The sequence below is a fragment of the Caretta caretta genome, chromosome 3, assembly GCF_965140235.1.
Source record: "Caretta caretta isolate rCarCar2 chromosome 3, rCarCar1.hap1, whole genome shotgun sequence".
In the NCBI taxonomy this organism is placed as follows: Eukaryota; Metazoa; Chordata; order Testudines; family Cheloniidae; genus Caretta; species Caretta caretta.
This window is the reverse complement of record NC_134208.1, coordinates 30,606,714-30,667,661: the sequence shown is the minus strand read 5'-3', so window position 1 is coordinate 30,667,661 and position 60,948 is coordinate 30,606,714. Positions and strand designations below refer to the sequence as shown.

Genomic DNA, 60,948 nt, shown 5'->3' with positions numbered 1-60,948 from the left:
ACTTTTCAGCATAGACAACCCATAGAAAAGATACAGTTATGCCCATATAAAGGTGCTTTGTGCTCATATGGGTGTTTCCATCCAGGAAGGGAAATAAGTGATGACAATGTTATACTGGTATAACTGTATCCACAGTTGGGATTGTATTGGCATAACTATTTCAGTTATAAAAAAAAATCACACCCCTAACCAAAAAATTTATACCAGTACAAAAACTGTGAATGTAAACCAGGACTAAGCACATAAGAATGACCACACTGGTTCAGACCAATGGTCCATCTTTTGACAGTGGCCAGTGACAGGTGTTTCAGCGGGAATGAACAGAACAGGGCAATTCATCAACTGAGTCATCCCCAGTTGTCCAGGTCCAGCTTCTGGCAATCAGAGGTTTAGGGACACCCAGAGCATCGGGTTGTATCCCTGACCATCTTGACCAATAGCCATTGATGGAGCTATCCTCCATGAACGAATCTAGAACATAAGAATGGCCCTATTGGGTCAGACCAAAGGTCCATCTAGCCCAGTATCCTGTCTTCCAACAGTGGCCAGTGCGAGGTGCTCCAGAGGAAATGAACAGAACAGGTAATCATCAAGTGATCCATCCCTTGTAGCTCATTCCCAGCTTCTGGCAAACAAAGCCTAGGGACACCATCCCTACCCATCCTGGCTAATAGCCATTGATGGACCTATCCTCCATGAACTTATCCTTGGAGGAACCCCACTATTTACCTCTCTCCATTGTGAAAACTGATAATTTATTCTTACCCGTTGTTTCTTATCTTTTACTGATCCATGAGAGGACTTTTCCTCTTATCCATGAGTGCTTATTTTGCTTGCCCTTGGTGGAAGGACCTTGTCAAAGGCTTTCTGAAAGTCCAAGTACACCTTGTCTATGTTTGTTAAGCCCCTTAAAGAGTTCTGATAGATTGGTGGGGCATGATTTCCCTTTTCAAAAGCCACAGTGATTCTTCCCCAACATATTGTGTTCATCTATATGTCTGATAATTCTGTTCTTTACTATAGTTTCAACCAATTTGCCTAGTATTGAAGTTAGGTTTACTGGCCTGTAATTTCCAGGATCACCTCTGGAGCATTTTTTAAAAATTAACATTACATTATATGTCCACAAGTCATCTGGTATGTGGAGACTGATTTAAGCAACAGGTTACATATCACAGTTAGTAGTTCTACAATTCCAAATTTGAGTTCCTTCAGAACTTGGGTGAATAGTATCTGGTCCTGGTGACTTTTATTACTGTTTAATTTATCAATTTGTTCCATAACCTTCTCTATTGACAGCTCAGCCTGGGACAGTTCCTCAGATATGGTAGTGTAGTGCTCTTACTGAATATTTGAAGAATAAGTTCTACAAGTGCTGATGTGAAAAAACAGGTAAGAGAAAGGCAAAATAACAGTTAAGAAAGGCAGTCTTCATGAGTGGACCAAGGGAATGAAAAAAAAATCATGACAGCAATGCAGGAAACCCAGCAAAAAATAAACTTGTGCTGTAGAACAGAAATAAATAAATGTAGAAAAAAAGTTATAAAATAACAAAGTCAGAACATAGGAAGTATTAACATAAAAAAACACTTAAAGATGCAAGTGCTTAGCTACTAGCATGTTAATATCTGGTTATTTTCTATTTGAACAATAATTTAAGTAGCACAATGTTAGCACATCATTTACTTTAGTTCAGGACAGTAAGTCATAAAAATGCCATTTTTAAAATAAGCACACTTTAGGAGTGAAACTACATTAAGTGTGGGGACCAAGGAATAGAGTAGTATACGGGCAATCAGAACATCAGATAAGAAATTTGTGATTTGCCATGAGATTATATGTAGACATGTTGCAGCTATAGAAGCTGACAAGGAATTCTTTTAAACACCAAAAACATATGAGAATTATGAAAGATTCTGGGATTTTGTATGTGTAAAATATTTCACTGAATCAAGTCTCCTTTCATGCGGTTTCCCTTTCTGCCACTTTTCCAGGGGCTCACCTCTGTCATCAGGTCCCCAGTTCTGCCTGTCTGTCCCTCTCCTACCCCTCCTTCCACCTGGTTATTCCTCCCTGCAAAAGTTCTCCCCATCCTTCCCTTCCCATTCTGATAGCAAAGAAGGTACAGCTAGGGCAGTGCCTTCAGAAGATGTTATTGAGCACGCTCAGATCGCTGGAACATACTCAGTTGCAGGAAGCAGTGTCTGGCACTACGCCTGAAACTCTTCACTCCCTTGCAAGCTGCACAGAGTAGCTAGTCCAGACCAAGCCACCGTTCTCACCAGCAGGAGCTCAGAGCATCGGAGCCTCTTCTCTCATGGAATGAAAACTTCCATCCAGCACAAGGTAAGAGAAACAAAGCAACTGAACGATAGTGTCTGTGTGTGAGCTGGGGAAACGATTTATGCCCTGGGTCTTTTATGTCATTTTTAAGTGATTTAATGTGTTGGGTAACTGGGGTCTCTCTAGTGCCTTGTCTCAGAATCTTAAATGTGAGGCAAATGACAACAGTTATATTTTATTAGTAATTACCACAGTGTTCTAGGCTCTGTACAGAACATATAAGTAAATGTTGACTGTGCCTCAAGGAGTTTATACTCTAAGCGCTGATTATGCATTTCTTATGCTCCCTAAATTCCCAAGGAGCTGTGTATGTGCATGCAAATAATTCATGATTAAGCCCTAAATGATCAAACTAGTTATGTCCCTCCTAGGACAACCTGTGAAAATGGGCAAAGAAACCTAAATCATGAAGTCCACTGCAGGAAATGCTATTTGAAGGGTCTTTTGAGGTATTTTTATGAAGAAGAAAAAAATGAGCAATCTCTGTGTGACAGAGAGGGAAATTCTCTTCCCATCCACTCCAGCTGTTCCTTTACTCTGAACTGTTTAATAATGTACTTTCTCATTCATCTCTCTATTTTTTTCTGCAGTTTGCATTATTAGTTGCTAAATATATTGTATTTACTGACGTGTTCTTTATGCTGTAGATTTGAGACCAATTAGTGTGGTTTCCCCCAACTCTCTTCTCTGTATATAAGTAATAGAATTGTGGAAATTGATCACTATGGTAGTGGCATTTTCTGACTGCCTGAAAGTTCAGAAAAGGATTTTTTAATTTATTTTACAGTCTGCTTTTCCTTTTCTACACGACCACCATGGTACTAAAGTTTTTTAAGAGACTGTTTAACAAACAGAAACACATATTACATTTGGATTTTTGCGACCTACAAAAGGTTCACTCTTCCTTCCCTGCCCCATAGATGCTGAAGCCAGTGGGAGTTTTTCATTGGCTGCAATGGGAGCAGGATCAGTGCCTTAAATCTGATAGAGGATGGTGTGCTATCATGGAGATTTATTTTTACAAAAACCTCCTCTCCAGAAACCAGATGAAACAACTCTGGGGGAGGAGGAACTTCTGCTGCCTTTTCATGACATTCAGGAGAAGGTCACATTCAATTTAGGTTTCAAACTGAGGGAGCTACAATGTTCTTTAACTTATTTATTAAGTTAGTCTGGATAATCTCTGTATCTATATAGTGCTTCATTCTACCTGGATTCAGTTCACAGGGGACATACAGTAACCTTTGCTTGTCTTGTTATTTGTGGCTATAGTAATCAGGAGTGAAGAGAGAGGCTAAAAAGCATGTCGGAGTTCTGGTTAATTTCTGCACCGGGGGATAAAGTAAATCTGCAAGCCCTGGAGAGAATGAACACAGTGACATCCAAAGCCAACCTGTCCAGCAACAATAAATTCCTCATCCCAGACCTCAAGGTAAAAGCAGAAAGAGAGGATAGGGTTTGAGTGGCATAACGAACACAAACAGGGAAATCTTTCTTTTTCTTTATGGGGTACATATATTGGGAAATGGAAGAGAGTTATGCAGGGAGTCCAATGAAAATGGATCTGAGACAGAGATGATCAGGAGAGAAAAAAGAAATGGGTCTTCTGAGGTTGCCTGCATACATTTTACTTTACTGAGAGGATGTCAGCAAGGAGTGGTACATGCCAGGGGTAGCTAGACAATTAAAACTCTACACATGCTGGTTGATCTCTGTTGCACTCTGCTCACCGTTTACCCATGCGCTTCAAGGTAGTATACCATTACACACAATAGGCTCACTAATGCAATGGGAGTAGTCAGATATATGGATACCCAGGAGTGTGTTAATGAGAAACTTGACGAAGAAGAAAATAGAGTCTGTATGATAAATGTTGCTCTGAGGAAACAAAGAGTTGTACACCAAGGTGTGCACATTTAGATATGATAATGAGCTAAATCTCTCATAGATAGATAGATGATTACACTTCAAATTTCAGTCCATTATTCATCCTTATTTTTAAAGCTCTGAGTCTTATTTCGATCTCAGTTCCAGCAGTTCCAGTCACTCCATTAAAGTCAATGGAGTTACACTAGATTTAGGAACAGATTTTTTGAGGGAGCAATCCAAGTTGATGATGTGCAGCATTTCAAAGGAGAATCTCAGAACATCTGACAATCCAGCCCTAAATCCAGAGGAACCACTAACCATCTACAAATTGAGTTACTCCAGATTTCTACTGATGTAGTGGAGATCAGAGTCTGGCCTTCTGGCTGTTAAAACACTGAAATGAAAAACAGTTTGTGCAACACAGGACTTTTAGACTGGGGCCAGCTTTCCAAATATATAGTTACCTACTATGAGCAACATCTTCAGCTGGTGTAAATTAGCATAGCTCCCTTGGCTTCGAAGGAGATTAGTTGGTGTAAGTTAATAGATCTCCTTTGAAACCAGGGGAGCTAGGCTGATTTACATCAACTGAAGATGTAGCCCTATTACTTTGATTACCATATTTTTGCTAATTACACTCTGTAGCATTTTCTTCCACTCAACCCTTCTTCTCTCTTGGTATGACCCTGCAGTAAAGTCCATCATGATGATTTGGCAACATTACAATAATAGATTGAGCAACAGACTGTGATGTCATAAACATAAGATTATGACTATAGTGTGGAATCATACAAAAAGGAGAAGCTGGGCTTGGAGAAAGACACGATCTTCAGTAATAGCAAAGAAAACAGACAAGCATTGCTCAAAAGCATTTCTTTAGTATAAATACTGTTCCTCTTCCCACACCAAGTTTGTTCCTGTGTGTATGTGTTAGTCTCTTAAATGCTTACAAAAATACAGTATTTTATTAGTGAAATGTCCAGCCTATTCTATGTGATGATTCAGGAATGAAAAATAGGAAGGAGGACATCAGTGCATGATCATGAGACTAATGTATGTATTTTTTCCATTTATCATAATGCGCTTTATAGTCCCAAAATCTAAAAAGAGCACCTGCTGCTATTTTCCATTAAGCGAACAAAGTTCTACTAAGTTTGCTGGTTTTATAATTGCTAAAGAGAAGTTGGTGCTGATAAAGCTTTTAAAGCATACGCCTTGCACAGGCTTGTGTACATTTAACTTATTTATGGTCCTTTGCACAGGTGGGGACATTGGATGCTCTTGTTGGTCTCTCAGATGAGTTGGGAAAACTTGATAGCTCTGCTGAAAGGTAAAATAGATGTTATTTACTGCATACAAATGAGAAACGGACGTTGTTTTCACAGGACACAGTGTCCTTGTGTTCATCTACCCTGACTTGTCTAAACCTGGTTCTAGAACTCAACTAAAGTTGATAGGTTTGGCTAGCCTATAGTGGGTCACCACAAATAAGGGGCCAGATTCTACATTCCTTAACCAACAGGCCCACTGAAGTCAGTGGCAGTATTGTCCAAGTAAGAGCAGCAGGACTGGGGTCCTTGTGCAGAATTTGTTTGAAAGGTAACCCTGATTAAGGCTATAGTACTAGGAAGGAAGCTCCAATGAGAAATGTAGGAGGTTTTTAAAAGCAGGTGCTCCAATGAATAAAGGATTTCTCAAAAGACTCTATTCCCTCCCCGGTAAGAGGCAGGATTTTTCAGGGGAAGGTTTGTCTAAGCAAGAAGTTTGAGTTTTCCAGGAGTCTAATTCACATTCCTCAACTCCTGCCATGCCAACACTGGTCAGATTGTTGAGCCCTTATTTCCGCAGAGGAGCAACATGTACAGAAGCAAAGAGCCATGCTGATCTCATTGGGACTCACCTTAATGAATGAGTGACCGCTCTAAGGTCTGACCTTTGGGCCAAATCACACTTGCACACAGAGGGCTGCATGCATCATGAAGGGAGCAGAGAGGTTGCCTCGTTACAAGGCATTCTGTAGCACAGGGCAAGACTTCACATGCTGAGCCAGCACAACCTGCTTTTGGGTGTTCTTTGCTCCTTTCTTTTGGCAACACACATTGCTCATAGTCATGGTTCTGGCGGTGGCAGCGGAATACACACATGCTCACTTATGGGCTAGTCATGCTAACCCTCTTCAGGCTGTTTTCCTAGCCCAGGTACATATTTGCCGCCTGAAGGGATTTTGTCCAGCAGCTGAAGCTGTATGCAGGGCTACCTGTGAGGGGATATGAGGGCTTCTTACAGCTACATCAGGATTAAGCCCATTAGAGCAAACTGATTCCTGGTGTAATTCTCAACTTCAGTGGAGTTACAGCAGGGCTGAATGTGGACCATTGCTTTTAATCATTATATGGTGCACATGCAGTTGCACTTCTTATGGCTGCTTCTCCAGCCTTTTCGCAAAGCAGAAGCTATTTCATGCTTAGTTCAATGATCAGTCCTCACCCGCCATTCCTGTGGTGGCAGAGGGAGTCAGATTTTCTCCCCAGAATCTTTGAAAACCTAGTCACAGCCGTCAATGTCCACAGTGGTGTGGGGTGAAGAGTGGGCAAGAAATGGGGAAGATGGTTTTCACTTTGTAGTCACCAGCTGTAACAATAGGGTACCACTTATCCAAGTGAGCCAGTGGCCAAGTTACTACATGGTTTGGGTTTGAATGTTTGTCAAAAGCACTTAGGTCCTGATTTTCAGAGGTGCTGAGTATGCACAGCTCCCATCAACTAGAGTGAGTGCTCAGTACTTGTTAAGAGTCAGGCTCTTAGAGCTTGGGCTGTGCACTGGAGTATTTCAGTGTGTGTAGAAATACAAGGTGTCCTCATCCCTCCCCCAGCCCTTCCCTTTGTTTGTCATCTCCTTGTGTTTTCCTTGTCTTAACTTAGCTCCAGATTCTGATCCCTTATCAAGTCGCACCTGACTCCACAAATGGTCCCATTGACTTCAGCAGTCCCACTTGTGAAGTAACGTGATATCCATCATCAGCAAAGGGATCAGGATCAGGCCCTTATATTATAAGGTCTTTGGGGCAGGGCCTCAGCATATCTGTTTTGTAAAACTCCTGCTTGTCAGTGGTGCTAAGCAGTACCGAAGAATTAAACTGGTTTAAATATAAGACAGATATGTACAATATCAAAGCAAAGGATGAGCAGAGAAAGATATCAGTGGATACAATTGTGGTAAGGTCTTAGCACAGTGAAATACCAAAAAAAAAAAAAGCAAAAAAAAGCACATGTTTTATTCACTATATAAATAGTCCGGTAGGTTTTTGAGACTAGATTGTGTAATCCAAGGGTTAATGTACCAAGCACACTTGCCTCAGTAGAAGTAAACAATGTACAGTTGGTTATTAGTGACAGGCTATGAAAATGAACTGGACATTTACATTCCTGCTCATTGAAAGGAGCTCCCTGCTGAACTGTTGTTAGATAAACAAATGCAAGAAATGCTGGTTAAAGCAAGGCAGCACAAACCTGTCAGCACTACTTCTCACTAGGACAGCAGAGAAGGGGCAAGAGTTTTCAGGGTCTCTTGTTTCCACATACTTTTATTATTTATTTACACAGCAAGACAGAGTGTTTTTCCATGTCACTGGAAGGCAGTGTTAGGCTCTGTTACTTTCTGATTGCTCACTCCCGATACGTGCCTTTACTCAGGGATTCACCAGCATTTTTGTTCCATGGACCACTCTGTAAGGGTCTGAACACATTCACATCCACTGGTTTCAAAGACTGTTGAGAGTGTTCAACACCTTTTCAGAATTGGTTCCTGAGAGAGATCCTGACATTGACCCCTGTCCTGTCCCCATCACCTATCTCCCCCACACCCCTCTGCACTGTTCAGTTCTCATAATATTTCATCCACATCAATTGAAAAGGAGCTGCAGATCACATACTATTTCCACTGCTCTAACCTTTCCATTAGTATCCTCTGGGCCTATCTACTAACTGCTGTTTAATGCATTTGTTGCCTACAAATCCAGTGCTGGGTAGTTTTCTTTAGGTGATGACATTGCAAACTTCTTTCACATGCAACATATTTGATTCTTCGAGTTCAGGGGTTCTCAAACTTCATTTCACCGTGACCCCCTTCTGACAACAAAAATTATTACATGACCCTGAGAGGGTGGACTGAAGCCTGAGCACTGCCACCCTGGGCAGGTGGGGCAAAGGCAAAGCCTAAGCCCAACGGCTTCAGCCCCATGCAGGGGGCCTGTAACTTGAGCCCCGCCACCCAGAGCTGAAGCCCTCAGGCTTGAGCTCTGGTCCTGAGTGGCGGGGATTGAGCTTTGGCTTTAGCCCTGGGCCCCAGCAAATCTAACGCCAGAGCTAGTGACCCTATTAAAAAGGGGTCACGACCCACTTTGGGGTTCCAACCCACAGTTTGAGAACCGCTGTTCTAGACTATTATAATAGACTACAAGATGGTTATTTTGAGAGAACACAGTTCATAGGTTCTGATTCTTATTACTCAAATAAGAAGCTTCATTGAAGCGTATTTTGCTTCAGTTTTCTCCTTGGCAGTGGAGCCCAGGAGAGTATGACACCAATGCCCAGCAAAGGAGTGGTGAGGAGCCAAGTGCTGCCATCTCTCTCAAGGAGCCAGAGGGAAGAAACCTAGACTAGAGGAAATAGCTGTGTTGCTAGTGAGCTGGAGAAGACAGTAGGGGGTTCAAGGAACTGGACCACTGGCACAAGGCCTCAGCAAGATGGTTCTTTGTAGCCAGTAAGTCTCCAGATCCCTGCATATCTTGTTGAACCTTCCAGTTTAGGAGGCTGGACTTGCTGCTTTTTCTGCAAGGAGGCAAGTGAAGGGGTGGGGTGCGGGAAATCCCCAACAGAAGTAAAATTTGGAGGAAACTCTGTACGGGGAATTCTGCACTCCCCCAGCTACCTCCCATGGATATTTCTGCAGGAGAGGGGCAGTTAGGCCCGTCCCTCTGTGGGACAATACATAGGGGGTGCACCTTTGCCGTACAGTAGGATTTTGGTTTTGTCCTTAGGAAGCTTTTTAAATCTTAGTGAACTACAGAACTTGATTTAGCATCCTATGAAACTGATTTATTTTTGTTCTAGTTGCACATTTGCATTACTTTTTTTATTTCAACCACAGTTACTTTGGAATACTCAATATTTAGAAGACAATCCCTTGACCATCCTTGGAATTTTATGCACACATACATTTTTCTAGGATTAAGTCTTTATGCATCGGTGTTATGAAGTGTAGTAGATGCACATGAGGTCAAATCCTAATCCCAAAGAAATCAGTTGCAAGATTCCCATAGGTTTGAATGGGGCCAGATTATAGCCTCGACTAGAGAGTATTTACAGAATACAGTGTATTTAGAAATAAGCAGTGTAGTTATGCAATATGCCATAAGTCTTTTGTTCATCATCATTTGAATTACAAATTAAAAGCCTTGCCTCAGAAATATGTTGAACAAGTACCTCCTTGTTAATCAGATAATTGTTGTAACTGTTTTATCTTCAATTAGATACTGTCACTAACAAAAGCTTCTCTTGTTACACATAAGCGTAATAAAGAAAGTAGCACAGTACATAGGAGAGGTTATGGAGGACTCGAAAGATAAAGTCCAGGAGAATCTTCTGGCCAATGGAGGTAGGTGCTGTGAATATGAATGTTTTTATTCATTGATGCTTTCTGTATCTACGTTAGAATTTGAACAAGTAGCATTAAGACATCTGTCTTTTTTGTGGGGGAGATGCAGGAAATTCTCTAATACTGTTTTCTAAAACAGATCTTAACCCTGGTCCTACTTCCACCGATGTTAATACAAGCTTTTTCCAGTTTATTTCAGTTTCACTTCCCCTTTCCATTGTCCAGTGTCCATTTTTCATTTAAGAGAGAACTTTTATCAGCCTGGGGAGGGGAATAGAAAAGAAGGTAGGCGTCATTGTCTGACTCATGACCCCTCATGGGCTGCGTGGCTTTGAAAATGTATGGACCACTGAGCCTTAATTTGTTCTGATTGACTATCTGACTGGAATGCTAGTTTGTGACATCAGTTAGTAAAGGCATATATGCCTCTCATTCTCCACTACAATACAGAGAAAGGAGGAACTCTCTGGTAACTACAGCTTTACCTACCTGATATCATAAGTGGACACGTCAGTCTGCCTCAGAGCCAGACCATTAAAAGTCACTTCATCTAACGGAGACTAAGTGCCAATTCTGGGAAGCAGGACAGCGGACATTGTATTTGTATAATACAGTAGTCTCAATACTTCAGGGGTAAGCAGTACTTTAAGCAGTTTTCTGTACCAATAACTTAGAATAATGGTGTTCCTGCTTGATACATAGGGCAAAAATCCTGCTTTATTCTGTACAGGAAGAGAGAGCAGATGAGGGGCTTTTTCCAGGGCATGAACTTGCTACAGTGCTGAAAGTGTTTTGAGATGTTCTCTTGAGGACACAGTGTGTGGCCAGGGTACTAGTCTGCCAATTACAGGGCAGGTCCAACTCCAATGCAGCAGTCAGTGGCTGTGTGGTAGCTGAATACACACACATGCTGCTCCTGTTTGGAGTGTGTTCCCTTCAATCTTCCCTGTGCAATTCTGCCCTAGCCAGCAGCATTTGTACTCCATAGAGTGCTCTTCATTCTCAAAGCACTTTACAAATATTACAATGACCACTCCTCATTGTACCTCTGCAGTAAACATCATTCACATTTTACAGAAGGAGAAATTAAGGTTACAGGCCATGCCCAAGGCCACAGGGAGAGTCTATGCCAAAACTGGAATTAATGTTTAAGAGCTTCTAGCTCCCAGTCTTGTGCTCATATCATTAGCCTATGAGTGTCTCAGCTGTTTAGAAATGTCTGTTCTCCTCATGTTTTCTTAGGCTACCACAGACCTGTAGCGAGAAATCCTTAGATACCAGAGGAATACTTTGGCAGTCATACTCTGTGTGTTCCAATTTTAAACAAGTAGTTTAGCGTTGACTGTTTGCATTGTTTTCTTTCCAAACCCTGTAGGAACAGTGTTGGGGTTTCTCTTTTAGAAAATCTCCTCTTGCATATAATAAATCTGCATCTGATGAGTCGAACTCTGAAAGTTTAATAATCCCACTTATTATGTTTCAGGACTGAAGAATAAAATGAAGTGTCTAAAGAGTATGTTGAGTATTGGTTGTTGCTGTGTTTTTACAAGCATGCACTTGAGTGTGTTAATGCAAATGATGGGTCTCTCAGTCTGGTTGTAGGGATACAGTGATCAGGTTACGAGGGATTTCTCAAGTAACAACCTCATAGCTCGATCACGATATCCCTATGACTTAGATAACAACAGGTTTAACCCATTGTCTTCTTTTATTTCCTCATTTTGCCCTTTTCCTCTCCTCTTCTAACAGCTCTGCATGCACAACAGACAAATGTGGGAATGAGTTGGCTGTGCAATATTTGTTACAAACGTTTAAGTTCTGATGATTAAGATAATTCATTTCTTTCTTAAACTCAGGCTAGGAGTACTTCAGCCTTTCAAAGACTATTGCGTCTTGCAAAATGGAGTCAGATTTTTGTACACTAAAGAGTTCTCCTTATACATTAGGATGTCATGCATAGACGCCAGCTAACTAATCCTCTTGACACCATCTGAGATAAATATTATCCCCACTTCACAGTGGAAGAAACGGACACCCCAAAATTAAGGACTTGCCCAAGGCCACAGAGCAAGTCAGCATCAATACTATAACACTTGAGCTCCTGCTTCCTACTCCCATTTTCAGCCCACTTGACCATACTGGGTCAAATTCTCTCTTCAGTTACACCCATGCAATCCCATTGATTTCAGCTGGATCATGTGTGTGATTGACGGAAATATGGCCCAGACTTTCTGAATTCAGAGAGTTTAAGGCCAGAAGGGGCCACCAGATCATCTAGTCTGATTTCCTGTAAATCATAGGTGACAAAACACCATCCAGCCATCTCCACACCAACCCAGAATTAAACCGAAGTATTTCAGCCCTCAGGAGACTAAACTATCAAAATGGCATGTGTGTCTACATGACAGTGTCTTGTCTACATTCATGCAGGGAGGGCTGGGAATAGCACAACACACTGCCTTTTTAGTTTAGCCAACAGACATATGCAGACTTCATTAGGGCAGGAGCCAGTTAGTGTTGGGCAGGTGGGGTACGCCTTTTATAAAAAGCAAAATGAATATGCTACCAGGAACACTAGCCCATCACAACAGCAGGAAATGCCTTCTTGCGGCATAATTATACGAACTTCAAAAGCTAGGGAGTGAAAATAAAGCTTTTCCAAAGGTGCTAGGCCCAAATCTGCTGTCATTTATAGCAACATTGATTCAAGGTGACTTGAAATTCAGTGGAGTTATGCCAGCTTTACAAATTATGTTCTATAGTAGAAGGAGATCAAAACTCATAGGAACAGCAAGAGGGGATAAAACAGGGGCGGAAATACATATGCATTTTGAAGAATTAAACAGTGTGGAATAAAATTATTACAGCTGAGTGACTAATTCACAGCCTTGAAGGATAATAATTTCAATAATTTCCTTGTAGGATTTATCTTATAGCCTGTCTTTTGGCTCTTGGAGTGCCAACAGCAGCTGGATTGTAAGCACTTCAGGGCAGGAAATGTCTCTTTTCTTTGTTTGTACATTGTACCCAGCACAATGAAGCCCCTAATCCCAGGTCAGACCTCAGGTGCTACCATAATATGAATATTTACTACTACTAGCAGTGATTTTCCTCAAGGATTTTTAGTATTTGAATTAATGCAATTTTTTGAGGATCTTTCTCTTACCTTTGGATAGATTCTTTACAGTTTTCTGTAAATATCTGGTATTTTGTATTGAAAGTTTGTGATGGTATAGAAATTCTGTTTACTTCCTAGGTGGATAAATGTAATTCATGATCAGGAGGAGGGGCTTGCAGAAGCTCTGGAGCTTTGAATCTCAGGGATGAATAGCAGCTTAATCAGTTTTAGAAGGGGTAATGTGTGGCCCATAAGAGGAAACAAAGGCTTGCCTGGAGTGCTATTCCTATTACAATTAGCACACTACAGGGACAGAGCACTGATTGCCTGGGACACACAAAATCAGTGTGTGCTGTCCCAGCTGCAAAGGTGTGGTAGATTGTTTGGCTCATTTAGTAGCTCTGGTGAGGGGTTTGGGGAATAGTGTGTCCCTGTTGTGTCAAGCAGCGTCCCATCTCAAATTATCCCAGCTCCGAGTACTGTTGCACAACAACTTTGGAAAGACTTAAAGGTCACTTTGGAAGTACTAGTGTGAGTGAAATGCAGACATAAAAAGGGTCAGAGTGACTGTGAAGTTTGAACAAATGCTTGTGGAAGCTTGTGTAGAATTTGCTACATCTATTTACTATCCAAACTAGGCTGATTAACACCGTCAGATCATTCACAGACTATGTGGGTGACTACCAGTGCTCATCTCTTTCTTCTGACCAAGAGTATCAAGCTGGATACTATTTTCTCTCCTGCTGCTCAAATGCCGACTTTCTTCCAAACGCTCTTGACTGGCTAACAGACTTGCAGGTTTACAGTAACCAGCTTTCATTGGCGTTGTACCTGCTCTAAGATGATTTTGAAGTCAGTTAACCCAGTGAGGAAAAGTCACACAGAGTGCTCACTTCTGTTGCCACAGAGAGACCCTTGAGGCTATTTTATCATACTCCATAGCATATGGCTGGAACCCATAAGCTACAATAATAAGAGCATGCATTTCCTCAGGAAGGCAATTCAGTTTGTGTGCATGTTACCTGACCTCCTTCTCTAGGAAAGCTGTCAGAAATGAGTTTTAAGAGGCATCTGAATGTGGGAAGGAAGGTGCTTTGGTGAATAGGTATTGGGGGAGGGGCATTCCAGACATAAAAAAGGAGCAGAAAAGGGGGATCCTTGGCATCACTGGCAGGTTCAGAGATGATTGAGCTGCAGAGAACACAGAAGGGGGCCAGGTTAGATATCTGGGCAGGGACCATGTGATGTGGCGTGCCCAAGGTAAAGAGAACTCTGAATTTAATGTTTTGAGTGTTTTGGCTTGTTTGCCCCAGGGAGGGGGTTGGTAAAGTCTTCTTGGAACTTCTGTCTTCCATGTGTTTTCATGAGCAATTTCCACATCATTAGTTGCAAGTAGCTCCATGTTGTATTCAGGCACACCTTGCCTAGAAACCAGGTTTCAGTTAGGTTTGTCACCTATAAAGCATTACTTTTCACTATGCACATGAAAGAAACAAACTCCGAAGTGACTGTAACAGACATCTTACCTCTCCAGCACAGAGGTGCATCCACTGCCTCACTTTCCCTCCAGCTGCTAAGCTGATTTGGCATGTTGGCAATTTGGCCCTTCACCTTCTCAACTAAATCTCTGTCACAGTGAGCAGAAGGGAGCCTTGTATAGTCCTGCCCCTTTTCCCAATAGGCCTTGTTGTAGGCTGTAGTCATATGATCCTTCTGGGGAACTACAGGGTCCCAGAATGCCTGTCCTCAAAGGCCAGAACTTGGAGTAGGGACGGGCTGGACCCCTTGCCTTTCCACCTTGTAACACCCACATAAGTGCAGCCTGCCTCCACACAGAGCATGCAATATAATAAACATTAATGTGCTCTTAACAGGCAAAATCCTCAACCCTGCAAACAGGGCCGGGTTAAGGTTATGAGGGGCCTAAGGCTAATGGGAGGGAAGGGCCTAAGTATGAATTACATATTGCAAAAAAAATTATGAAGTCATCAAACATTTATCTACACACATTTATATATTATTTATTTCTGTAAAATTAACAAGTTTATTTTACTCTCATTACACTCAATTCTTCAAACAGATACTTCTGAGTAAGAGGTAGCATGGGGGACGCTATACTGTCCTTTTCTTAGGCCTCTTTCCTCCGAGGTAGTGGAGGGCCTCATCTGTCTGAGGATGAAAACTGCAGCATTCCCCATCCTGCTCACCTCTTTCAACCTGGTGCTTCTACTCTCAGCTCTTCACATGGCACAGTGCAAAGCCAAGCCCTGAAGGTGTTTCCCCCAAGCATGGACTCTACACCACACACCCTGTCTTACTCTGGTTGCAGTCTAGGAGGCAGCCAGCTTTTATTATGTATAAAAAAAACTACGCAGGTGTAAAATCCACTGAGTAGAGGAAGTAGTCGTGGGGAAATTACATTGGGTGGCATTGTATTTTAGGCTGTCTTGCTCTGAAAACTGCCTCCCAATGTTGCACTGGCTGAGGACAATGAATTACTGTTTTCACATTGAACCCAAATATTATTTGTGGGATGATACCAGTTTGTGGGTCCTTTCCCCTGACTCACAGCCTCCTGCAGGCACCTATCTGTTCCCTGTAGGTCTCACTCCCCAGGTCCTCTGCTGGCCTGCTGGGGCCTTTCTCCAATATATGAACTTCGAGCTTCCTAGCCTACAGGGTTACAGTCCCAGACCTGCTGCCTGGATACTGAAGAGAGCCTTTGTCTTCCTTCTTGTCTCCAGCCTCCTCCCTCAACTCAGGCTGCCCATTATATTCCAGTAGGTCCAACTCTGAGGCCCAATCTTCTACCATGTGATCACAGGACTTACTCTCTTCTGTTGGGAAGGCAGGCTGAGCCTGGCACAGGGTGCAGCCAAACCCCAGCTCCCTTAAAGGGCCAGCTCACCCCATGACAGTCCTACAATAATTTCTAAAGGTTGCCTGAACTTTTGATGGGACACGGTAGAATTCTAATGTAGCATCATGGTCTTGTCACGTCATGACACAACCTGAGGACATGTGAGCTTATCACATCGGACAACCTTGCATAAAGACAACCCTACACTGACGTAACATCAGTGTACAACTTTTCTGGGTTGACTTATGCAAAAAATTGCCTGTTTCATAACAGCATTTGACATATTGATGAGCAAAAACATTCATTTGGTTTTGTAATGTCTACTCAACCTTTGATGGTAGCGGACACTAACGATCACTGTTTTCAAAGAGGTGCTTCATGGCAAGAATCCTTTTTGCTAGCTGGGAGTCACTGGTAAATTTCTGCCCCATCACAGGAAGGAGTAGAGGCTCCCATTTCTCAGTTTCAGAGTGATTCATTCATGGGGGCTGTATGCGTAACAGAATTTGCTGTGAATTTCTGACTTTGGGTCCTGGGATTGATTTATTCTTTCGTAGAAACACTGTTGCACAGCTTTGCTTCCATTAGCTTGGGAATTCTGAGTTTATGCTTGCACTGGTACACTGTCAAAGCCAAATCAGGAGTTTCTTGCTCAGTTTTGACTCACTCCTTATTCAGGTTTGACTTCAGGAGGAGTCTGACAGAGTCAAAACTGAGTAACAGTATCAGCTGTATCAGTAGCAAATTGGGTGAAATACTTCTCTCAATGCAATTCCATTAACTCCAGTGTTTGCCCGAATGATATCAGCTCCTACTGATATGATTATAAACTTCAGCCACACTTTAATAATCAAAACTGAGGTGTGTTTCATGAGCATATTTGCCTCAAATGAGAATGACTGCAAAATCTGAAACTGTTGAATATCTTTTTGTCCAGAACAGGCACAGCTAATTTTATAGTGACTCTAGTTTGGTGATAGATACTAATGCCCCGATCCTCAAAAATATTTTCCACTGGAAGTTAGGTGTTTGAATATTGTTGAGGATCTGGGTCTAATTGATTGGGAACAATTTACCTCAGTGAGGATGTATGACTTGATTATTAATTAGTTGGGCCTGTGCTACAAAGTTTAATTCTAAAAAGAAAAGGAGTACTTGTGGCACCTTAGAGACTAACCAATTTATTTGAGCATGAGCTTTCGTGAGCTACAGCTCACTTCATCGGATGCATACCGTGGAAACTGCAGCAGACTTTATATATACACAGAGAATATGAAACAATACCTCCTCCCACCCCACTGTCCTGCTGGTAATAGCTTATCTAAAGTGATCATCAGGTGGGCCATTTCCAGCACAAATCCAGGTTTTCTCACCCTCCACCCCCCCACACAAATTCACTCTCCTGCTGGTGCTAGCCCATCCAAAGTGACAACTCTTTACATAATCAAGTCGGGCTATTTCCTGCACAAATCCAGGTTTTCTCACATCCCCCCCACCCCCATACACACACAAACTCACTCTCCTGCTGGTAATAGCTCATCAAACTGACCACTCTCCAAGTTTAAATCCAAGTTAAACCAGAACATCTGGAGGGGGGGGGGTAGGAAAAAACAAGAGGAAACAGGCTACCTTGCATAATGACTTAACCACTCCCAGTCTCTATTTAAGCCTAAATTAATAGTATCCAATTTGCAAATGAATTCCAATTCAGCAGTTTCTCGCTGGAGTCTGGATTTGAAGTTTTTTTGTTTTAAGATAGCGACCTTCATGTCTGTGATTGCGTGACCAGAGAGATTGAAGTGTTCTCCGACTGGTTTATGAATGTTATAATTCTTGACATCTGATTTGTGTCCATTTATTCTTTTACGTAGAGACTGTCCAGTTTGACCAATGTACATGGCAGAGGGGCATTGCTGGCACATGATGGCATATATCACATTGGTGGATGTGCAGGTGAACGAGCCTCTGATAGTGTGGCTGATGTTATTAGGCCCTGTGATGGTGTCCCCTGAATAGATATGTGGGCACAATTGGCAACGGGCTTTGTTGCAAGGATAAGTTCCTGGGTTAGTGGTTCTGTTGTGTGGTATGTGTTTGTTGGTGAGTATTTGCTTCAGGTTGCGGGGCTGTCTGTAGGCAAGGACTGGCCTGTCTCCCAAGACTTGTGAGAGTGTTGGGTCGTTAACCTATCCAACTATACTCTCAGCCCAGCAGAAGCAGCTGTTCTATCTCGGGGCCTCTCCTTCTGCCCCTCCACCCCCACGAACATGATACAGTTCTGTGGTGACCTAGAATCCTATTTTCGACGTCTCCGACTCAAGGAATATTTCCAAAATACCTCTGAACAACATACTAATCCACAGAGGTCTCCCTACCAACACTACAGAAAGAGGGATTCTAGATGGACTTCTACATAGAGTGCTTCCGCCGACGTGCACGGGCTGAAATTGTGGAAAAGCAGCATCACTTGCCCCATAACCTCAGCCATGCGGAACGCAATGCCATCCACAGCCTCAGAAACAACTCTGACATCATAATCAAAAAGGCTGACAAAGGAGGTGCTGTTGTCATCATGAATAGGTCGGAATATGAACAAGAGGCTGCTCGGCAGCTCTCCAACACGAGTTTCTACAAGCCATTACCCTATGATCCCACTGAGAGTTACCAAAAGCAACTACAGCATTTGCTCAAGAAACTTCCTGAAAAAGCACAAGATCAAATCCGCACAGACACACCCCTGGAACCCCAACCTGGGATATTCTATCTACTACCCAAGATCCATAAACCTGGAAATCCTGGGCGCCCCATCATCTCCGGCATTGGCACCCTGACAGCAGGATTGTCTGGCTATGTAGACTCCCTCCTCAGGCCCTACGCTACCAGCACTCCCAGCTACCTTCGAGACACCACTGACTTCCTGAGGAAACTCCAATCCATCGGTGATCTTCCTGATAACACCATCCTGGCTACTATGGATGTAGAAGCCCTCTACACCAACATTCCACACAAAGATGGACTAAAAGCCGTCAAGAACACTATCCCCGATAACGGCTAACCTGGTGGCTGAACTTTGTGACTTTGTCCTTACCCATAACTATTTCACATTTGGGGACAATGTATACCTTCAGATCAGCGGCACTGCTATGGGTACCCGCATGGCCCCACAGTATGCCAACATTTTTATGGCTGATTTAGAACAACGCTTCCTCAGCTCTCGTCCCCTAAAGCCCCTACTCTACTTGCGCTATATTGATGACATCTTCATCATCTGGACCCATGGAAAAGAAGCCCTTGAGGAATTCCACCATGATTTCAACAATTTCCATCCCACCACCAACCTCAGCCTGGTCCAGTCCACACAAGAGATCCACTTCCTGGACACTACAGTGCTAATAAACAATGGTCACATAAACACCACCCTATACCGGAAACCTACTGACCGCTATTCCTACCTGCATGCCTCCAGCTTTCACCCTGACCACACCACACGATCCATCGTCTACAGCCAAGCTCTGCGATACAACCGCATTTGCTCCAACCCCTCAGACAGAGACAAACACCTACAAGATCTCTGTCAAGCTTTCTTACAACTACAGTACCCACCTGCAGAAGTAAAAAAACAGATTGATAGAGCCAGAAGAGTTCCCAGAAGTTACCTACTACAGGACAGGCCTAACAAAGAAAATAACAGAACGCCACTAGCCGTCACCTTCAGCCCCCAACTAAAACCCCTCCAACGCATTATTAAGGATCTACAACCTATCCTAAAGGATGACCCAACACTCTCACAAGTCTTGGGAGACAGGCCAGTCCTTGCCTACAGACAGCCCCGCAACCTGAAGCAAATACTCACCAACAACCACATACCACACAACAGAAGCACTTACCCAGGAACTTATCCTTGCAACAAAGCCCGTTGCCAATTGTGCCCACATATCTATTCAGGGGACACCATCACAGGGCCTAATAACATCAGCCACACTATCAGAGGCTCGTTCACCTGCACATCCACCAATGTGATATATGCCATCATGTGCCAGCAATGCCCCTCTGCCATGTACATTGGTCAAACTGGACAGTCTCTACGTAAAAGAATAAATGGACACAAATCAGATGTCAAGAATTATAACATTCATAAACCAGTCGGAGAACACTTCAATCTCTCTGGTCACGCAATCACAGACATGAAGGTCGCTATCTTAAAACAAAAAAACTTCAAATCCAGACTCCAGCGAGAAACTGCTGAATTGGAATTCATTTGCAAATTGGATACTATTAATTTAGGCTTAAATAGAGACTGGGAGTGGCTAAGTCATTATGCAAGGTAGCCTGTTTCCTCTTGTTTTTTCCTACCCCCCCCCCCAGATGTTCTGGTTTAACTTGGATTTAAACTTGGAGAGTGGTCAGTTTGATGAGCTATTACCAGCAGGAGAGTGAGTTTGTGTGTGTATGGGGGTGGGGGGATGTGAGAAAACCTGGATTTGTGCAGGAAATAGCCCGACTTGATTATGTAAAGAGTTGTCACTTTGGATGGGCGAGCACCAGCAGGAGAGTGAATTTGTGTGGGGGGGTGGAGGGTGAGAAAACCTGGATTTGTGCTGGAAATGGCCCACCTGATGATCACTTTAGATAAGCTATTACCAGCAGGACAGTGGGGTTGGAGGAGGTATTGTTTCATATTCTCTGTGTATATATAAAGTCTGCTGCAGTTTCCACGGTATGCATCCGATGAAGTGAGCTGTAGCTCACGAAAGCTCATGCTCAAATAAATTGGTTAGTCTCTAAGGTGCCACAAGTACTCCTTTTCCTTTTGCGAATACAGACTAACACGGCTGTTACTCTGAAAAAAGTTTAATTCTGGATCTGAACTTTTTCCAAGTTTGGGGAAAGCGGGGGCGGCAGGGGAGGATCTTGAGGGTGTTTTAGAGTTGTGCTTCTGGTTTGTGAAGTTCAGATCTGGTGCGGAACTCTGGGGTCATTCAGAAGTGGGATTCTGGGTGAGCCCCTCTCTAATGTTAATGAAAGGTATGGCTAGTGAAGCAAGTGGAGAATAGCTCCCAAAGTTGTATTTTACTTTCAGTTTTTGAACATAGTGTAGTGGATTTCTCAGCTTGCTTGTTTCATACATATATTTGTATCTTTTCAGTTGACCTAATTAGTTACCTGACCCGGTTTGAGTGGGACATGGCCAAATATCCCATAAAGCAGCCACTGAAGAATATTTCAGAAGCATTAGCAAAGGTAAATCGTACTCACCGACTTCTAAAAAGACATCCAAATGGGAGTATCATGCTGTTGCAGTTCTCAGGGCTAGTATCAGTGTCTGGTCCTTCCCCTGTCAGAGTCAATGGAGCTTTGCCACTGAGTTGAGTAGGAGCAGAAGCGGACCGTTTGTACTGAAATAGTCAGTGTGATGTTTTCATTATGAAATAATGCTGGTGAAATCTACTCAGAATAATATATGGTGAAACCTACTCATGTCACAGGAGGATGACAATGTGCCTTAACAGCTCTTCCTGTAGGGTTGCCAACTTGCTAATCACACAAAACCAAACACCCCTGCCCCGCCCCTTCTCTGAGGCCCCCTCCTTCCCTAACTCTTCCCCACCTTCACTCACTTTCACCAGACTGTAGGGGGTTGGGGTGTGGGAGGGGGTATGGGCTCTGGGCTGGGGGTGCAGGCTCTGGGGTGGGGCTGGGGATGAGAGGTTTGGGGCACAGAAGGGGCTCTGGGCTGGGCCAGGGTGTTGGGGTGTGGGGGAGGTGAGGGCCCCGGCTGGGGGTGTGGGCTTTGGGGTGGGGCAGGGATGAGGGGTTTGGGGTGCAGGAGGGGGCTCCAGGCTGGGCCAGGGGGTTTGAGTGTGGGTTGGGGCAGGGGATTGGGGTACGATGGGCGGGGGGGGGTGGTGGTTCTTGGCCACGTTTACCGTGGCTCCGAGGAATCGGTTGCCAGGGTCCCTTTTTGACTGCATGTTCCAGTCAAAAAACAGATGCCTGGCTACCCCATCTTCCTAGAATATTTTTATATAAGCTTCCTACTGCTTTAATCTCCTTTATTATAATACTTTTGTTATTATTATATATTACAATGTTGTTGTCCATGTGGAAAATATTGTATTTTTTTTCTACAGTATTCATGGCTTTACATTAAATCAAAACACATTGCAGGATGGATGAATTATTTACACTGTAAACTTCTTGGGGCAGGAGCCATCTGCTATTTTATATCACTATACTTCCTAGCACAATAGGGCCCAGATCATGGTTGAGGCCTAACGCATTGGATATAATGGGAGGGAGGTGAAATGGAGAGAGCATGGAAACAATGAATTCTGTTCACAACCACTTTTCCTATAGTTATTTTCTTAAACCCAGGTGAAGCTACCTCTTTGCAAGTGTAACACCCTTCATTAACAAACATGCCATCTGATAACTCTCTTACTTGTGCTGGTGAATGCACTGAAAATGTCATGAAAATGTACCTGTAACGAATTTAGCATTTGGTCCACCTCCAGGCATTGTGCTACTTATTTGACAGCACTGTTGATTTTGTAAACGTAAATGCAGTCAGTTTACATCAGTTGCATTTTTGCTTTTGTATTTAGCAAATCACACAAATAGAAACAGACCTGAAGTCACGAACAGCAGCGTACAACAACATTAAAGGAAATTTGCAAAGCCTGGAAAGAAAAACTGTGTATGTACAGTATGTGCCTGTGTATGTTGAGTGTTTGTGCTGGGGTGTTGTTTGTATGTATGTACGTACTTTCCTGCCCACTTTATAAAAATGTACATGTTCCGACAGGAATGAGTATCGAGAGTAATTGTCAGAAGTGCTGAGCGCCCACAGATCTAGTGGAAGTTAAGTGAGAATGGGGATGTCCAGTACCTCTTAAAGTCAGACCAATAGATTCCTTCTCTTTGCTTCGGCTGAAGTTCATAACTCTTATCTATAGAGGCAATGTGACTGACTTGCTTTGTAATGCATCAAAACCTAATATCATTGCATTTGTTCTGAGTGTATCGCATAGTATCAGCAATAAGAGATGGGGACGTTCTACTAAGTCAACCAGTGCAATCCCATGCGATGCAGATTGTATCCTATACTTGGTTATAGAAGTCACATGCAATTGTGCTTCCATTATTTCCCCTGGGAGACCATTACACCGCTGTCTGCATCTCACTGATGATCAGCCTTCCCATTCTTAATTTCATCCTGTTACTCATAGCTACCCCCTCTTGCTTTTGTAAATGTTCTCTTTCCTCTCGTCACTGGGTTAAATAAGTTCACTCTTTAAACATGTTGAGACGATTATAAATATAAGGTATGTTGGGTTCCCTTGATTCACTACTTTTGTAATTTTCCTTAAACAAGCAATGAGATTTGACTGGCCAGCTCCATTCTTTTTAAATTCAAGTCTGCTTTTATCATCTCCCCACTGCCAATGGGAGTTAGAAAATCCTAGGTAAGGTGAATTTTAAGCAACCCATTTGAGAAGAAAACATCTGTAAACAGAACTTTTGGCGCATCTTAGAGAGTGCCTGGCAAACCCACTGTCAGTGCCAACACAAGTCTCAATGCTAATGTGAGCTCGCCTTTCCTGTGCAGGTTCTCTAGTTCCATAAACAGCCTCACAGCTGCCACTCCACACTGCTGGGACTGTTCCCAGGGAGCTGAACTGTACCAATGAAAGTTACCCAGGCCCTGTGGGAGGGGAAGTAGGGCTCCAGGAATGGAGAAGAGTGCCACATGCAATGTAGCTTAGCACTTTGGAGAATGGTTAGGATGAGAAGTAGCCAGGCATTCTTCATCTTAGTGGGTTTTTTTGTTAGTTTGTTTTATTTCTGTCAAAACCAAAATGTTAGCAGGAACTGGTCTGTTTCAATGCATTTTTTCGACACAAAACATTTTGGAAAAAAAGGTTTTGAAATTGTTGAAATGTTTCATTTTGGCATGTTTGAACAATTCCGGTTTTCCATTTGAAATGCCCTTTTGTTTTGAAATGTAAGCTAATTATAGTAAAATAGAACACAATCAAAGTCTTTTGGAGTTTCAGTTCACAAAAATTTGAGATTTTTGACTTTTTATCCAGATTTAGGATGTGAAAATTTTTCAAAATCTCAAAATTTTTGCCAGAAAGAGAAAAACTGTTTCCTGCCTAGCTCTATTTAGGACGCAACCCCCTGCCCCCCTTGCAACAAACTGGTGGATTAGCATCTTCCCTCCCCCAACACCCTCTTAACTGTTTGTGGCATACGCTGGCAGGGTTACTCTGTCTCTCCTTTTGGGTCTGCATTCTTTATTCCCTTCATGCCTCTCTCCTTCCCCCCCCCTTGTGCTTTTGCTTTTTGTTTTATATTCATGTTTGTTCACTTGAGTTTTGCTGTGCTCCCTGGGTCTTTCCTCCCAGCCCCGACTCAGCAGAAGAGCACTTGCCGCATGGGACAGAAGATACCCATGGGTGGCTAAGTGGAGCTGGGACAGATGCTCCCAGACTAGCTGTCCCCTCTCCAATTCCTCAGAGGGATTGACCTCCAGTATGGGAAAGACAAGGCGAGAAGTAACATGGCTGTGGTGGTTCTGTTTCCAGTTATATATTGAGCTGTAATAAGAGATGAAGCAAAAATATGAAGAACCTTAATGAAGGGTATAGTGAAAGCTTCAGTTCTACTCACCATCACAGACTCAGGGGCATGGAGGGTGTCTTTCTATACAGTATGTCCTGGCAATGCGGAAGGGCTGAAGGGCTTCTCTACACAAAACTTATACTGCTTTAACTAGACTTAGTTAACGTGGTACAACACTGCTAGTGTGGGCACGGTGGTACCGGGGTAATAAATATTCCCACATGAGCAGGGGAATACACTAAACTGATATAAGGCAACTTTATATTGGTATAACTGAGTCCACACTAGGAGTTGTACTGGTATAACTCGTGTAAGAAATCTCACCCCCTTACCAAAATAGATATACTAGTACAAAACCTGTGTGTAGGCGAGGCCTTTAGACATGTCAGATCTGGAACGTGCATTCCTCAGTATGTAACACTACTTCGCAGTTAGCTGTATAGCACTTGACATTTCCCAAGTGCTGTAGTCACCTGTATATGCTCCAGTCATGATTCTTTTCTTCTGATTTGTTTTATTTTAGGGGAAATCTGTTAACTCGTACTTTAGCTGATATAGTGAACAAAGAAGACTTTGTGCTGAATTCAGAATATCTCATCACTCTTCTCGTTGTAGTTCCAAAGTAAGATAATCTCATGTCTTCCCTTTCGGGGAAGGAGGGAGAGAGACAGAATGCAAGTGTGTGTGGTTTCCTTTTAAGAGGGAGGGAGGTAGTTATGAAAGACAGGGTCAGAGTCACAAAGTTTGGATATAGGGTTTTGGTTTGGGCCCATCTCTAAGGGTATGTCTACATAACAGCGGCTCAGCTGTGCTGCTGCTGTGTTGCACTGTGTCTACATAGTGTAGACACTTCCTACATTAACGGAAAAGGGTTTTTCCCCCCATCCATGTAGTTAATCCACTTTTCTGAGAGGTAGTAACTAGGTCAATGTAAGAATTCTTCCATCGACCTAACCACATCTACACTGGGGGTTAGGTAGATGTAACTACATTGTTCAGGATGTGAAATTTTTCACATGAAGCTAGGTCAGTCTAATTTTTGAGTGTAGACAAGGTCTAAGATACATCTAGGAACTACATAAACGTGCAATGCACATGCCACAAGTCATGCCAACTGAGAGCCCATTAAACCTTTATACCAACCCCCATCATCATGGTTTCTTTAATGACACATTGTACAGAAAAGTTATTTTAAGAAACTTTTTGAGAGTTTAAAATACTTTTACTGGGACTATTTAAAAAAAAACAACCCTGTACCTGTAAAGCTGTGTGTGACACTTTGGGGTTTCCCCCAGACAGTATGGGGTTGTGTCACCATCTGCCCTGTAAACCTAACCGCTTCTGTGTTGGCTCAGAGCCCTGGTCCCAGCAGCCTGCTCGCAGCACCATGGCCTCACCCTGGCTTCCACCAGCCTGATTACTCCTTGCAGGGTGACCCAAGCAGCCCTTCCAGTCCTGGGTCTCCTCAAAACCATCTCCTCTGCAGTGCTCAGCCCCTCTCACTGTAGCACTCAGTTTGCTGCTCCTTTAAAGAAACAGTGCCCAGCACCAGCTATTAGTTTGGCTGAGGTTTTTACCCCACATTTGGAAATAATGCACTGAGACGGGTGTGTAATAAAACAAGATCAAGTTTGTTAACAAAGCACATGCAGCAGTGTTATAGCTGTGTCGGTCCCAGGTTATTAGATAGCCCAGGTGGGTGAGGTAATATCTTTTATTGGACTAACTTCTGGTGGTGAGAGAGACAAGCTTTTGAGCCACACAAGCTCTCGAAAGCTTGTGTCTCTCACCAACAGAAGTTGGTCCAATAAAACTATTACCTCACCCACCTTGGTTCTTTAACAAATAACAGACATTTAAGCAATCCCAAGTAGAAGGCATTGAGATAGGAATGGTTACAAACAAACAAAAGTAAAAGTATGCCTCTAAGACTAAAACCTAACTTAATGAACTAGTTTTCTCGCCATGGTCATTCTTCCAGCATGGCTGGCCAGTTCTTAACCAGGAGCCAACAGAGAGCTCAAAGCACTCTGTTCCTTTGTTTCAGCAGGAGAAGGATGCCAGAATGGCTCTCTCTTTGCTTATATCCTCAAATTTTATCTTTCTTTTCAAAGTTAGGAAGCCTTCCTGGGGGGCTCAGCTTGGTATGTCCACCAAGGAGCTGACACCATCTTAATATTTGCAGTCTCCTCCCACTGTCATGACAATTAAGTGGTTATCTCCCCCACTCGCTAGTTTGGTGGCTTTGTTCACCTGCTCTGTAAATGCATTTCCATGGTCTCTCTTTGCTCAATTTACACTGGTGATATATTCAAGCCAGCTGGAAGCACATTCCTTAGTCTAGGGCTGGGTGCCTTAAGCCCTGCCTGCCAAGCGCAGTTGAAGAACATAGTTCCAGCACACATTTATAATTCTTTATCTGCTAACTGCACATACCCTGTGCAAGCATACTAATTGATCAGTGAGTTAGCTTTCCAGTGATATATTGCGAGACACCTTTTAAATAAACATGACAGTGGGTGGTGGGTGTACAGGCCAGCTGAGACTCAGTGCTTCACCTGGGAGCCCCTTGCCCTCTGGCTTTAGGATGCTCTTAGTGGCACATTAAGTGCATCTTTTTACCATGCTGCCAACTGGCCAAGGCTCAAAGGGAGGGGAAAAATCATTCTAAAAATACCTTGTCTAAACATCAAAATGTCACTGTGTATAGTCTGTTATCTCAGGCCCTTCCAGGGTGGGCTAGGAGTAAGTGTTGGGTCCCTTTGGGAAGCTGGGAATCTCCCCTCTCCCATGGGATAAAGCTGCTGCTTCTAGACCTTCAAGGCTGTACGATGCCAGATTTTAAAGTTGTGCTATTTTGAAATTTAGAAAAACCATCACTGGAAACCTTGGTCATGCTGGGCCTCCAGCTAGAATAACTGGGTGGAGGAAGTGGGGAGGAATGCCACATGTGAGGGAATGAGGAAATGTGTGCTGGCAGGCTGATTTCTTATTAATTTATTTATTTAATGGCTGCAGTTTGAAACAGCTCTAGAGTTTGGAATGTTAGAATAAATCCTGGTGAAAGAGCTTCATTGGCAGGTGATGTGGTAATAGACTTTTGATAAGTTAATTTATAATATGCCCCGTGCAGCCTGGCATTGGCTATCACATACCCATGTATATACTTAGTAAAAATGCTTGCGCTTTTCCGTTACTTAATGCACTTTGTTTTGTGTTGCCAACAGATCAAACTATGCACAATGGCAAAAAACATATGAATCCCTCTCCGATATGGTAGTGCCTCGATCCACAAAGTGAGTGACATTCCTGAACTAGCTCCCCTGTTTGCTCCTGAGATCTCTGTGCTGTTTTCATCTTAATCCTTTGAAGTCCCTGGCTTGCAGAGGGAATAGTGCATGTAACAGAAGAGCTCCATGAGACTGTATGGAGCGACACTATCCTCTCAATCTCATTGTTGCTACTTCAATCCCTGATTAAAATGGAAGCTGCTTGGTTGTGGGAAAGTGCAGATGAATGCAAATGCTTCTGTGAGCTATTTTACAATAACCTTGCTTTTCTTTTGAAATGTCTAGTGATTCAGGTCTCTCTCCTTTTACCTTGACACCTGACTACTCAACAAACCATTTATTTTGCCTGCTATTGTTATGAAAATAGAGGAACACGTTGTTACAATAATATGGGTCAAGTTCTGTCCTGATGTAAATAGGCATGTCATTAAAGCCAGTGGAGTTACAGACACTTACACAAGTGCTACCATTTAACTGTTTCCTGATTGGGGATGGGTTAATTCAGCTTCCAAGATGTCTCTTGTAGCAGCAAAAGCCTAGTTAACCCTTACCCTGTTGGACTTACCAGGAAGTAAAAGTTCCAGTGGATAGCCAATAGCAGGAAAGTGTAGATCATGGCAGAAGAGAAGGTCCAATCCAGAGATGAAAGGCTTGGAGATGGAAGATCAGGAGGGAAGGAACCAATGGGAGCAGGAGAAAGTGGAGAAGGGCAAGTTAGGGAGTGGGCAGGAAAGGGGATTGTCTGCTACTTCCTGTCTCAAAAATATTGGTGGACAGAAAGGAAGAAGAGGGGCAAACAGGAGCCAGAAAGAAGGAACAATAGGAGAGAAGCAAGCAGACACAGACACCCACCTGCCTGGCAGGGTTCAGAAGCTTGGTCATAGAGGGCCTAGAACTGAAAGCCCAGTCGTGCTCCAGCAGAAATCAATAAATATTTTGCCGTTGCTTTCAGTAGCAGCAGACCTAAAAAAGTTCATGTTATCATTCAGTTTTGTAAATGGAAAAGAGAATTGCAACAGAAACCAGGTAATCAAAGCACAGGGCATCCTCTACGCTTGCTCACTGCAGTGCATTTCCTTCCTGCAGAATGATTGCTGAGGATGCGGAGGGAGGACTCTTCACTGTGACACTGTTTAGAAAAGTGATGGATGATTTCAAAGCCAAAGCCAGAGAAAACAGGTACTGTAGTTACTGAATAGCTCCTGCAGAGTGGGCCAGCCTCACATGGTTGCTCAGGGTGGGGAGAGGATGCAGGGAGCCCCTGGCCTGCATGAAGCAGGAGCCAAGCACAACCAGAGCCTTTACACTTCTCTAAGTGCAAGGACTGCTCACGTCTCTTGCTGCTGCTGGCTCTAGATTCACTGAGAGCAGGGAAACCCAGCAGGGTCTGTCCTCTGTGGGGTGAATGTACACGGCATTCTCCAAGAGTGGCACAGCAGCTGTCCACAACCACCGCTCCTGGTGCTGCCCACCTAAGGCACAATGTGTCTGGGAGAATAACTCCTGCTATGCTGAAGTGACTCCACATTGCTCTGGGGTAACAGCACCATTCAGCATGCTGTATGGTATTGGCTGGCAATTTAGAAATGCATATTATTCCAGAAGCGTATGACAGATGATCAGGCAAGTTACATGAGTGGCAGCTATTACAAGCCAATATATTTGTTTTAAGGTTCATGGTCCGAGAATTTTATTTTGATGAGAAAGAACTGAAATGTGAAAAGGAAGAAATGATTAAATTAGCTTCTGATAAGAAACAACAATATGTAAGTAACAAGTAACACTTTGATTTGACCTTCCAGTGACTGATTTGGCCCTCATCACTGTAGTATCTCAGCAGCTCACAATCATAAATGGATTTTTAGCTCACAGCGTCCCTGTAGGGTAGAAAAATCTCTTTTATACAGGGGGAAAACTGAGGCACAGGGTCGAGTCAGTGACTTGCCACTCAAGGTCACTCAAGCTTGTGGACGAGCCTGGAACCCTGTCTAGTGCCCCATCCACTAAATCATCCTTCCTACCCTACAGGCCCCCAATCGTAAATCTGAATGGTTCAGAATTAGCACCAGTATCACTGCTTCCAAAGCAAGGTGAGAAACCGCAATGTTACTCTGTTTATTGCCATAGGGGCCACTACTGCGCTGGCTGAAAGTGAACTTCAGTGAAGCATTTGTGGCTTGGATTCACATAAAAGCCCTGAGAGTTTTTGTTGAATCTGTCCTGAGGTAAGTGGGCAAATATGCAGAAGTTAAAACGAGCGGTTTATTTTCCTGTAGCAGTGTTCAGACAACTTTAGAGGGAAAGGCTCACCACTTTAGAGTTAGGAATTGCTAGAGCTACCAGCACATACAAAATTTAGATGACTGAGAGGAACAGCACTGTTGCTTGAAGGAGGCAAAAGGGTGAAAGTCACTATTCAAGTGTATTTACAGGGGAGGAGTAAAATGAAGGCTACAGTGGGGACAGCACATGTTGTTTAAATCGACTTTAGAAAGGGTGCTCCCATGCACTGTGATCAGGTGATGAGACAGCACAAGGGAAAGACACTCTGCACTGGTGGAGAGGAGTGAGCTGGTGAAGACAGGCTGATAGGAGATTGGAGAAAGAGGAGGAAGAGTTCCCAGAGAGTTTTGAAAGGAATGCAAGAGCAAAAAGTGCATGTCTGTGTATTTAAAGGTATGGCCTACCGGTGAATTTCCAGGCAGTGCTGCTGCAGCCCAGCAAGAAGTCTGTAAAACGCCTGAGAGATGTTCTAAATGCAGTCTTCAAACACCTGGACGAAGTAGCAGCAGCAAGTATATTGGATGTATGTGTTCAGGCTACTGCATGAGAGACTATGGCCATTAGTTCTGAACAAGACTATAGTTGCAAGACTTTGTATCAATTTAATTAAAACCAGTGCTCAGGAAGCAGATCACATAGGCCTAAACCCTGGAGCATGAGGTGCTATCTCAAGGGGCTAGGAGATCTAGTGTGGGAGGCCTAATGGGATATTTCATACACCTCCCTCTGAAACATCTGGCCACCATCGCGTGTCGGATCCAGGGTGGCAATTCCTGTGACCAAAAAGCCCCCCTGGTTTCTCCCCAGCCTCTGTTGGCTATTCCTAAGCAATATTTACAAAAACCTCATTTTATTCTAATGGAGGTGAGCACAATCCCATAGTAGGGAGCAATTTACAGACAAGTGGCTAGTAGGTATCCACCCTGGAGGGTGGAGGAGGTGAAGAATTAGTTTTGAACAATTAAAAAAATTTATAAATACTTCAAAAAGAATCCACAGTCAGAACTGAGCATGACTTCTCAGACAGAAAGCTTTGATTAAAGCAAATGTAAGAGTATGTTCTGTTTACTGACAGGGATGTAAAAACACAAGTGATCGTATCTCAGAATAGAGTTTATTTCTAGCACCTAAGTTACTTTGTCTCCTTTTGCAGATGAGCATGGACATTCCTGGTTTACAACTGAGCAATCAAGAATACTATCCTTATGTCTATTTCAAGATCGACCTCAGTCTTCTTGATTACAGTTAATTAAAAAAAAAATTTTTAAACAAAAAATCAAGCTTGACTTACTCATGTGCAAGTCCCCAGTGTCCCAGTAGAGTTATGCTCTTCAGCCATTAACAATCAAATTAAAATGCAGGCACCTACTTAGCTGGATAATTTTATAAGAATTCTTTTGCATCTGTAGCACAGTAATTTAAAGCAGTCAATCTACTCCACTTTGAAAGGAAAGTGTTTTACTATTTTATAGTCTCTTCACTTTGTATGGTTAGAAACATGCTTCACAAGCAGGTAGTTTTTATTTATTTATTTAGTAAGTTACAAAGAGGGGATCATCATTTTTACTGGAATTTAAAATAAAATCAAAAGTTAAAGTAGTCTGGTGGGTAGTGGGTTAACTAGCAATGTACAATCAGGTTTTTGTAACAGATTTCTTACTAATCCAACAGAAAGGGAGGAAATCCTGCTCTTAACCTTAAAACCAGATGGAATAAAATTTTCAAAGGCTCCAAGTGCCTAAGTCACTTTTGAAAACACAACTTTAGAGCCCAAGGGCTTACCTACACTTCAAATGCACCAGCACAGCTATGCCGATGCAGCGTGCCATTGCAGCACTGAGCGGAGATGCAACCTCTGTTGACAGGAGAGCTTCCCCCATTGGTGTAGGTACTCCACCTGCCTGGGAAGCAGATGTGTCGATGGGAGAAGCTCTCCCGTTGACCTAGCGCTGCCTGCACTTTAAAAAATTTTATCCCAGATCCTTTAGTTAGAATTTAATCATTACTGAAGGCCAGCATGAATCATCATCCATAGCTGGTACAGTCCATCACCTTGTCAGTGTGAAAGACTCTTTAAAGACAATATTGGGTTGCGGGTAGATTTGTAAAATTACTATTGTGAAAAGGAGCTTTCAGCTGTGCCATCTCCTTCTCTCATACACAGGTCAGTCCCATGTACAGTAACTTTGCTAGACATTGACACAAGAGGGGGCCAGCCGCAGAATAATTTGAGTACCTTTCGCCTTTTTATAATATTGATTTTACAAACAGCAGTAATTATACCAAACACCAAAGTGTAACCACCCCTGGGGTGAAACAGTAAGTATTTTAACAGTGTAAGTTGGGAAGCAAAGACCACCAGATCCAATGGAAAATGCAGGGGACATTTAAGAAGGCAGAACATAATCACCCAAGTTGGAATTGGGCCAGGATGCTGGACATAACACCTGGATTCCATTGAAGAGACCCGTCAGTATCAGTTTTAGGCCTCTCTCTAGAGAAAGCAGCTACAGCGGCACATTGACCCTTCACACTCTGGTGGGTCACTCGCTCACTACCAACTCAGGAAAACTGCCACCTTCTGAAATCAGCAGTACTTTTCACCAGCCTGCATTTTCCCTAGAAATCTCCCATTCAAGCAGCAACCTAGCTATCAGATGACAAGATCACCATCTGAGGTGGTATGTTGTTTCCAAGAAACTGAAAACAGGAGGAAAAGGACTAGACTAGAAAGAGCATTTTAAAGCAAGATTGTCTGGTATAATCTTCAGGCAAAGACTGTCAAGAAGTTTTATAGTGGCAGGGTAATTTAAGAGCCTTACAGTGCCGTTCCTTATGATACACTGTTCACTTTGCAACAGTCATCTGAACCTGGACAGCTTTAATTGTGTGCTAGTTTGTTGCTCTGTACAAGACAAATACTCTATGTCAAAAATACCTTGTTTTATTCTTTAATTGAAACAGAAGCTGGTCAGGTTCCATCTAAATGAAAAAAAAAAATCACATCTAAAACAGGTTACAGTAACATCCCCCAGAAACATTCAAAAAGCACAAATGCTATGGACAAAGTAAAAACCAAGATGTAATCAAAGATCAATGTTGTCCTCAAAATATTTGTTACACAGAATACAATCAAATTTACTGGTTACAACAATTCATAGAATTTTTGCAATGTTTTCTTGAGAGGCATACAGTTCACTGTCGCAGTGTTCCAGAGAGCTGGCCAAGTGCTACTTCTCTGTAAAAAGGCCACTGGAATATCCATTTGATTTTGAACAACGTTCCAAACTACTGCACAAACTCTCCCAAGAAAAGAAACTTCCTGAAGATCTCACAATTCGTCTTTATCCCAGTCTTCGAGATCCACATCACTCAGATCAATGTCATCTTCAACTGGAAGCTGTGGAACCGCAAGCAGAGTTTTTGAACACCAGTGCTTGTAACGCTGTTCTAATATGTGACTTGAAAAATCAATGCCCTGCTGAGGATGACTGAGGTGTCATCCAAAATAAGACTAAGTCTGGATGTACAGACAGAGCTAAAAGAAAAGGAGTACTTGTGGCCCCTTAGAGACTAACACATTTATTTGAGCGTAAGCTTTTGTGAGCTACAGCTCACTTCATCGGATGCTCACGAAAGCTTACGCTCAAATAAATGTGTTAGTCTCTAAGGGGCCACAAGTACTCCTTTTCTTTTTGCGAATACAGACTAACACGGCTGCTACTCTGAGACAGAGCTAAATGGCACTTCAGTGGAAAAAGCTGAAGCTCACATGACTAAAAGACCCTTAGTGCATTTCAACACAGGCCCAGTGGCCACTTAACTGAGCTTGGGACCAGTACAATACATGTTGCTGGGAGTGTTTTCTACCAGGGAATTTATTTACAACACGCTATCCAGAAAGTTGGAACTTGTACGACATTGCCAAGTTCTTATTAAAACAAAGCCACACCACTGATTCTTTGGCTCCTCCCCGCCTTTTTAAAAACAACAACAACCACCACCACCACCACCACCTTTTGCCACTGAACCCTATATAATCAAGGATTTACTGCATGCCTCAATTATCATGACTTCATTATCAATGAAAACTGTATAGCTGCGTCCCATGCAAGTGAAACTTCTGAGTTTCAAGTCACTATACTACAAAGTCAACACCCATCTAAGTTTCAGGTGCTATAGTGTAGTCACCCCTTTAGTTCACACACTAAGGTTCCCTCATAACCAGATGTTGGCAATAAATTGCGTTTCATCCTCAACAGTTTGAAATTTAATACTATTGACTAGAATATAAGACATTAACAAGGCAGAGTATAACTGTCCATGACTTCAGGTAACTAGCTATCTGGTAGGCCTGGTTAGGTTTCCTACTGTTTAAATCCTGTTGTCTCTGTAACTAGGAGATTCAACAGAGGTTTAGTTTAGAGAATGAGCATTACAATATTACCTAGCTATTCTTTATTACCAAGTGGCTATGGAGGTAAGCTTAAAAAGCAGCAGTCTGAATACTTTGTGAGGGAAACTACAAGTGTTTCACTTACTCTTGGAATAGGTATTTTGAGAAAGCATGTCCACCCTGGCTCAGTTCCTATGTCCAGTATTTCTTTATAACCTAACAAGGTGTTCATGCACCCAGCAGCGAGGTGCCTCTTACCTCACCATCTTTGCCATCCCACGGCTCGACTGTGTTAATTTTAGGGAAACCCCCACCACCTACTGGTGCAGTTGATCCACGACCGAAGGAGAGCTCCCTGGGAGAGAGGGCAGGAGGGGAAGGGGAGAAAAAACAAAACAAAAACATTTAAGAAGTTTCCAATCTCATCCACCTCAAACACACTGTATTACTTTGTATACATTTAATAGGGAATTAGGTGTGCTACTGGATGTTTAGCTTGAATGGATCCCAATTCCACCACATCAAATAGCCCTAATTTGAGGTTCATAGATCATTAGAGAACGGTAAAAACTTTGAAGGTGACAAGAAGAATTTTTAGGGAGATCCCAAGATAAACACCAACAACCAAACTTCAAAGCATTCAACCCATAAACAGGGGAGGTTGCTTTTAAAAACAATTTATTGCCATGACTGGTCAGCTTCTGAGCACCTTTTTATAATGGATTAACCTAGTTGTGCCCCTCACAGTAAAGATGAGACAAGCCCAAAATTATTGGTTGGTTTACACGTTCTGGCAACGACGTTTTTATTTTAAGATGGGCAGTAACGTTTCTTAGTTGCCAACTGCAGAAGTTCATCTCCTTCAAGTCAGAAGCCTAAATCTTTATCAGTTACGGAGTGATTCACAGGGTGAACAGCTTCTGCATTCATCTCAACCTGCTCTGCTAATTCAGTTTGTAAAAAGAGAGTGACCTTTACGAACAGCAAGCATTATTCCTTTCAGTATTTTTTTTTCAGTGGTAAATTCACACTTATTCTGAAGTTGGCCTTCATTATCTCATTAAAGTCTACGTTTTCCTGCTCCTCTCCTCTTCGGAGGCTTAGTTTTCCTGATTTCAGCTGAACAGTTTACAGGCTTCCTATTACATTACATAAAGTCTTAAGTTTAGCACCCTGCTCAGCGTGCACTAAGAGAGCTAACTAGAGCTACTGTGACTGTACTAGTTCCCTTAGACACAGCACACCGGAGCTGAAGTGATAATGTCATCTTCTACTTTGCAAGTCCTTCTCTTTGGTAAGGTAACATGAATCTTTAATTATACAGCCCATCAATATGGTGGTTACTGTGGGATATTTGCCCTAGGAAGACTGTCCTCTGGCATCACTATTCACAGCACCTGTTGAGGTCTCACTAAAGTTGTTTCAAAACATACAAGAACTTACTAAGTTTGAGAAATGACAGACAGTTGTCATAGCCATGCTGACCATCAGCATATGGACATTTTCTGGTATGCTTTGTGAGGCTATTACTTTTGTATTTAATAGACCTTAAATGTCATGGGTTAAACTTACATCTTTCTGCTTAAAGGAAAAAAAGATTCTGGTAGATTTCAACTCAAAACTAAATAGAAAACCCACTAAATCAGTCTAATAAACATTGGTTTAGGTCAGTGGTTCCCAAACTTTAACAACCCGTGAATCCCTTTCACTAAAATGCCCAGTCTTGTGAACCCCGTCCTAAAAATGAATATTTCCAGGGATTTTCTCCCTTACCTGAGCATAAATTATAAAAGCAGCGATCCTGGAAATATAAAGTTTGTTTTTATGACGTGCTTATTACACACTATTTATTATTTCTCATTACATTATGAAAACACCAACACTCTTCCAAGACTTCACTTTCGTACCTTGTGTCACTTTGATTAAGCCTGTTATAAGACAAGGCTCCTATGTTTCATCCAGGAGTATCAGATGTGAGACAGCATGAAGGGATTTAAGAAGCCAACTCAAAGAGTTCCTTCTGCACAAGCATTCAGGTCTTGAGCAGCCCAGGCAACCAACGCTCGTTAAAACAAAGCTTAAGCTTGTTCTTCATAATCATTTTAAAAACAACACTAGTAGTCATTTAATTTTAAAAACAGAAAAAAAAAATCCACTCCCTTTCCATTTCTTGTAGAGTCTTGAAGTTTCAGTCTCCTCAGTGTGATAGATATGCTTGCTATGATCTGCAGAGCTCTTGGAAGTCCCTGGGGCTCCGGGCTGATGGCCCCGTGCTGCCAGAGGTCCCTAAGGGCAGCTCTGTCTGCCATTAGGGAATTTTCCCCAAGAACGCCCTGTAACATTTCGTGAACCCCCACGGGTTCATGAACCCCAGTTTGAGAACCACTGGTTTAGGTTGATGCCTCCACAATGATTTTTTACATCCTTGTAAGTATGTACGTTATGCAGCAGATTCTGTTCTGTGCCGTCACCACAGAAGAGTGCTAGGGTTCACAGTGCATCAACTGGTTTGAAAGAATACGGTTACAAACTCACTGGTGTTGGCAGTTGTGGGGTTTTCCATCAGAGACAAATCCCTTAACTGAGCTGCTCGCAACCAATGGACTCATACTAGTAAAGTTCATGTAAAATCAGGTACTTCCCGATTCACTGAAGCTACCCAGAGCGCATAATCACGATATGAAGTACTCCGGATTAAAATGAACATCTAGTATTGGTGAAGTCACTGTCTGGGAAGTCAGTTAACCAGGATGCCACAGGTGCAAAAACAACTTTTTCTGAAATGGTGGTTAGAACTTGCCATGCTTAGTGCACTCACAATCTGGTGGAGGGAGGAAAGAGTGATGGTGGCTGGAAGAGACATGGAGCACAGAAATGTTTTTGCTTTACAGTGCATTTTTAAAACTTAGGAAGAATGGTGATGATGCAGACCTACCTTCAGACACTGGGTAAAGGAAAATTCTGCATTGGACTTCAATTATTAGCACAATCTCAGTCTATTAGAATCAAACAGTTGGGATAGGCGCCATGTCCCCCCACACTACTGCCACACTAAGTACTTTGAGTATTTGGCAACTTACAGTTTAAGGGCTCGGTCTGATCCTGCAAATCCTCTGCAGAATCAGGGTCTTATGCTTTCTGACACTCCCCCTTAGCCCCATATTTTAGTTAAAAAAAGCCACTAACGACAAAAAATCCACAGCAACTTGTAATCTTATTTCCAGAGCTCCACACTCCTGAATGAATTTACACTGGCATGCCAATGTACATTGTACAATGTGTTCTGTCTCCACAGATCCAGAGACTTAGTTAAATGAACAGTTTAAATTACTTTAAAAAAAAAAAAAGTTTGTACCTGAGAAATTCATTAATCCCCTGTTCACTGAAAGATCCTTTCAGGAGGGCAAATTTCATCTTCCGTGCATTGACTGCTGCCATTGCTGGGTACCCAAATCCTCCAATTCCCAATGCATTTTCAAGCTCAGACTGAGCTCCAGCCTCTGTCCACAGCCACCTTAAAAAAGAAAAAAGAAAGAACCTTGAAGACAGTACTGTATTATTGCTTTTACACCAGTTTTTGGCAAGTCTGCTTTTTGCAAAAACATCCGTGTCCTTTGTAGCACTGTTCACAGGGCTGCACAGATTCCCACCGAATAAAACTGATAAAGTTTAAGGAAGATTCCAAAGTTTTTGATCAGTATCATCACGGAAAACTGCACAGAGACCCTCATCTCTATTCAAGTCAGTAAGATCTAGCCGTGATGTGGAATCATGCTCTGACTATGTGAAGAAAACTTTTCAATCTTCAACAATGACTTCTAGCCCAAGGTCCCAAAGGAGGCCCAGCCATTGAAGTCTGTACTATAGAAGTGGCTATAAACAGATGCTCCTACAAGACAGGAACCATGTTAGTGAACAAATGCTTAAGCACAGTTGAACAGTTACAGACTTGCTCTACTTCAACAGATTGCTGTGCTTTAACCTAGGCAGGCAAGGCTTACAGTGGGCTAAGTCACATACCTAAACAAGAAAAACTGTAGCCTTGAATAATGCCTGAGGCAGATTGCTGAGCAGAGAAGGGGAGTGTGATGTTTCCACTCTCCAGTTGGCTAATTCAGTTTCTCTTGCCCTTAACAAGTCCTCCACAGAAAGTGAAGCATTAGACCAGTCAGAAGTTCAAAAGGTCTCAGCACTCCCCTGAAGTCTGTCATGCCACTCCCTCTCCCTCCCATGGCCTCTTTCCCAGCAGCTGCCATGTCAGAATGCTCCCCAACACTTCCTGTGATGTCCAGCAACCTGGAGTCCACAGGTAGCCCTAAGGCAACATCTCCCTCCTTAGCAGACCTCTCCCTGGCTTGTGGGAAACGAAAGACACACTGGCTCAACCCAGCATGGAGGAAGGGGGAGAGAAGGAGAAAGAAAATGCCAGCTGGCCCACAGTGGGAATGTGAGGCAACACATTAACAGAGCCTGCACTTCTGAAATATAATCAGACACAACAACAGAGAAAAACCAGCCTACCAAAGTAAGGCTCCAAAGAAACCAGACATGTTTTACAGCTCAAATATTGCTTTCAACATTCAGTCCTGGGAGGTATGTTTGATCTAATCTCAATGTTTAGCTGACATTAGCCTTAAGTAGTCAAAATGCACACAAGGTGAAAAAAGGATTAAATCAGTTGGTTTTCTGTCTGTTTTTTTAAACAGACCCCATTTAAAAAATAGTCAATTTGACAGAGGTATCCACTGACCTATTCACAGGGCTTTCCGTTTTACCATGCTCTTAGCTTATCTGCAAAATAGCACCGTCAGATGCAAAGCTCTGCCCATCTCTGCAAGGTATTTATGTATTTCTACAGAAAAACAAGACGCGGGATCTTCCAGAACACAGAGTAACTACCTCTCCGAATCTAACGTGGACATCTGAGGTCCTTCACACACACCCCTTTTCAAAAGAAGTGGCCAAGCCAGCAATGACACTTACCCCCACATTTTCTTTTTGTATTTGTCTGCCATTTTTAACATGACTTCCAAGTAGGAATTTCTACCTGCAGCTCCTGTTTGCCAGACAGAATTTGACAAGTTAAGGCAGGTCGTTCTTTTTCCTTAAGTGACATTATAAAGAAAAATGCTTCCTTTTATTCTACCTGTATCAAGAATATGAGGCAACACAGCAATGACACAGAGCTGGTGGGCATCGCAGGTACTCTTCACAATATTTTCATCAATAATCTGGGAGAATGAAACAAGAAACCACAGATTATAAAACACCACAGCACTCAGGTGATTAACAGTCCTGGGTGCCATAGCCTCAAACTTAGTCCTGCCTGAAAAGACAACTGCTTTGAGGGAGAAAAAAAAACCTACTTTTCCCCATGGCAACATGCCAGAAGAGACACTGGAAGCCTCCCTCTAGTCCACTAGCAGGATGCTCATCTGAAACACCATGCCCAAACCTATGAATATTCCTACCAATACTGTTGATGCTGCATATTCAGATGTGAAGGGAGATCAAATGGAGACTCAGCTGATAGGAAATAAAGTTTTATACAGCCTGTCAGCAGGCTAACTATAAAAGCTAGTGAAGTGGTTAGCAGCAACATGTGGGGAGGAGGGGGGCAGTGCAGCGGACAGAATCGCCATGGTAAAAATTTCACTGAACTGGGAACAGGTTGGGCGATTTCAGTGCCTCTGGTGGAGCCAACCACACTTGGCATGCTGCTAAATCTTCCCAAGCCAAGAGGGACTTCTAGTCTTGAGGCTCATTAGACAGACATATTGTGGTTTGTCAACAACAAAAAAAGGCCTAGTCCAACCCTGCCAATCTCCAGGGGGTGAGAGGGGTGCGTGCATTTTTTAATTCTGTCAGTCACTAAGATACCATGATTTGGGGGGGAGTGGGGGGAAGGGGTGTGATGCCAGGCCAGATAACTATTACTTCTGAACAACAGTTTATTTCCTGTGAAATAGACAGAATTGCACTGAAGCGGTGCAGGCACCCAACCCTGGTGAAATTTGCATGTGTGTCAGATTACATAAACCGTTGACAGTGCTGCAATGTTAATATTCTCCATGCACACCGTAAACACTTTGCTACAAAGTGCAGCTTAGTATAAGTTTGCCCAGTAGTGTCATTAGCCTCTCTGATGTCAGTTAGAAGGGAGTTTTTGTTTAAATGGCAAAGTTATTCAATTGGCCAGTCCCTCACCTCAGCACAGATTTTATCACAGGCTAAGGCACGAGATTTGTGGAAGCTCCTTGTTAAAATAATGGCAGCACAACACACTATATAACAGGAGTCAATTTCTGCTTCTAAGTCAGTGGTTCAAATCCAGCCCACGTCAATCAAATCTAGAAGTTACCAACTGTAGGCCGTTAGATTAAGTGACATGAGTGTGGTTTCCACCCAGTCCTTCATTTACAGGTGATCCACATGACAAAGCCACCACCAGAGTCTCAGCAAAGCGGCCAAGGTTTTAGTGGAAATGGAATCTGAACTTTCATCTCACCCCCTTTCTCCAAATGAGGATTTAGATACATTGGCAAGATAGCTCATACTGCTGCCACCTTCACGGTATCTATTCCATGGATCAAGGTCTTCAGCATTCAGGACTGTCAGTCCAGCTTCTTTAATGAGCAGTATACACTGTAAAAAATGTAAAGCTACACCATGGACCGGGATGTGATCTTTGGGTACTTTTGATCCAAAAAAAGTTCTGCTCGTGCACCACTTTGGTCATTTCCTTTACCATCACTATTTTTCTTAAAAATAACTGCAGGGCCCAAGAGACAGGATGGAAAAGCACTCAGAGAAGTTAGGTTTGCAGAGCAGGGATACCTCTAGCAGCTCAGGTTGTGGGGCACTTTCAGAAAAAAGATCCAGAGCTCGAGCAACTATATCAGATCTTGTTCTTCCACCATCATAATCAACAGGGTCTTCCCCTTTCTGAAAGATCTTGATTGTGGGAAATCCACGGATCTGCAATAAAATATGGAAGTTATTAGTTCAAATTAACAAGAATGTTAGTGGTTGCAATGGAATACCACCATGATGTGCTCTAGATAAAGAGGGAGAGTTTTGCATCAAGACAGGGGATCTCCACACTACATTGCAGGGCTACACCCTCAGCCTAAACATTTTAAAAGGCAAGTTAGTTATTCCTTGTCTATGCTACAATTTAAAATTGGGTTAGTCAATACATGTTAAAAACACTATTAGCTATTGTACTATCAGCATCTGTGGTGCATCAAGGGTCCAAGTTTTGACACCAGATCTCCCTAGAGCCATGGATTTAAATATCAGCAGGGCCAGCTTACTCCTCTATGCCTCTGAAGGCAAAGGTGAAGATCCCCTGAGTTTATTAGGGAAGAGAGGGAGGCCTGTTAAGAACTGTGGCCACCTCTACATCACATGGACCTTAAAAAACAACTCGTTTTTAATAAGTTTGTTCTAGTACCTTCACTGATTGCCAATTGATTATCAATGACTGTTGAATTACAGTGAGATTGAATTCACCCTCCACCCGCATGCTACTCAGTGATGTTTTTTCTTTCTACTTTCTTAAACTATTTTAGTATTAATGAGATATGGAAGGACACATAATACTTTTAAAAATCAGGCCCTTAGGAGCCAAGTGTGGTTTTCAAAAGCAACTAGACACCTCACACCCATTGAAATCAATGAGTTTTATGTGCCTAGGTGCCTCTGAAAACCCCACTAGGTGCCTAAATACCTTTAAAAATCAAGAAACTTCTTTCTGGGGGAGAGCGAGCCAACGAAGCACCAAGTTCTGAGCCTGAGGTATCACATCTGTATAGCTAACATGACACCTTTGGAATTCTTTCAGCTGGAGATACCAGCTGCACTTGGATCCATGTACAAAAACTGCCAGTCTCAGAGAGGTGGTATATATTTTAGGATGGCACTTAGTAAATTACTATAGGGTGCAGTTATGCCAGATCTCGTGGAAGCAAATTGCAGGAGTCAAAGATACTTTCTCAATGGAAACATCCATATTTATTCCATCTTCTCTCAGCGTTTGGGAAAAGCAACTGATTTCCCCATGAATTGCTCAAGTCCCTTTTATACTAATATTTGTTAGTACTAAGAACTAAAAGTAAGTGCTGAGGTAAGAGTTCTTTAGGTATTACCAGGGAACGTGACCTATTAGAGAGATTGCAAACAAGGGGAGGGAATTTTCAAGCCTGCAGAGCACACTCACCCCATATCGGCTGGCTAACATCTGATTCACTGTAGCATCTACGGCTGCCAGTTTCACTTTTCCCTTGGTCTGTTCTTTCACTTCTGTGGCAGCAGCTGCCCATTCTGGCTCCAGACTGGAAAGCAACATAATGCCAATTACTAGCAGTAAAAATTGGTATTTTAGAGGCAAGTTAGTGAAACCACAACCCACAGCTTATACCTGGAGGAATGCACTCTCTCCAGAGTAGGAGCAGCTCTGGAAAAGGACTCAAGGACTACATGGAATATCTCAGGACATCTTGAATTCTGGGATTAGAAGACTCTCCTAACGTAAGAAACTTTCAAAGGGCCAGATCCTGTTCCCACTGGTGGCAGGGGGAATTTTGCCCATGATTTCAAATGAAGCAGGACTGGGTTCAACAAATGCTAAAACTGCTGATGGGGGTGGGGAGGGAAGAAACACAGGTTCCCTAGTAAATTCTGGAGTGGGCAAGTTAAAGAGTAACTTGCACCATTGTCAAGACTCACATCCAATAAAACAAGAGTTCTATTTCCAATTCAAGAAATAAGCCTGCTTACATAAACTGCAGATGACAAGCAAGTACCCATTTAAAATGACTGCCAACAGCTTCACTTACTTTTTGCAGTGTCCACACCATGGGGCATAAAACTCTACCAGCCAAACATCATCACTATTCACAACGTTCTTATCAAAGCTGTCATCAGTCAGTTCAATCACATCCTTTTTATCACCGCCTCCACTTTCTCGGCTACTCTGTAGTTCAAAAATAAAACCTGTTAAGCTGGGGGAACTTTTGCATTGCTCCCTCACATAACCACACCACAGCTGCTCCAGATGTGATCACTTCCATGTGTGTGTACCTAGACATTTCTTTGCTAAATTAAAACACGTTTATCAGAAATTTCCAAGTTCAGACAATCTGAGTTTCCCATGCTAGAGCTATCCATGTTAAGAACACCCACAGAGCATACAGATTGCAGCAAACTCCTAAAGACCTATGGGAAGCAACACTATAGTCTCTGGAAAGACAAGAACTCTGATCTTAGTGGCTCAAGATCTTTTGGTTCACTTTTAGAAAGAAGTCTCACTGCCAGAATATAAAGGGACACAGTCAGGTTAAAAAAAATTACCATTAAAAAAGTTCTTATCCACTTTGGTAGGTTAAGTATAAAATTTTCAGGAGGTTCCTAAATCAGTTAGGTGCAAAATCATATTTGTAGAAGTGACTTAGGCACACAGGAGCCCAAATCCTGTTGAAAGTCAATGGCCTTTAGTAACTTTTGAAAATGGGGGCTGGGTACCAAGCGTTTTTGACAGTGTTACCCTATGACTTTTATGACAGGTTTCAGAGTAGCAGCCGTGTTAGTCTGTATCCGTAAAAAGAAAAGGAGGACTTGTGCGATGAAGTGAGCTGTAGCTCACGAAAGCTTATGCTCTAATAAATTTGTTAGTCTCTAAGGTGCCACAAGTACTCCTTTTCTTTTTATGACTTTTATAGGGTTCTTATTTTTCACTGTTCTGTTTACATTTTCCACTTCAGGGCTTGGACTATGAAATAATCTCATTCATTCTGCAGCACTTAATGCTTAGCAGCTGGTCTTGTTCCTGGTTATGTTTTGCTTTCTGGCTCTCATGTTAATTTAACTAACTACTTTGAGGTCCTCAGATGGAACGTGCCACAGAATTGCAAACACTAATGAACTTAGCCTTAATACAACTCTGAGGAAGGGATGAAGGAACCCCATTTAACACATGGAGAGACAGACAAAGATTGAAGGCCAAGTCACCCCTTCCACAGGGTCTCTCTTGCATTAGTGCTTAGAAACTTGACAAATCTCCACGTTCAGGTCTTGTCTACACTTACATTTTATAGCTCTCTAATTTGCTGGCTCTGGGGTGTGAAAAATCGCCCCCCGGCGCAGCAAGTTTGAGCGCTTTAAAGCGCTAGTGAGGACAGGCTCCAAGTGCTGGGAGCCGCGCTCCCAGTGCTCGGAGCTATTCCCCTTCCGGAGGTGGATTACCAGGAGTGTGCTCACACGTGACCACACTCACACTTCAAAGCGCTGTCCCGGGGGCACTCTCGCAGCAGCACTTTGAAGTTTCTAGTGTAGACGTAGCCGCAGTTACGCATCTCTTTGGGAGAGTAGGACTTCTCTTCTCATGGAGGGGACTGCAGGTCCTGGTTTCATGAGGCCATTGTGCACAGTGGTGCACTGAGCGCTCCAGAGAATTGCACATCTGCTGCAGGCAAGAACTGATTGTCCAAGTTTCTTTTTAAAAAGGATTTTAGTACACCATTAACCTAATGAGGTTTATATTCAAATCACTATGTGATGCGTTAGCCAAGCTACTCCCACTGACTGCAGTGGATGTATCAAGGTAAAGAACCAGGCTGCTTTTAAAATATTGATCATATTTTTGATGATTGCCATCAGCATTTAACTTGCTCTAGTTATTAATAACTCTATTATAATACTTAGCATTAGAATGTTGTGGAGATGAAAAAAAGTCAGCTAATACCTAAACGTTCCACTTCTACAAGTCAACAGCTGAAATGATTTTTTCCTGTCAGGAAAAAAAGTTCCTTCAAGTTGAATTACTGAACCTCTAAAAGGCTGATAGACATCCTGACTGCTCACTGGTGGTCTGAGATAAACATGCCATATAAACCATTTTGGCCAATGAAGAGTTCCGCTGCAGCTGGTATACCACATCAGGGTCACATGCAACCTGGCTGTTTTCTAAACCATGTAATTCATTTTATCTTACCTTATGGGTATGTCTACACAGCAAGCAGAAAACCACAGCAGCAAGTCTCAGAGCCTGGGTCGACAGACTCAGACTCAAGTTACAGCACTAAAAATAGCTGCATAGACATTCAGGATCGTGCTGCAGCTTGGGCTCTGAAGCCCATCTCCCTCCCTATGCTTTCTGGTTGCCATGCGGACATATCCTAAGAACGAGACTTGTGGCTTTTCTGGAATGTGCTGCCAAACAGCCCAAAGAGATAATCTTCTGTCAATCAGCTTAACCAATACTCCAAGTTCTTTCACACACTTTGCAAGTGTCGTACCAGCATGAACACATAAAGTGATCCCATGCACCCTCAAGTGCTACACAGATCTTGGAGCACAAGGCTCTGATTTGCTGTAGAAGACATGAAGCCTCATCAATAAAAATAATGCATTATCCATTCCCTCAGAACTACCTGCTTTCCAGAACTATATCCTCCACTTCTGCCACTAAGACGATCCTTCACCAGTGATCGAAGAGTACTTAAAGCAGCATCAACAATAGCTTCACTTGTTCTGCCACCTGTGACACAGCAGAACAAAGAGATAAAGGGCTGAACTGTCAAATCATATTAGCACCCTATTTTACAAGCTTAGATTCAAGGCCCAATCCTGCTCCGGTTGGCTTCAGTGGGCACAGGATTGGCCTTTACTGACATTTTATGTATGGTGGGACTCAACTAACTTGGGCACTAAGGTTGCACAAGTGTATTTCCTCAAAAATGCTAAAAAGCAAGGAAGTTACATGCAAGGCAATATTGATATTGAACACAATACTCTACAAGAATTAGGTCACTATCACCAGGACAGCAAACAAATACCCTCTCTAATAAATCCTCTCCGCAGTGCATGCACATCAAGAAATCAGTAATATCTTACTGCAATGCCTCGGACCTTCCAAACTTGAGCACTGCAGCGTGATTTAACTGGGAATCTGCTATTATGTTTCCATGCCATCACATCAGATGAATTACTCAACTGCAACTACTAGCAGCAGAGTTCTTTTCTGTTTGTTTCCTAAAATAACCACAATCTACATGAAAATACTTGATTATTAAGGCTGAGAGTTTGTCACAGAGGTCATGGATTTTGTGACTTTCCGAGACCTCTGTGACTTCTGCAGCAGCTGGTGCGGCTGGCCTAGAGGCCACCTGAGCAGCTTGGGTGGCCCCCCAGCCAGTCACACCTGGGGCAGTCTCAGTCTCCTCCCCACTCCAGCAGCAGGAGTTTGGGTGTGAGAGGGGACTCAGGGTTGGGGCACAGGAGGGGGTGCGGGTTCTGGGTGGCACTTACCTCCTGGGGGGGGGGAGGGCACTCTCCCAGTAAGCAGTGACATCCCCCTCCTTCAGCTCCTAGGCAGAGGCGTGGCCAGGCAGCTCTGTGCCCTGCCTCCACCTGCAGACACCACCCCCGCAGCTCCTATTGGCTGCGGTTCCTGGCCAATGGGAGCCGACACTCAGGGCGGAGGCATCACAGAGCTGCCTGGCCACACCTCTGCCTAGGAGCTGAGGAAGGGGGATGTTGCCAATTCCGGGGAGACATGGAGTCAGACAGGGAGCCTGGCAGCTCCGCCAACCCACCCCACAGCGGGGGTCCCAGGCTGCATGCCCCTGCCCCCCGCAATCCACGGGCCGTCCTCCCCCAAAGATTTAGTCAGGGGTATACAGTACAAGTCATGGACAGGTCACAGGTTGTGAATTTTTGTTTACTGCCCGTGACCTGTCCATGACTTTTACTAAAAATAACTGTGAATAAAACATAGCCTTACTGATTATAGATAGCAGACATGGAATAAGCAATTTCACAATTCTTTTTATCTATCGTGCCAATCATATCACACGAGACATGAAAACACACCACACATGAAAGAGTACCACACAGCACTTACCCTGGTAATCTTCTGCTTTGTTCTTGTTGGATCCAAATATCTTGATAGTTGGAAATCCTCGAACACCGTACTGACCACCTAGGGACTGATGCTTATCTGCATCAACCGCACCAACTTTCACAACACCCTATTTAAATTTTAAAAAGCTTCAACTGTAATTTAATGCATTTGACAGCAGGAGCCATAATGGTCAGGTGGAAAGAACCAGTGAGTAATGTACTGGGGAAGTTTGGGGCCATGGCAGCCTAGTAGTTGGGAATGGGAGACACAAAGTTATCAATTAATAGTTTTTTTGTATTAAACAAAAAGGTGTGCAGAAAGACTAAACAGCAAATTCAAAGCTCGGCAGATCACTGCATTGTCACATTTACCATACTGAAACAAATGCTAGTATGTTGCAGTTTACAGAGCTATTTCCACACACCCAACCTGTGCTAGTTCTAGGATCTAAAGGCATTCAGAGGCTTTTGGGGGAGGGGGAGTGGGGAGAAAGAGAAAGAAAAATATTTCTCAATCAGAAATCTGGATTATAAACCATTGATTTTTGATTCTATAACAGCCTTCCAAAGCAGTCATGGAAGTTTACCAGAAAAAGCAAAAACCCTTGGACAGATTATTTAGAAAAACCTGACGTTTTGCCTGTTAAAGAATTTTACTTGTCCAGGGCTAGTAGAATTTCACAAGGCTGACCTAAAGTTAGTTTTAAATTTCTAAGAGAGCTGACAAAAGCCAATTTCCCCCAACTCCAAAGCACTGCATGTGCGTGGGAAAGTTTAAACTTACTTTTAATGCTGTCGCTGCTTTCTTCCATTCAGGAGTTAGTCGTTGACAGTGACCACACCTTTTGGAAAAATAAATTTATTTTCATTCAAGTAAGTACTTGGTAAGTACTTCATTTCACAAAATACCTAAGAAATCAATGAAGTTTGAACTCTGCAAGAGTCCAGCATACGAATGTAATCTATCATTTGCTATTTGCATTTTGTGAAATGGAGTTGGGAGTTCTAGCCACATGAGGGGGGGAAGAATACCAAGTTGTGATATCACCGTGTCACTGCAGACACCAGGAGCAAACACTGCAAAGGATTTTTACCCTGCTGACAACGATAATCTAAAAACTAGCCTCAAACGGAGATGGTGAGCTCCAACCTAGCAAGAGAACTGTATATGATAAGAACTTGGACTGCCTAGTACTGTTAAGCCTTAAAGAAAGGAGAGGCGAAATCTCAAGGGAAGTTATTCCAGTGAAGCAGAACACCCAAGCAATCCTGACTGAGGGATGATAACTGAGTAGTTTGTTTAAGCAGATCTGCACAGGAGGCAGGTCAGAGAAAACTGTAAGAGTATACACATGCTCTGGTAAGCTGTGGTTTTCAGTAAGCTATCTTCTGTTTCTGGTGTGTAAAAGACATTTTCTTCTGCAAAGAGCATACACTGAGATCTGACCTGTTTCTTATACTTCCATTATGCTTTGCCCCAGGCTAACCCTGAAGACTTTCCCTTTTTCGCTGGTTACTTTATGATAGGTTATCTTTAGTTATAATGGATTAGAACCTGGATGTGTTAGCCCAACAGTGATTCACCCTTGTTAGTATGCTATTACATTTCATAGAGGAGATGAGGGACACAAAGCTTTGCCTAGAATAGTAATACAGGCTAAGTTGGGCAGCTAGGTGCGGGCATCATAACCACAAATTCAGCCTTATGCCTTCATGGCGGGGTCAGGATGGGACAGATTGGACGCAGAGAAACTCTTCATTTAGAACACACTGCTAATCAATTATTTTTAGCGCTGCCAAACGAAATTGCAATTAATCGCAGTTTTAAATCACACTGTTACACAATAACAGAAAACCATTTATTTAAATATTTTGGGATGCTTTCTACATTTTCAAATATATTGATTTCAATTATAACACAGAATACAAAGTGTACAGTACTCACTTTATATTATTTTTATTATAAATATTTTCACTCTAGATAAGAAAAAAAAAATAGTATTTTCCAATTCATCTATACAAGTACTGTAGGGCAATCTCTTTCCTGAAAGTGCAACTTACAAATGTAGAATTTTTTTTTACATAACTGCACTCAACTGGCACGTAAATATCTTGCATATGGCACTGTTGTAGCTGGCGTTGAATGCCTGTTCTCACGTTCAGGTGTCATCGTAAAATAAGAAGTAGGCAGCATTATCTTCCATAAATGTAAACAAATTTGTCTATCTTAGCGATTGACTGAACAAAAAGTAGGACTGAGTGGACTTGTAGGCTTTAATTTTTACACTGTTTTTCACGGTAAAGAGAATAAACTATAGTACTTGTATGAAGTGAATTGAAAAATACTATTTCTTTTATTTATCTTTTCTACAGTGCAAATATTCGTAATAAAAAATATAAAGTGAGCACTGTACACTTTGTATTCAGTGTTGTAATTGAAATGAATATATTTGAAAATGTAGAAAAACATCCAAAATATTCATAATAAATTTCAATTAGTATTCTATTATTGTAGTGTGATTAAAACTCTGATTGTGATAAAATTAATTGAGTTAATTTGTTTGGAGTTAATCGCTTGAGTTAATGGTGATTGACAGCTCTAATTATTTTTCTATCTTTACTGAAGTTAATATTGAAAGTTATAAATGCAAAAAGATTTGAGCGTCTAGGCTGCAATCTAATGCACCTCTTACCAATCCAGACTAATTATTTTCCACCAATCTGTTCTATAAACCCAGGTTTATTTTGCTGGCCACAAGGCTATTGAAATGCATTGAAACCCAAGTGAGATCTGTGTGAGAGAGTGAATGGTTGGTCCAGGATTTCTAGTAAGTCACCTTTCGTATTCCTCGAAGATATAAGGGTGAGCAGGAAGTCCTTTGTTTATAGAAATTAGTCAACCCTCTTACAAGCACACCTGGCAGGACAGCATGTGCTAGGATTCTCTGACGAGCTATAATCCTTACCATGGTGCGTAAAATTCTACCAGCCATAAACTGTCGCTCTGAATGACTTCCTTGTTGAAATTTGTTGGTGTTAGCTCTATCACATCATCACTGGATGAATATAGGCTGTTAGCTGCCAGGAAGAATGTGCAGCTCACAGCTCCTAGAACAAAAAGAAAATCCAAATTATACTCTCATCAAAAATATCAACGGCTGTACTAGATTCATGGCTGAATGACCCCCCTCTCACCCCCTTTTTCTTTTAGCAGTAGGGAGAAAGAGACAGGAACACCAAATCTGCCAGAGGGAGGGAAATTGCAGCAACCCATCTCTCTCTCCTTGCCATCCTGCAGAAGCCTTCCCATGTAAAGGTCATGTGTCCAGGACTCCATGGATTTAGGTGACAGATACTTTCTATACCACCATCTTCCAGCAAACCTGATGGAATTTATGCTGCCTCTCCAAACCTCCTCAAAGATTTTTGGCTCACATTTGGAGGCCATAGCAACTACCTGAAGGCCTGGAACAGCACAGACAGTCTATACCTCCATGTGCATACCCTGGAGATCTGCAGGATGTCCTCACAGGTCTCAGGAAAAATGGAGGGTTGGCTGGCCACACCCCTTACCCAACATGATACAAGGACAGCATAGGCCAAAATTCTCAGATCTTTGCCCCCCAAGATAACAGGACATGTGTCTTAGTTCAATTATTTCAAGTTACACTGGTTTGGAGTCTAGGACTTGCTACATTCAATTTGGAACTAGTACCAAACAGCAGCAGCAGGAGGGGTAGGAAGGAAGGAACTCCTCTGTCCTTGCTACTGATGAGTCCTAGCACCTACAGTATTGTTTTGTTTCTCAAATGGTGGGAGGCAAACCAGAAGTTAGTCTTTGGGTCACACCTCCTGCAACAACAAACACTCTAAAATAGGGATGTAAAAGGTTAACCGATAAGCATCAGTCTTACTTACTGGTATTGATTAACGGTTAATGATTAAACTCCGTTGCCCACTGGAGCCCAGGACTCCACTGCTGCCCCAGGCGCAGGGCCGACAGCGGAGTCCCCGGGTGCGGTGGCGGGTGGTGAAGGCCGGCGGCAGAGTCCCTGGGCACGTGGGCCGGGATCCCTGGGAGCAGAGCCCCACGTAAAATGTGAGGGTACTGCAGCACCGCCCGCACCCTCAGTTCCCCGGTGAAACGTTTAACCGTGTAACCGATTAAAATTTTAATCGGTTACATGGTTCCTTTTTTAAAACTGCTATTTACATCCCTACTCTAAAAGGTTCTTTGAACTCTAGAAGATTTTTCATGGTGAAAAGTTGAGCAACTCTTTTTCTTGAACTGGAGACGGTGCAGAAAAGAGCCATAAAATTATTCAAGGACTGGAAAAAATGGCTTAAGAGCGAGAGACTTAAAGAACTCAATCTGTTTAAACTTATCTAAAGATCAAGAGGTGACTTGAATACAATATATTAAGTACCTTCATGGAGAGAAAATACTAGGTACTAAAAGGTTCTTCACAACAGAAGAGAAAAACATAACAAGAACCAATGGCTGGAAGTTAAAGGCAGATAAAAATGTGTGATGTGTTTCTAATTTGAATTTAACAGTGAGGGTGATTAACCATTGGAACAAGCTACCAAAGGAAATGGTAGATTCTCCATCTCTTGAAATCTTTAGATGAAGACTGGCTGCCTTTCTGGAAGATGTGCCTTAGTGATTATGAAATTCTATGGCCCATGTTATAAAGGTGGTCAGACTAGGTAATAATACCACCTCTTACACAGTGCTTTCCAACAGTAGGTCTCAAAGTGCTTTACAATGGAAGTCAGTATCATTATCCCCATTTTACAGATGGGGAAACTAAGCCATGGAGGTGAAGAGACTTGCCCAGACTCAGACTCAGACCTTATGACCAAAAGGAACCATTGTGATCATCTTCTAGTCTGACCTCCTGCACACAGCAGGCCACACAACCTCACCCACCCACTCCAGTAATAGGCACATAACCTCTGGTTGAGTTACTTAAATCCTCAAATCTTGATTTACAGATTTCAAGTTACAGAGACGCCTTTTACTCTACTTCAGACCAACAAGTGACCCATGCCCCACTCGACAGAGGAAGGCAATCCCACCAGGACCCTCAGGATCTCTGCCAATCTGACCTGGAGGAAAACTCCTTTCCGATACCAGGAAATCAGTGGCAGTGCTGGAAATATAGCACAGTTCTCCTGAGTCCCATTCCAGTGATCTCCGCTCTGCCACACTGCCTTATAATGGTCCCTTCTGGCCTTAAAATCTGGGAGTTTCTTTTGAAGTAATCCGGGACCAACTTAAGTATGTTTATTCATGTTCTAGAGCAGGGGTCTCAAACTCAAATGACCACGAGGGCCACATGAGGACTAGTGCATTGGCCCAAGGGCCGCATCACTGACATCCCCCCTTGCTGCCCCCATTCCAACCCCTTCCCCGAAGTCCCCACCCTAACTCCGCCCCCTCCCTACCCCCAGGGGGTGCAGGAGGATGCGGGGTGTGGCGGGGGCTCAGGGCAGGGAGTTGGGGTGCAGGAGGGGAGTGGGATGCGGCAGGGGGCTCAGGGCAGGGAGCTGGGGTGCAGGAGGGGTTCGCGGTGCAGGCTCTGGGGTGGCAGTGGTGCGCACTGAGGCTTGCTGCCTGCCTGCCCTGGCCCCGCTCTGCTCCAGGAAGTGGCCGGAACCACGTCTCTGGGGGAGGCGGAGGCACAGGGCTCCGTGTGCTGCTCTTGCAGCTCCTCCGGGTACCTCCCCCAAAGCTCCCATTGGCTATGGTTCCCTGTTCCCGGCCAACGGGAGCTGAGGGGGGCGGTGCCTGGAAGCGAGCACAATGCACAGAACCCTCTGCCCCCCTGGGGCCACAGGGACATGGTTCCAGCCGCTTCAGGGAGTGGCATGGGGCTCACGGTGTCACGGGGTAGGCAGATGGGCAGCGGGACGCACGGGAAGGGTGGGGGTGTGCAGGAAGCTTGGCAGGCCGCACGAAAGAACCCTGCAGGCCGCATGCAACCCACGTGTTTGAGATCCCTGTTCTAGAGAGTCTTTCTTCCCCTCATCCCCTTCCTACCCTCACCACAGGTGATCAACTCACACCAGTGTACTTCAGGAGTGACATGCAGCCCACATACAACTGCTCCTGCAGCATGTCAGGCTGACCTGTAGTAACAGCTGCCATTTAGGGTAAGGTAAGGCATTGAGAAAGTGAAAGAGAGCCTTAGCTGCATGGTACAGCTGCTCTTAAGAGAAAAGGAAAACTTCCCCTCAGAGCTGAGTACGCTGTACGTAGAATTACAGCAAAATTTTTTCAGGAAGTAACTCTATATCACCTAAGAGATCTGTGGCAGAATGAAGTCAAAACTAGAGCTCAATGAATTTTATTCAATAATTTCTGCCATTTTCCCCCTTTTCATAAACAGATCTTCCAATTTATCAGAAGCTTTTGTTAATCACCAAATTGTTAACAGTTCACTATGAAATCTGCTCCAAGTCATTTTCTGTTCCCAGACTGGAAGGCATCGCACTAACCAAAAGTGTGATTTGCAACTTCTACAATCGCATACGCAATTTGAAATTTGCCTTCAGCAAAAATTCAAGGTTAAAACTCACTTTCACACAAACAGTAATCAAACCTGGAATAGGGCTTTCAAAACAAAGGGCATAATACAAAGTAAAAGGATCCCCAACACTGTCAAAACAAAATGTGCTTTACAATTTGAATGAATTATACAGAAAACAAGCCCATCCATAGTTATGACAGAATAGAAGTATAAATGTTACATAGAAACCTTCACTGTCATGACAAAAGCCACACATTGACAGGGCTAAGGAAGAAATTTCCCCTAAGGGCAGATTATTTCATGTGTCCCTTACTAAGGATTTTTGTAAAAGTCTGATTACTGTGCAGTTCATAAACTGGTGCACATGCATGACAGGTAAGACACTCCACCCTGGCCATGCATGGTGCTGTTTATTCAGCATTTCTCGCTACCTGTGAATGTTTTAAGGGATACACACTCACAAAAGCGTTGGAGGGCCAGGTTGAGTAATGGAGGTGGAAAAAAGGCCACAGAAGTATGTATTTAGTCTCTACCCTTTCTTCTTTCCCCCCATCAAAATTCTATGCTTTCTGATAAAATATCGATTTCTCACACTGGTGTGCAGGATCCTAGCTATGTGCAGCCATGTAAATAAAGCATCAAGACACTCACTGGAGATGTAAAACAGAATTCATTTAATTAGGCCTGGATTAGAGAGGGAAAAATACACAGTATGTATTTTCTACAAAAAACAAACAGGTAATCTCAAGTGTTCTACCACTGTATTTCCAAAAAGAAAAGGAGTACTTGTGGCACCTTAGAGACTAACCAATTTATTTGAGCATGAGCTTTCGTGAGCTACAGCTCACTTCATCAGATGTGTACCGTGGAAACTGCAGCAGACTTTATATACACACAGAGAATATGAAACAATACCTCCTCCCACCCCACTGTCCTGCTGGTAATAGCTTATCTAAAGTGATCAGCAGGTGGGCCATTTCCAGCACAAATCCAGGTTTTCTCACCCTCCACCCCCCCACACAAATTCACTCTCCTGCTGGTGCTAGCCCATCCAAAGTGACAACTCTTTACATAATCAAGTCGGGCTATTTCCTGCATAGATCCAGGTTTTCTCACTTCCCCCCCACCCCCAAACACACACAAACTCACTCTCCTGCTGGTAATAGCTCATCTAAACTGACCACTCCCCAAGTTTAAATTCAAGTTAAACCAGAATATCTGGGGGGGGGGGGGTAGGAAAAAACAAGAGGAAACAGGCTACCTTGCATAATGACTTAGCCACTCCCAGTCTCTATTTAAGCCTAAATTAATAGTATCCAATTTGCAAATGAATTCCAATTCAGCAGTTTCTCGCTGGAGTCTGGATTTGAAGTTTTTTTGTTTTAAGATAGCGACCTTCATGTCTGTGATTGCGTGACCAGAGAGACTGAAGTGTTCTCCGACTGGTTTATGAATGTTAGAATTCTTGACATCTGATTTGTGTCCATTTATTCTTTTACGTAGAGACTGTCCAGTTTGACCAATGTACATGGCAGAGGGGCATTGCTGGCACATGATGGCATATATCACATTGGTGGATGTGCAGGTGAACGAGCCTCTGATAGCGTGGCTGATGTTATTAGGCCCTGTGATGGTGTCCCCTGAATAGATATGTGGGCACAATTGGCAACGGGCTTTGTTGCAAGGATAAGTTCCTGGGTTAGTGGTTCTGTTGTGTGGTATGTGGTTGTTGGTGAGTATTTGCTTCAGGTTGCGGGGCTGTCTGTAGGCAAGGACTGGCCTGTCTCCCAAGACTTATGAGAGTGTTGGGTCATCCTTTAGGATAGGTTGTAGATCCTTAATAATGCGTTGGAGGGGTTTTAGTTGGGGGCTGAAGGTGACCGCTAGTGGCGTTCTGTTATTTTCTTTGTTAGGCCTGTCCTGTAGTAGGTAACTTCTGGGAACTCTTCTGGCTCTATCAATCTGTTTCTTTACTTCTGCAGGTGGGTATTGTAGTTGTAAGAAAGCTTGACAGAGATCTTGTAGGTGTTTGTCTCTGTCTGAGGGGTTGGAGCAAATGCGGTTGTATCGCAGAGCTGATTCATCATTTTGCAACAGTTGAAGTGCACATTGTAGACAGCTTTGCTTTCTATCTTAAGAGAGCCATCATCTCAGCACTTATTTCCTCTTCCAATATATTTGTGTTGCATTTGGTTGCATCTCTTTGGCCATTCCCTCTTATTCATCTTGCATTTCACCTGACAGTAACTGCACATTCCTATTGGTTTCAATATGGATTTCCATTTTCCAGGATCACATCTGAATCCATATTTTGAACCTTCCCATTTAACTATCCATACTGGTTGCCTTCCTGTAATTATTATTTTGGTTAGGGGGTATTATACATGCTTTGAGTCTTACGATATATTTTGCCGCTTATGATATACATGCTGAGTCTGAGAAATTTAGTTCTCATGTTTGATTATCCTCCTTTAAAAAAATAGTCTCACTTTCTAAACTTGCTCACAATGCTTATCCCTCCATGCTAAAACTTACTTACATTGTGGTCACTAGTACTCAGTAGCCTAGCTATCATTAATTCCTCACCTGTGTGTTACTTAGGATGATAGTCTCTGCTCTTGTGTGCTCTGGAGCTAGCAATTATAAGCAATTCTTTAAGATGTTAAATGATACAACTTATCAACATGATTCCATTACAACATGATGCTTCTAATAAAATGATCTGTGAGACTGCAGTGATCTGTTCATAGATCTAGTTGCTGCTTTGGCCTCCCCTCAAAGTTATGCACTCAACACTTTTTATAATTCAGGAATCCAGTAGCATAACCATGCATTCTATGATTTGGCCTTTGCATCATGTTACATCTCACAACTTGAACCCTTATCTCCCGGAATGATCTTCTTCATGCATGGAGAATAGTCTCCTACACCTCCATTGGAAAGTGTGGCTCAACTAAGAATAAGGTTTGCTATAGATGGATACCTTGGTAAGGTTAGAAAATACACAGAGAAGTAAAATTTTTAGAATCAGAGTCCAACAGAGTCCATGAACTTCCACAGTTGTTCAACAGGAGCTTGGCCCAAGTTAGAACAGAACTGGGTTCTTATAAATGAGAGGGGGGGGAGGGATGGCTCAGTGGTTTGAGCATTGCCCTGCTAAACCCAGGGTTCTGAGTTCAATCCTTGAGGGGGCCATTTAGGGATCTGGGCCAAAAATTGGGGATTGGTCCTGCTTCGAGCAGGGGGTTGGACTAGATGACCTCCTGAGGTCCCTTCCAAGCCTGATATTCTATGAAAGGATGGAAGAGGCTCACCACTGGCTCATGTAGGCCACTCCCCATGGAGCAAGCGCAGGATTCTTTCTTGCTATTTGCCAGGCCTAATTTTAGAATGTCTTCAGGAACAGGGCTCCTATTTTCAGAGGGGGTAGCCCTGTTAGTCTGCATCAGCAAAAACAACGAGGAGTCCTTGTGGCACCTTAGAGACTAACACATTTAGGCAAATAAATCTGTTAGTCTCTAAGGTGCCACAAGGACTCTTCGTTATTTAGGGCTCCTACTGTTTCCCCTCAAAGATTATTCTGCAACCTAACAAATCTCCCCATTAGTTGGTTTCTTCCTTGAGCCCGAATCTATGTTCTTTTTCCAGTAGCTTTGGTTACACACTTCTCCCCTCTCAGCTTGTGCCCCAGTTACTCAGACCCCCCCGCCCCAGCACACACACACAGCCCACTGCAGCGCTAGGGCCCACCCTTCCCGCGTGGGCTCTCCAGGAGCCGCCCACCGACCGAGCAGGGAGGCCTGACTCGGCCGCGAGCCTCCCCCTCTCCACAATGCCCCCCCCCCCGGCCCGGCAGCGCTGGCCCCCGGCCCGAGAGGCAGCGACAGCCGCGCTGCGCCCGCAGGGCCCCGGGCAAGGTGGGCTCGTGCCGAGCCAAGGGTCTCACGGCTCCATTCAGAGCAGGGAGCTCGGCCAGCGATGGAGCCTCCGCCAGGGTCACCGCCCAACCAGCTCCCAGGGGAGCGCCCTGACCCCGGCCTGCCGGCCCCACGCAGGCCTCCCCCCGTGCCCCCGCCCGCCGGCCGGAGCCCGCGCTCGCAGGGCGCCTACCCAGCAAGAGGCCGCTCGCGCCGAACATCCCCATGGTGACTGGGCTGCTCCGTGTCTCGCTGGCGGGCTCGCGACCTCCCCGCAACCGGCCCCTACAATCCGCTCCCCCCCCCGCCACCACCCTGCCCACGCGGCCCCGAGTTCCCAGCCGTGGCCGCTGCTCATTGGTGCTGCCCCCGTTCTCTCATTTGCATAGCCAATAGATGGCGGCCGGGTCATTCCCAGCTGGGAGTGACAGCGTTCGGAGGGTGGAGCCCGGCGGCCCCGCTGAGCCTATGGCGGGCGCGATCGTGGCTGGGTCTGTGGTTGCAGCCTGGAGGAGCGCGTGGGGTTCCCCGCCCTGTTCTCCTCCATGTCCGGCAGGCGGGTGGGACACGGGCAGTGCACCGCGTGAACAGCTCCCCGCTGCTAATTTGGAGGGGCCCTGTTCCTCTCCCCTTGAACTGCCTCGCGCTGCTGGCTAGAGGGGCACTGCCCCGTGTATCCCCCAGGAACTGAAACTGGGGCGGGGGCGAGAGCAGGAGGGAGAAGGTGGGCTGTAGTCATGGCACCATAGCAAAAATTGAAAAACGTTTCGTGACCTTTTCATTAATTTTAACTCCTGTTTTAAAATCATTGCATATATTAAAGTTAGCTCCACAAGCTGGCTATGAAGCACAACAGCTACATCCTTCTTGGTTTCGTGTTACAATTTTGCACAACTCTGTTAAGGAACTTTTGAATACAGTGCGTCCATCTTCAGTGGCTTCTCCTGTGTCCAGTACTTCCATTCCTTCAACTGATATGCTCATTAGTTCGTTCATATGATCAGGCAGAGGCATGGGTGACAGGTGAATGACCGGCTGGGAGAGACTGCTGCAAGCAGGGAGAGTCACGATTGCAGTAATTTTAAGACAACAGCCAAGGATTACCCATGAGAAAGCCAGCGGGTTTTCTCAGGTTGGACTAATTTAAACTTCAATCCCTTCTGTTTTTTCCAAGAGGTTCAGTCTTTTTGTTCTCTTGCTGAAAAAAGGGTATAATGAAGACATTTATGGCTTTTTAAATGTCTTTTGAAGAGTCTGGCGCTCATACTAGTGCTAGTTGGAGTAGATGGCCTCTGCAGCGTGTACAGGAGAGATTAGGGTTACACTTTTCTCTGAGCAAAGCTTGTACTCCACTATGTCTTCCAGAGAAGTTTGCAGCTCCATCAAATGCACAAGCAGCCATCTGTTTGGGGTCCAATTTACAAGTATTTAACTCTTCTAAGATATGGGTTGTCACAGATGCAGCCAATGTGTCTTCTATAACCTGAACATCTAGAAATGAATCTACTGGCCTACCACTGGCATCAAGATAATGTATGCAATGACGTAATACTTGACATCCATTTGTATCGGTGCATTTATCAGCCCTTTATGCAATTTTTTTGAATGTAGTGAGAGAGTTCTTCACTTTTTCAACTGCTGAGTCTTTCACTGTTGCACCGCATGCTTCTAACCAGTCAGTTGAGTTTCTTGCAGAAAGATAGTGAACATTTGCCAGTCTTGTTCAGAGCCAGTGTCCAACTTCAGGATTAGCAAGTGACAATGCACTTAACATTGGCCTCAAGTTTGTAGTGTGTGGTATCTCTTGCTTAAATGGAAAGTATGATGTGACAGCCATATGTTCGCATAAACTGTGTTGTGTTTCCAGCATTCTTAACAGCCTCAAAGTACTTCTAATATTGGCTTTGACAGTGACTGGCTTATAAGGCTTTCTGCATATCAATGCAGTGCAGATGATTGGGGTTTTGTAGCCTTTTCACATAGTTTGTCATTATTGACTTTGCAAGTTGGTCTGGAAAACCAAGCCCCTTCACATCAGTTGTAGCTTGGGGAAGCTTTCCTTCTTCATAAGCTTTTATGCAAGAGGTGCACTGGTAGCCATCTTTTGTCACTTCAATAAATGGGAAAACTTTGACCGACAAACATTGGGAACTGCCTTTAGGTTTTGGAGACACTGTTTCTTCAGCAGGTTGCTGTATTTGTGCTGATCAGATATAGGATATACCACTTTAACCTTCAGATGACATATAGGTATATTCTTGGTTCTTGATGTGTTCTTTATCTTGGCTGGTTTTTGAGGCCTTTGAGTGGAAAAATTGTGGCATTGTTTTTTGTCTTTTCATTTTCATTTGGACTTGCAACACATAAAACAGATATGAATAAATTAAATGTTTTGTTAGCATAATACAAATTTAACATAAGGATAATGCAAATTATGCCAAAACACATAACAGTTCTAGATTTCTAAAACAAAAAAACATACATAAAAAATGTATTGAATTTAAATTGACTTTGGAAAAGTAAGCAGTCATGGGATAAGAAGGAAGGTCTTCTCATGAATCAGTAACTGTTAAAAGACAGGAAACAAAGGATAGGAATAAATGGTCAATTTTCAGAAGGGAGAGAGATAAATAGTGGTGTTCCCCCGAGGTCTGTATTGGGGCCAGTACTATTCAACATATTCATAAATGATCTGGATAAAGGGGTAAACAGTAAAACGGTAAAATTAGCAGACGATACAAAATTATTCAAGATAGTTAAGTCCAAAGCAGGCTGTGAAGAGTTACAAAGGGATTGCACAAAATTGGGTCACTGCGCAACAAAATGGCAGATGAAATTCAAGGTTGATAAATGCAAAATAATGCATGTTGGAAACATAATCTCAACGATACATACATAAATGATGGAGTCTAAAATAGCTGTTACTGCTCAAGAAAGAGATTTCAGAGTCATTGTGGATTGTTCTCTGAAAATATCTGCTCAATGTGCAGCAACAGTCAAAAAAGCTAACAGAATGTTAAGAACCATTAGGTTTCAGAGGAACAGCCGTGTTAGTCTGTATTCGCAAAAAGAAAAGGAGTACTTGTGGCACCTTAGAGACTAACCAATTTATTTGAGCATGAGCTTTCGTGAGCCACAGCTCACTTCATC

At 43.2% G+C, this 60,948-nt stretch overlaps 2 protein-coding genes across 2 annotated transcripts; one reads left to right on the top strand and one right to left on the bottom strand.

Moving 5' to 3' along the window:
- The first annotated feature begins 1,260 nt into the window (after positions 1-1,260).
- On the top strand, positions 1,261-31,586 carry ATP6V1C2 (ATPase H+ transporting V1 subunit C2). The gene is made up of 14 exons (XM_048845492.2): positions 1,261-1,392; positions 1,995-2,346; positions 3,616-3,775; positions 5,475-5,542; positions 9,782-9,867; positions 20,992-21,086; positions 22,451-22,542; positions 24,997-25,095; positions 27,701-27,769; positions 28,850-28,942; positions 29,436-29,529; positions 29,891-29,988; positions 30,440-30,569; positions 31,200-31,586. Exons 3-14 carry the CDS (start codon positions 3,647-3,649, stop codon positions 31,293-31,295), a joined length of 1,149 nt encoding a protein of 382 aa, XP_048701449.2. The 5' UTR covers positions 1,261-1,392; positions 1,995-2,346; positions 3,616-3,646; the 3' UTR covers positions 31,296-31,586.
- Positions 31,587-32,974: 1,388 nt separating this feature from the next.
- On the bottom strand, positions 32,975-58,097 carry PDIA6 (protein disulfide isomerase family A member 6). Its single transcript, XM_048845489.2, has 13 exons — positions 57,992-58,097; positions 50,312-50,453; positions 48,130-48,187; positions 47,347-47,473; positions 45,875-45,981; positions 43,283-43,419; positions 42,664-42,778; positions 41,280-41,420; positions 39,589-39,673; positions 39,426-39,498; positions 37,798-37,956; positions 34,701-34,797; positions 32,975-33,446 (listed from the first exon to the last, which is right to left on the bottom strand). Exons 1-13 carry the CDS (start codon positions 58,023-58,025, stop codon positions 33,378-33,380), a joined length of 1,344 nt encoding a protein of 447 aa, XP_048701446.2. The 5' UTR covers positions 58,026-58,097; the 3' UTR covers positions 32,975-33,377.
- Positions 58,098-60,948: the final 2,851 nt, after the last annotated feature.

Coding starts and splice junctions, on each gene's coding strand:
- ATP6V1C2 (XM_048845492.2), top strand. CDS start 3,647: ATGTCGGAGTTCTGGTTAATTTCTGCACCGGGGGATAAAGTAAATCTG. Junction 3,776..5,474: donor TCCTCATCCCAGACCTCAAG/GTAAAAGCAGAA, acceptor TCCTTTGCACAG/GTGGGGACATTGGATGCTCT. Junction 5,543..9,781: donor CTTGATAGCTCTGCTGAAAG/GTAAAATAGATG, acceptor GTTACACATAAG/CGTAATAAAGAAAGTAGCAC.
- PDIA6 (XM_048845489.2), bottom strand. CDS start 58,025: ATGGGGATGTTCGGCGCGAGCGGCCTCTTGCTGG. Junction 47,474..48,129: donor AAGCAGCGACAGCATTAAAA/GTAAGTTTAAAC, acceptor AAATTTAAATAG/GGTGTTGTGAAAGTTGGTGC. Junction 39,674..41,279: donor CACAACCTGAGCTGCTAGAG/GTATCCCTGCTC, acceptor TCATTCTCCCAG/ATTATTGATGAAAATATTGT.